Genomic DNA, 71,940 nt, shown 5'->3' on the forward strand with positions numbered 1-71,940 from the left:
ATGTTTTATTTTATAATTAAGAATTATGGTGAAACTTGAAAGAATACTGAATTCGTTTACTGACATTAATCCTGTGTATCAATGGGACGTTTCTGCCGCGCAGAAGAAATTTAGTGATGAGTTTCAGAGTGTTTAATTAGCAAATTGCAGGATAGATGAGATAAGATATGTGGTTTAATTTCTAGTATATCCATCTGTTTCTAGCTGCTATTTCTATCATGATCATCTATATGGAAAGTTGGCAATGCGTTTGAACTTTGATCTCACCCACAAAAAGTTTATTCCATCTTATATTCGGGTATTCAAACTCGAGCTAGCCAAAGCTTGGTCACAGACCCAACTTATATAGCATTTTTTTCCTGATCCCTATATATATATAATATAGCCTGGCGACCAGATTCCTATCTGTTGGTTATGTTCTTGTTCTCTTCTCTTTCTCCCTTTCCATAAAACCTCTAATCTCCTTCCCCCTAGCTAGCAAAATATTTATGATCCTTATGGTTAAAACTTAAGAGAACATATCCCTTGAGAATAATTGAAGATAATAATAAATGAACTTCAATTAAAATATGGAAAAAATTGATTAGTTTATTTGAATTAATGAACCTAAGTTCTTCTAAATTATTATTTATCTGAACCACGTGTATGTAAGCACTATTTACGAAAAAAAATACTCTATTTACGCCATAAATGAAACAATATTTGTTTCCTGTGCTAGGCCGCCCCCAACCTAAAGTACACGAGCAACTACGCAAATGCCAAATATCATCAGGAGCGTTCAGAATATTCGTCAGTCTCAACCGCTGGCCTACACGAAAGGCATGGATCGAACCACTCCCATCATGTTCGACTGATCGAAGTGAGAGACTTTTTCATATTTTAAAGTAAAATAGTAAAAATATAGAAAAAAATAAAGTGATTTATATATATAATGATAAATTTATAAATAAAATATAATAAATAACATCTAATTATTTAATATTATATAATAGAAATGGAGAAGAGAAGGCACATTTATTTTTATTAACTTAACGGGAGATTAATTTATAGTTAAAAGGTGAGGCTGAAGGGTCCAAAAGGAAGAGGCTGAAAATGCGCATGAAGGTCACGTCAAAAAAAGGAACAAAGGTTCGTGATGGCCACGTTCACTACTTTTTGATCGTGTAGGGCCGACAGCAAGGACGTAAACAGCCGTCTATTAACCAACCGCCCCCTTCTGAAAAAGCCTGTGATTCCTGTCTCTCCCTTAATTAATTTACTCAATTAGAGTAACACTATTCAGCTCTTGCAGTAAGATTACAAGCACCTACAGTCAATGTCTCTCTCTCTCTCTCTCTGTCTCTCTTCCCTGCATGGTCTGACGACTACCACAGACCTAACTTTTTTTATTTACAAGGCTAACCTTCAAGTGGATAATAATATTTAATTCAACCTGATCCTCACGCTCCATAACTTCTAACTCTGTTATTCTAAACTCGCGTCTATAAATACCGAGCCTTCCTAGCTTCCAACAATCGTCAGAACAAACATCTCAATCACTTGCTCATTCTCTTCGTTCCATCATTCGCATTGCTTGACGTTTGCTAGCTTGCAACTTCTCCAACATCCTAGCTTAGCTTTTTTTCCCTACCAATTACCAACCTTCTCATTCTCTTAGATAAGATTAAAATGCATTACCAGACCGAGTCGTGGGGTTCCTACATGCCAACAAGGAGTGCCAATATGGGTGATCCACTGGAGCGCATAGAGAGGTTGGCGTCAGAGAATGCGGTGGTCATCTTTAGCATGAGCACATGTTGCATGTGCCATGCCATAAAGAGGCTCTTCTGTGGAATGGGGGTGAACCCGACAGTGCACGAGCTGGACGAGGACCCCAGAGGCAAAGATATGGAGAGGGCTCTAATGAGACTCTTGGGAAACTCCTCGGCCGTCCCGGTGGTTTTCATCGGAGGGAAACTTGTTGGGGCAATGGACAGAGTCATGGCCTCCCATATCAACGGCTCTCTCGTGCCTCTTCTGAAAGAGGCGGGGGCTCTGTGGCTCTGATACGCACGTTCTATCTTTCTTTAATTTGAACATCTCAAAAAAAGAAGGAAAGGAAAAATATATATGGGTTTTGATTTACATAGCAGAAAGGAAGGCAGAGGAAGAGGAGTAGTAGTGTTTGTGATCAGTCTAGCTAGCTCCTCGTTTTTGGACACACACAAAGACCAATGTATTAGTTGATCCCACTTCGAGTTTGTATCTTTTTGTTTTCCTTTATTTTCTTTGATAGTTTGGGTTTGTTGGTTTGCTTTGTACTTTCACTAATTAATGCTCGTCGCAGAGAGAAATGTATGTCCTCCCTCCTCTGTACAGATTAAGGGAAAAGAAAAATGGTTCTATCTTTTCTAATTATCTTCTTCGTTATATAGTCTTCGATATTTTCTCTTGCTCGTGCGATTTCTTTTAGTTGCAATTTATTGAGAGGGATTGCGTTGTATTTGTACGTACCTTTAACATAATCTACTTTAACCTTCTTTTTTTCTTTTTTTTCATATTTAAAGTACTCTCTCTCTCTCTCTCTCTCTCTCTCTCTCTCTCGTTGCACACAAAAAAAGGTAAGCTAGAACGGTGTCGTGCCATCCCACAAGCTGTCGTAATTCCATCATGTCCAAGCTCAGGGATTGGCTGCGATTCTTCGACCATAAAGAATGAGGGTTGCTTATTAAAAAAAAAAAAAAAAGTTAACAACCCCCAGGGCAAAAAAGAAAAAGAAAAAAATGAAACATAAAACACAAAGCAAACTTTGTGGTGACAGGTACTTTCACGCTTTTTCCTTTTACCCGCAAATAATAGAACCTTTTTTTCTGTTAGCATATAGCTTTTACGAAATCTAACTGCTAGCTGCTACTGGTTTTGCGCCTGAAAACTCGCCACCGTAAAAAATGGGGTCTCCAATGAAGTGGAACCCACTCATTAGGACAGCTAGCCCCACATTTGTCATGGGACCCTCCAACTCCGATCCATGCAATATGATCATCTTTGCGGCCTGTCCGTGGCGATCTATGGCATTGGCGAGCTCTTGCCCTGCATGCAGGAATGGAATGGTCTTTGAAGTGAATTCTTCTTGCATGTTGCTTGCTAGCTGTGCGTGCACTACCTCCCACCACGTATCAAGGTAATATTTAAGACAGACTGAGGGGACCCACTTCTTAAATCCAAACTGCAACAATCATTTTATGTACATACTATTTCAATTTGACACGTTATAACTATTGGATAATTATTTATAGATAATTCTTTATAATCTAATTATATAAATAAATGTATCATATATTGTATATTGAGATGAAAGTGTCCATAAAATGAAAGTATAGTATATAGTATTATTTTTTTTATAAAGTGATGTAATATGATGTGATATGTTAAATTGTAAGACTATTTTTATTATAAAATAGATATAATGTATGATAAGAAATTATGTTAATTTATGAATTTATTTTTATAAAATCTTTTGTAAGTATAGCATTTTGGCAGACTATATATATATATATCCGGCCAATTTGGGATCGGTAGTATATTTCAAAAATCCCTCCCTTAAATATGAAAGTGTTAGAATAATTTGTTCCATTGTATTTTAACTAAACTAGGGTGCGACTTTCAGATTATGGACCTACTCGACCTTTTTTATTTTTTATTTTTATTTTAATACATCGGGAGATCGGGAAGATCGAATTCTAAGTTTTTCATTTTGGAAAAATGGGACTTGTGCCATCGGGCCAGCAGGCCTCGGCCACTCGAGCTTCTTAACATACACCCAACAACTTTTTTTCCCCGTTATTGGGCTGGCCATTAATTGTTGGTTATTACTAATCAGCTTTAAAGCTGAGAATATGAGAGGCAAATAGTTATAGATATTGTACCCTAAAGTCGAAAGAAAAATGTGACTACCACGAGGTTTGTAAGCTTTTCTCTGATTCCAACTCAATTTAATTAAAAGGAAGAGTACTCTTTGATACATATAAATCATGGGGACAATTCACCGGCTGCGGCAAATTTTTTTGCGCTGTTCATGTGAGCAGTAACAAACAGTGAAAAAAATTCCCTGCAGGTCGCGAATAGTCTGTTTTCTTGCCTGTTTCCTAACCACATTACTAAAAAGAATATTAGAAGGAGAATAGTACCTGTGATAAATGTGTCTGTGTGTACTTAATTATTTTGTGGATGCATCATGGATTCTTCAGACTCCATCTGATAGATATTAGGCTTACGGATCGAACCGTTTTAATTCCTTTGGTTGGGGGAAGAAATATTAGGGTAGCTTTTATTTGCAAGTAGCTAGCTGGGATGCAAGCGAAGCCGAAAATGCATGGTCAAAGTACGGGGCAGTGGCCCAAGTCATGCATCACGATTCACGCCCAACATATAGCCCAGCTTTATTTTAATTGTCAGGGTCCGCGTGCGTCCTCACCGACACGTTTGAATTTTCCACTTTTGGGTCAATTTGTCCGACAGGCCAGATATCTAACCTTAAAAACTACTCTCAACACGTTTAAATTCAAATCCGTGTGGATGATTGTTTAAAGACCGTAATTCACTGTTTCTGTTTTCTTGGAGTCAAACAAAATGTCAATGCTTGGTTGTAAACACGTTGCCGCCAATTTCCATTAATGACTCTGTTCACTTCAAAGCTTAACGTTACGGTTGGATATTAAGCTGAATTGACATGAATTAAATATCTTATAAATAGTTAATAATAAATTAAAATAATTGAATAAATTTTATGAAATTTATCTAATATAAATTTATATATATAAATATTAAGATGAGTTTAAATATATTTATAAAAAATTAAAAAATATTGCGAATATTACATATAAATAAATATTAAGTTAAAAAATAATATAAATTTTATGTGTAAAGAGGTTTTGAGTTAATTGATTTTAGTAATTTAGAAGTTATATATTTAAATGTTAGATTAGACTTAAATTTAAACTCAACTTAGATTAGTTGAAATCAGTCTATATTCCAAACGAGACCTTAAGGTTAGAAAAATAAATACACATAAAATAAACTTAGAATATATTTAAATAGTGAGTTGAGATGAGATGAATTGAAATGAAAGTTGAAAGTTGAATAAAATATTGTTAGAATATTATTTTTTAATAATAATATTATTTTGTAATTTGATAAATTAAATTATTTATTATATTTTATGAAAAATTTTATAAAAATTATAATAATAAAATGATATAAAATAAATTGAGCCTTAATTAATAATAACGATAATAGAATGTGTAAATTTAATTATGTCAACTCTAGAGCACAGCAATCTGCCGGTGAAGATAGCTTGCCACTAATCATGTCATTTTCTAATTCTAAATTCAAAACATCTCAAATTAGTTTCATGACAATACGATATTGTATTACTTTTATAATATCGATATTATTGATTCACTATTTTTTAAAAGAAAATTTAATATTAAATTTATTATACCTCAAATATTATTTATAATTCATCCCAATCTATTTTAAATTAATTAAAAAAAACAAAAAAACAAAAGGAAAAATGAGATAGAAAAGTAACATTCAAATTGAGTAATAGGAAATAAAGAAGAGGAGAGTTACCGTGTACTGACAGTGACAGTGACTACTGACTAGAAATTAGAGTTGTGTTCGGAATCCCACAATCTCCTCCCAGTCGACACTCGGCAAAACAAGGAGGCTTGAAAAAGGTAAAAATAAAAATCCCCCCGTCCGAAACAAGAATAAAAGCAAAGAACATTGGCCTAGTCGAATCCCACACAGTTTCAAAAGAAGCTCAAAGCGTCAAGATCGGGTCTAGGGTTTCCCTCTCTAGCTTCTGAATTAACTTTAACTCTTCCAATTTCGCAGATTTCTTTCATAAACCCAATCCAAAGCAAAGCTCGCGATTCTTTCGTCTCATTCCGGGTACTTTTTTCTCGTTTATTTCTATTTTTTATTTCGTATTTCTGCTTTTTTATCCAATAATCACTAGTTACTGTGTCGATGTCATATCCTCTCGGACTCTTATGGTTATCGGCTATTTAATCTGTTTGGCTGCCTAGAATATTTCACACGTGAAACGGAGGAAGTTTGGTACTGTTGTGTTCCGGATCCTTTTTTTAAAAAAATTTTTTAATATCGGTTTTAAATTTTACAGATGCATATTTGAAATTAGACTTCTCCTTTTCCTATTACTTTCCTGTATTTTCTGGGTAGCCAAACCAAGGAACTTACTCGTATGATATTTTTCGAGTGTAGGCGGGTAGTGACTCTTGTGTGGAAAGGGTGGTGGTGTGAATCGTTGTTGTTGAGGGATTGAATTGGTGGCAGAGCTCAAATGCCGGAGGAGGACCTGGTGGAGCTCAAGTTCCGAATCTATGATGGATCTGATATTGGTCCTTTCCGTTACTCACCAGCCTCGACCGTGGCAATGGTCAAGGAGAGAATTGTCACCGAGTGGCCAAAAGGTCAGAGAGTTAATACGTTATGTGCTGCATTTAGTTTCAACAGTTGCTTCCAGATATATCTTTTTAATCGTTGTTCATATATATTTCCAACATAGCAGTTTGGAGGATGAAAAGGTTCATTTGATAGGCATTTGTGTGTAGTACTTACATTTGGCTGATTGAAGTGGGTGGAAACACGGCTGTAGAAATATCCTGACATTTGTGTTTATGTGGGCAAGGTTTTGAGTTTTCTCCCTGGAAACCCTTATCTCTGGAGCTTGCCTTGTACCCCTGGCCGGTTCATTTTGACCAAAAACTAGCTGTCATTGTACTTATTACTCACAAGAATTTAAAGGTACATATATCTGATGTAATGTGTCTTCGATGTTATATGGAGAGAGTTTAAAAATAAACATTAGATTTTGTAGTGCTTTCATTGTGTCCAGCCAATTTTTGTGGTTATTAAGTTTCTTGATTGATCATCTGTCCTGAAAAGAATGAGAACACATTTTGAGCCACAAATAGGGGATAATGAATCCCATCCTGCCGTCATCCTATTGTTGTAAATGTGGTGTGATGCATGTTGTTTTATAGGTTGTTTCATGTATATGAATTCCGATATACCAATATCAAAAAACTTGAGTCCTAACATTTGGAATTAGCTTACGACCCTTTCTTTTTGTGATGGCAAAGTGGCTGGCAAGATATTGGGTTCCTTTCTAAGTTTTCCTTGTGGATTTTCCCTTATAGTGTTATGGAAGCTACATTCTTTCTTAGATCCATCCACATTCCCCCTATTCCTCTCTCCTCCATTCATTCCCACATGCCTTCAAGTAATCTTTATCACTTCACTGTGCTTTTTCTTGGTAGAAATTTGAAAATGTATACAACCTTGATAGATAGTTACCATAGAGCAGTATGATAACAGAGGTTTTCAGAACAGTACAAGAAAATTCAGAAGAAATAAAAGAGCATATGATTTTGATAACTGTTAGGAATGAATGTATGTGCATGCTGGATGGGAACTTCAAAATGAATATTGCTCTTCCATTCGGCTGAGTTGGTGGACCTACATAGCTTGTGAACCACATTAAGAGTTTGAGGGAACCACGATAAAGGTTGATGACTATGCTAGATTTAAAATAGTCATATATGTGGTTGTCAGGTTGGAAATTGAGGCAAAGTCATATTATACTCTGGCCTTGTGGATGCCTGGGTGAAAGTTAATGTGGTAAAACCCACAACTGGGTTGTATATTTTTTTTTATATATGTGCATTGGCTCAGGATCTTCGATTTCTGATTTGTATTAGATGCCAACATGAAATTTAGAAAAATTGCATATTTTAGTCAGATAGACAGCATCTGCAAGTATTGAGTCATCTTGCTGTTACCTCTAAACTCATCATTTGAATCCATTAACTGTGCAATCTTTGTCCTCTCTCTGTGTGTTGTTTACCATTTATAGGATATGCATGCATTATGCCTTACTGGATATGACATTCCTTTTGTGGTCCTTAAACCGTGCAGCTGATCTCCTATTTAATCGTGTTGAGGTTTTTTCGTTTTTGTCTTTGGGGGTGGTTGGAGCTCAAAGGCTCAAGTGGCAGATTATTATTATTAGTCTTTTTTGGCTTGAGTTGGGCTAGTGCGCAGGGATTCAGTAAACAAATTACAAGGAGAAAATCGAGAATTGGAAGATTATGTGGTAGATTTTCTCACAAGAGTCCTTTCCTTGAGGATTCATGTGGGCAAAATATTTAAGCAGTTGCTTAGTTGCTTCAAGTAGGATGAATTTTTCTTTTATGAGTGCTTTAAGTAGGATGACTTCATTTGTTGTTTCCTCACATAATTTGGATCAAGGCACTGTTTAATTGTATACCCTTGCCTCGTGGACCTGCTCCTCTTTTCTAGCATAGTCGATTAAAACTAATAGAAAAAATTTGGTGCCTCAGAAGTTAAAATTGCAAATGAAGTTAGGGCACTTACCGTATGGTAAACCTTCTAATTTGGCAATCCCTATTGGTTATTAATATCATGTTTTTATGATGAGTAGCTATTAATATTGTGTCATCCGTTTTAGTTGTCAAAGTTGATACGGATTTGCAGCTGGAATTGATATGTAGTATTCTACTCATTACATAAAGATGGGAATATATAGGATCGGTATGAGGTGTTTTATCTAATTGATTTTCCAAGGATTTGAAACTTCAGTTTCAAGTTTGATGGTGTAAGTTTTGGCTTAAGACACTTCAAGGGTTTAAGCGCTAAATGTGTCATGTCTTGTTGAGGAAAATTGTTAAGGTTTGGCTTAAGCCGTGTTACTATACTGTTGGAATTCTGAGGTACCTCCTATCCATTGCTTACTTCTTATGCATCTTGCTACTGTGGATGTGAATAAAGTTGTAGCCATAACTTCCTTTTGGATTGAAATAATGAATTTTAAGAATCTATATGGTTTCAAATGGGTGATATATCCTCACAACGAATAATTTGAGAAAACGAAGGGTGATTATCGTATATTGGTGTTGTATGTGTAGAAAGGGGGGTGAATTTGTGGATCATCTTCTACTTCACTGTGGGGTGCTTGAGGGTTATGGAACGAGGGTTTTTGTTGACTAGATTTGGGTTGGGTTATTATGCTGGAGACAGTAGTGGCGGTCCTAGCTAGCTGGTCAGATCTAAGAGGCAACAACCAGATTTAGGTTTTATGGAAGATGATTCCAATTTGCATTATGTGGTGTGTGTGGCAGGAGCGTAATGAACAGATGTTCGAGGACAAAGAGAGATCGATGGAGGAGCTGAAAGCTTTCTTTTTTAGAACTCTTTGTACTTGGGCCATTGCCGTTAATTTTAATGGCCAAGATTTCCATGATTTCCTTGTTTCTATTGCTCCTTTGTAGCTAGGACATTCTTTGTACTGAACGTGGATTTTGCCTATTCTTTTATTAATATACTTCTTACTTATAAAAAAAAAAGGGTGACATTTTAAGAAACAAAGACTAGCATAACAGTTGACAAGGTGACATGAGTCGATCACTTATAATTTTTTTACACTGACTTTTACAAATCACATATTCTAGTTGTTTCTGTATGGTTCAATTCTTTGCTGCTTCACTTGAATTCCTTCCCCATCTCCGAATTCTTTTCTAAACAAACTGTGCTGGTAATTTCTCCTGCCAGATTGACTTTATGGCTATTTGTACAATGCATGAATTTGCTTTGGTCTGCAGTTTATTAGAACATGATGTGGTCACTGGTTACCTTCTATGGACCTGTTTCTGCTTGTACTTTTTTAGCCATGCCTATCATATTGTCAAGAAAGGCAGGAATTAGGGCATTTTAGCAATACATGATAGTTTTGGTACAAACTTTATCTTTATTCTTCTTCTCCACTTTTTCCATTTTAACGTTGGACCTATATGTTCTGGTTTGTCTTAGATAAGAAAATTGTGCCCAAGGGAGCAAATGATGTAAAACTGATAAATGCGGGGAAAGTATTGGAAAACAGCAAGACTGTCGGCCAGTGTAGAGTACCTTTTGGAGAGCTTCCAAGAGGAGTTATCACCATGCATGCTGTTGTACAACCATGTCTAGCAAAAGCAAAAACAGGTAGTTTTCTTTATAGATGCATTTTCTATAAATTCATGTATTTCAAGCCGTTCTGCCGGGATTATTGTGTATGTTGAGTTTGGCCTGCAAATGATAAGTTTCACCTATAATGTATTTTTATTTGATTTCGTCATTGTGCTTTCCCGTCGGGGTATAAGTTGATTTTCCTTGTCCTTAATGCTGTGGAAGCAGTCAGTATCATGGATGCTCTTTTCCAATGGTTAAACTTTGGCGTTCGTAATCATACAATGCATTTTCATATTAACATGCTGGTGATATGCACAGGGTAAAAACTTTGAAGATCACGTGTGATTCATTTAATCACTATCTTTTTGCAATAAAATAAGTAATTTTTCCTTCCATTCAGAAGTGCACAAATTAAGAGTTGTGATAAGACATCAAAGTGCAGATTGTTTTTTCTATGTATCCCGCTTATGTTTGTCTGTCTGTCTGTCTGAACAGAAAAGAAGGTTGATGAGGCCCCGAGAAAAAGTATTTGTTCATGTTCCATATTGTAACTAGTACGAGAGTTCTTGTTCCAGCATTAAGCTTGCGAGGCTGCCTTGGGGTTCTTGGGACCTCCTAGGCCATGGAGCTGCTGGAAAGAGAGAATAATTTGTGAAACATGAGTCCCATCCCTCATTGTTACATGTTTATTGGTGGGCGTACCTGTGTAACAAAGCATGTCTGTGATTATGTATTTGCATTTTATAAAATGGGTGTTTGATGTATTTTGATAGCTGTGGTCTTACCTATTCTATAAATTATGAAAGCCTTGATTTGTTTCCAATCTTCTTATGTTGCCAAAGATGCTACTGTTTAACGAATTAAAGGCATACTCAGGTGGAATCTAAAAGCCCTTTTGGTCCTTGTCATGCATGCTCGACCCAAACTCTTATTGAGTCCGGAACGAAGAATGCAACCAGTGCTCTTTCAAGAAAAAAATAAAAAACTTGTAATTTAGATGAAAAATCCCCGTCGTAATTTACCGCCAATCCAATCCAATAGGGTAACGGTATCTTCTACGACGGGAATCACTTCGATGGAGCCTCCGTGCAATAAAATATTTTTAGCTCCATTATTCAACAGAAATATATCTATATATATATATATATATATATGTATAAATAAATTAATTAATATTGACCTAATCCCTAAGTCATTTTCTACGTACATATCCCTGGTACCCCGCCCCCCGGTTTTTTTCTTCGGCACATTTCTTATTTTCTTCCTTAATTTGGCTTGGCCGGTTACATGGATAAATATTAAAGAAACTGATCTTAAACACCAAATATTTTAACAATTAAAGCTTCAAAAGACATATGATGCATGCATGTACGTAGAAGCCGAAGATGATGATCAGCATCGCCATGCAGAAGCTGCATTAAGGGACCTATCTTGCCACCCCAAGAGCAAACAACCCATGTCCTCAGTCAGCCTATACCCATCACAAGAATACAAACCCAGCAATATCTTCGACTTTGTCACCGCGTTGGCACTCAGTGGCACTCCTTTGAACCCCTTCCCTTCCATTAGCTTCCTCCACTTCCGTACAGCTTTGATGTATATTGACAGAATCATATATTTCCAAAGTTGTAAATTGCACCAAATCAGGAATTACTTATTTCTAGGCATCTGATTGTTTCCTTATATGTAATTTCCATATTTCATTCCATTGTACATCTATATATCCTTGAACAGCACAATACAGAAATATATGGAGTAATACAATACGGAACCTTTCTTTCTTAACATGGTATCAGGCTAAAACACGGTCTACTATCGCCATGACCGAAGCATCCAACCCAACCCTCCCTTCCCCTTATCTCCTTCACCCCTCAGATTCCCCAAGCCTCACTCTTGTCAATGGCCTCTTAACCGGCGACAATTACCCCAAATGGCAAAAAGCCATGACCCGAGCCCTCAATGCCAAAAACAAACTTAGTTTTGTTGATGGCACTCTCAAACCCCCTGCTCCTAACACACCCGAATACACCCAATGGAACCAGACAAAGGATATGGTCCTTACCTGGATTCTCAATTCGATCAGTCCCTCTCTCGCCAATTCCCTCGAATACCATACGGACCCACGTGATGTTTGGGTTGATCTTTCCTCCCGTTTTTGCCATGGCAATAATGCCCGGATTTATCAACTCAAACGGACCCTTTCTTCTCTACACCAAACAACCAATTCCGTTCATGATTATTACAACCAAATCAAACAAGTTTGGGATGAACTCAGTCATCTTCAACAGAGCACTGACCTCAAAGCTCTCCAGCAGCAAGCCGATGATGAACGGGTGTTCCAGTTCCTTCTTGGTCTCAATGATTCTTTTGCCTCTCTTCGTACTCAAATATTAGCCATGGACCCTCTTCCACCCATCAGCAAAGTGTTTTCGATTCTGTTTCAGGAAGAGCAACAACGTTTGCTCAACATTCAGTCCCCATCATCGGAAACTCTGGCCTTGGCAGTCCGATCTGGTGGGCGTCCGAAACCTCCCTTCAAGTGCACGGCTTGTGGCAAAGAAGGCCATACCCGTGATCGGTGTTGGACTCTAGTGGGTTACCCTCCTGGTCGCAACCCGAGAAACAAGACCCAGCCCTCCATACTCGGTCAGCCCCCTTCCAGCATCAATCAGCTCGCCGTTGCTCCGTCGGCTTTGATTCCGGTACCTGGCTTGACCCCGGAGTTATACCAGAAGCTCCTCACCTTGCTCATGCCTTCCTCACCTCCGATCGAGTCCCCCTCAGTCAATTTTATTGGTAACATTTCTTCCCCTTCCCCTGTTTTTTCCTTCAATCGGCGCCTTCATTGGGTGGTAGACAGTGGCGCCAGCCACCATATCTGCCACCACAAGGAAGCTTTCACCGAGCTTCATCCTCTAGCCACTACTCACTCCATCCGACTTCCCACGGGTCAGGATGTTCCAGCCGAAGGTCTCGGCACTTGCATTCTTTCTCCATCCCTTACCTTAACTCATGTCTATTTTGTTCCTTTTTTAAATTTTAATTTATTATCTGTTTCCCAAGTTACCCTCCATAACTCTTGCATTATTACCTTTTCTTCTAATAAATGTTCATTTCAGGACCCACGGTCGAAGATGCCGATTGGAGCGGCTGAATTATGCCACGGGCTTTACGTGTATCGTCCCGACCTCCCCATGCTTTTTGCTGCTCAACCCACTGCTAATAAGACTCTATGGCATCAACGTCTAGGTCATCCCTCTAGTTTTATTATTCCTAATATTTTTTATTCCTCTTGTATTCTTTCTGATTGTGATGTTTGTGCTCGTTCTAAGCACACAAGACTACCCTTTCCAAATTTTGCTAATAAAAGTGTTTTTGCTTTTAATCGGATTTTTTGTGATATTTGGGGTGGATATCATACTTCTTCCTTATGTGGCGCCCATTATTTCCTTACTATAGTCGATGATTTTTCTCGTACTACTTGGCTATATTTGATGCGTTTTAAATCCGAAGCTTATACTCATTTAACGCATTTTTTTTCCCTAGTCAAAAATCAATTTAATACTACTGTTAAAATCATTCGAACTGATAATGGCCAATAATTTCTTTCTCATAAATTTCAATCATACCTTCATGATCATGGCATTATTCATGAACGTACCTGCGTTGAAACTCCGTAGCAAAATGGCGTTGCGGAGCGTAAACACCGGCACCTTCTTAATGTTGCCCGTAGTTTACGTTTTCAAGCACACTTACCTCTTCCTTTTTGGGGTGATTGTGTTCTTACCGCTGCCTATCTCATTAATCGGACCCCCAGTCGCACTCTTCACAATAAATCACCTTTTGAGATTCTTTTCAATAAACCACCTACCTATGATCATCTTCGTGTGTTTGGGTGTCTCTGTTATGCACAAACCCTTCGTGCTCACCGTGATAAATTCTCTCCTCGTGCTACAAAATGTATCTTTCTCGGCTACCCAAGCACCCATAAAGCCTACAAACTTTACAATATTGATACCCAGTCCATTTTCTATTCTCGTGACGTCACCTTCCATGAACAACAATTCCCTTTTAAGGATATTCTCGACACTTCCTCCTCTTCCATCATTCCTCTTCCCATCCTAGAACTCGTCCTCCCTTCTTCTCAAACACCTCTTAATCCTCCTCAACTTCTATCCTCTCCTCCTCTTCCTCCTCCACCCATCTCTCGTCCTCGTCGCCACACTACACGGCCTTCCTATCTCAATGATTATATTTGTCCCACGTTACATACAGAGCCCACGGCGTCTTCATCCGCTTCAACGGCTTCAGGTACTGCTCATCCTTTATCTGCTTTTCTTTCATACTCTCGTTTTTCTCCCTCACATGTTACCTACTTAAATGCTCTCACCACCTGTCTTGAACCATCATGTTATTCTGATGCTATTCGTCACTCACATTGGCGTGAGGCAATGTCAGCCGAGCTCCAGGCTCTACAAGCTAACTCCACTTGGACTCTTGAGCACCTTCCACTTGGTAAGAAACCTATTGGATGTAAATGGGTTTTCAAAACCAAACTCAAAGCTGATGGCTCCATTGAGCGGTACAAAGCCCGACTGGTTGCCAAGGGCTACACTCAAGTTGAAGGTCTTGACTATCATGAGACTTTTGCTCCGGTTGCCAAAATGACCACTGTCCGCTGCTTATTGGCAATTGCTGCTACAAAAAATTGGCTCATTCATCAGCTCGACGTTAACAATGTCTTTTTGCACGGTGATCTTGATGAAGAAGTTTATATGATCCCACCACCTGGTTCTTGTCCTCAGGGGGAGACCCGTGTTTGTCGACTCAGAAAGTCTCTATATGGTCTCAAACAAGCCTCCCGCAACTGGTTTTCCAAACTCACTACTGTGCTTATTGATGCAGGTTTTTGTCAATCTCAGGCTGATCATTCATTATTCACTCTTGTCACTTCTACTAGCATCACTATCGTTCTTGTATATGTTGATGACATCCTCGTTGCTGGTAATGCTCTTTCCCAAATTGAGTTTTTTAAGACTCTCCTCTCCACTCACTTCAAAACCAAGGATCTTGGCTCTCTCAAGTTTTTTCTTGGTCTCGAAGTTGCACGTTCTTCTGTCGGTATTTTTCTGAATCAGCGAAAATATGCCCTTGATATCCTTTCTGATAGTGGTCAACTTGGTGCTCGAACTGCCTCTTTCCCAATGGAACAACATTTGAAGCTTTCCAATGAAGATGGCTCTCTTCTTCCTGATCCTAGCATTTATCGTCGTCTGGTTGGTCGTCTCATTTACTTGACCATCACCCGACCCGATATTGTTTATGCTGTCAACATTCTCAGTCAGTTTATGCACGCTCCTCGTGTTCCTCATATGACTGCTGCTACACGTGTTCTTCGCTACCTCAAAGGAAGTCCCGGTCAAGGCATTTTTTTCTCTTCCTCTAGCACCACACAAGTTACAGCATATACTGATTCTGATTGGGCCAGCTGCCCCACCACACGTCGCTCCACCACCGGTTACTTCATACAGCTCGGTACTAGTCCGATCTCATGGCGTACAAAAAAACAGACCACCGTTGCTCGCTCTTCTGCTGAAGCCGAATATCGCGCCATGGCTGTCACCACCTGTGAGCTCACCTGGCTGAAGCAACTTCTCACTGATCTTGGCATCCCTCATTCCGAGCCTTTTCACCTTTACTGTGACAATCAGTCTGCTCTTCACATTACTCACAACCCAGTGTTCCATGAACGTACTAAACATATTGAGATTGATTGTCATATCATTCGCGATAAAATTCGCTCTGGTCTCCTCAAAGCTGTTCACACTCCGTCACATGAGCAACTTGCTGATGTCTTCACCAAAGCTTTAGGTCATGAACTTTTTCATCACTTCTTACGCAAGTTGGGCATTACGGATCTCCATGCGCCAACTTGAGGGGGAGTATTGACAGAATCATATATTTCCAAAGTTGTAAATTGCACCAAATCAGGAATTACTTATTTCTAGGCATCTGATTGTTTCCTTATATGTAATTTCCATATTTCATTCCATTGTACATCTATATATCCTTGAACAGCACAATACAGAAATATATGGAGTAATACAATACGGAACCTTCCTTTCTTAACAATGTACAGCACTTGCGTGCTACAAATTTCTTCTAAATAAATTTAAAGTCAACATCCATGCGTGCTACAAAATTCAAGAGGAAAAAACAAGTTTCTCTTCAGTAGATAAGACATATTGATCACCTGCTCAGTGTCAATCGGAAGAGGCACTATCAGGTTATTATGGTTAAGATTCTGTTGGTGTTGTTCCTGTGTTCGTGGTTGTGACTGCTTTTGCTGCAGTTGCTTCTCTTGCTGCGCTCATGTTGCAGCTGTTGTGATAATGGTGCACCCGCAATAGAGCCTATTTGATAAATATCCCTCTCTTGGGTCAGTTGAGAACCTCCAGGAGTCGATGTTTCATTCGCTGAACCGCAAAACCTGGAAGAATTGGCCATTGTCAAGCCGTCCACTGCGGGAACCACGGTTGGCATATCGAAACACCGAGACGAGCTTCCAATACCGGACAGTACCTTTGTCGTCGGGTACGATCCAAACTCCTCTCTTTGATAATCATCTAAAAAGTCCTCAATGGTTGACAGTGAAAGGGTGTCTGGTTTCGTATACTGATTCTTTGGCGAGTTAAAGACCCTCTGGAGTGGGCTTAGTCCCTTTCCTTTTTGGCTGCTGCTGAAAGGTCCCATCTGGGACGAGAAGCGAGGAGGAGAGTACCCTGAGAGACTCTGCACCTGCATTGCCTGAGCGTAGTAGTGGTTGTAATTGTAAGCTGAATTTTGTGGTGATGGCAAGTTCCTCACTGGGGATGAAATCGTAAAATCGCCATCCAACTGATCAGCGAAAAATGATTCCCAAAGAGAACTATCTGGCGATTGGACTTCAACATCTCCATCCAAGTCAAATTTGAGGGTTGGGAAGTTGAGGCTTGGTGGGGTTAGACTATTGTGTTCCAGATCCGAGTGTGGAGCTGTAGTAGTAGTAGTAGTTTTCTTAGATTCTGAAAATGATTCATGATCAGGAGAAGTTGGTTGGGGTGTGGTGCTTGAGTCTTCACTCTTGAGGCCGGAACCCATGCTTCCGCATAGGGAATTAATCATCTTTTCTCTCCCTCAAAGGGCAAACTCAATACTCAGAAGATCGACTATATATAAAATGAAAGTACTCTCGCTATAATATTCGCTCTTTTTGAAGCGGAGAAAGATGAAATTTATTTGAAGTATTGCTTTCTATTCAAGAGTTGGTATGGTACAGAGAATGAGCAGAACACTCTCCTTTTTTTTCTTCTTATTTGGTGGGGTTTGTCTTTTCTGTCCAGTTTTCTTCAGAAAAGGAGTAGATAAGAGACAAAACCCAAATGCAATCGCATGTGATTTGAGGTTTGTGATTAATCATCTCCTACATTCAGATTAGCTGTATGATAGAGTCATGGTTTTGTCGATTAGGGCTATAGTTTTGTTTTAACTCTACTTGGAATTTAGCTTTGGGAAATCACGTGCTTGTGGTACAAGACAAGTTGTGATCTGGGACCCTCTTTCCTTGGGCCGGCCCACTGAGAACAAGGCAGTCGGAATAAAGTTGGAATATTAATTGGAAGCTTTTCTTGTTGCTGAATAATAAATAAATATTATATATATATATATATATAACGATTAAAAAACTTTATGCAGCATGAGTCATTTACCTATGAAGTGCCTTACAATAGATCATTAATGGTACCTACCTTTCTTTTCTTGAGAAAACAATAACATATTATATATAGTTAAACGTAACTATCGATCGGTATTAATATATATATATATATATAGTTAATTGTGATCTCTTTTTCATCAAATTATAATGTCCCATTGATTTAACCCATACCATGCCTAATATATAATTATATTTATATATATATGATAAAATAATGTTATAGCTCCTTTTTATTGACATTTTATTGGTCAATATCGTACTCCTCGATATTCATTATATATATATATGTCTACTCATGACAAAAGTATGCAAATATGCATGCATGACCAGTTGCTTAGAAAACTAAAGGAATTAATATGCATATATATCATGACCAGTTAAGTATCCCGGCCGGGCAGCTAGCTGGGCATCTACATTATTATTATTATTCAAAAATATAATACAGTTCTACCGTATTACTTCATTAGATTAACCACTTGAATTACATGGAATCTTTTAGCTAATTAAAGAGTAGTAGCTAGTAGCAGTAGTGGTGGTGGTGGTGGGCCAATTGTTAATAATTAAATAGAATATAAGATGAAGTGATCATGATGAAGGAGGAAGGAGGTCAGAAGGCGATCGAGGGAAGAAGAAATGAAAGGGATCCAGAAATTAATAGGACAAAAAGGAGACATAGGCATAATCGTCAGATGTGGCGTCGGTGACGCCGCCTAGGCCTTGCCCCTTGGATTTGCCAAAGGCATGCAGTGCTTGTCCCCAACCCTTTTGCCTCTCTCAGGCGGCAGTTCTTTCCAAAACACACAGACTACAAGCAGCCTGCCCTCTCTCTTAATTTCTCTGTCTTATCTGATATCTTTCCTCTCTCTCATTTTCAAATTAAATAACGATGCAAAAACCCACCCATGCAGCTTGTATGTGTTTTATATATATATATTAATCACGAAGCTGCTCTTTCGTGCCACTACTGCGGGCATTCCCCAAGCATCAGACAACTCTTGTTTCATGACATGGCAACATTTCTATATATACTTGATCTATTTGCTCAAGAAGTTGACAATATATGATTCTTCTTCTAAAATATTTTGTTCCCTTCTTATATATATTTGTCAGCGCCTAGATCGATCAGTACCATTAACCACCTTGCTTTGGAATATCCATGTCCCACTCCCTTTCCGCCTTCTTCAACCGTGTAGAAAACCTCCGGCCTTAGCATGCATTTACCATGAAGGTTAGCTAGCTACATCTAATTACAATCATTCCATGGTTAATATATACAATTAATTGTTCATCAGTGGGCCAGTACTGACCCAATAATATTAATTTCACCTTCCATATATAAATTTTGCTATCCCGGCCGGAAACACCACATTTATTACTAATTGTTAGCAAAATTGGAGAACTTATAAAAAAAAAAAAAAATTGTTGTTTTATCTTTTTTTTTTTTGGTTTTTACCATATATTCTCTCGATCTGGTGCATGTAGTTCGGTACTAAATAGAGTTTTGCTATATACAAACATAGTCGCGTACTAATCTGTGTATCAATACTGATTTATTTATACTTAAAATTTAAATTAACACTGTTTTCAATAAAATTTAATTTTTAACCAATCATATCACATTAATACATAGATTAATACACAATTGAGCTTACAATTATATTTTTCCTACTAAATATTGGCTCATCGATATATCGATCAAATGCATGTATGCATGCTGCATAATGGTCTTTCCTCATCTCCCAAAAGGGCCTAATTTAAAGTAATGCTGCTCGCGGCCATTCATCAAACTATATATATAAATGACCCAAGATCTATACGTCACCCTAGCTAACTCATGATCAGCTTCCATTATAAATGAACCCCATCCAGATCTAGAATGGCCTGGCCTAGCTCCTCCTATAATTCTCTAGTGTTTGCATCCCCAAATACCTAAAAAAACGAAAAGGTTTCCAGTAGCAGGTGGTGCTTGATCTACTACTGTACGGCCGGCCCGCACCCAACACTGTATACTTTACGTCATTCTTTTCGTGGCTTCCAAGTGTTGAAACCCAAACCTTTTTGCCCTCATTAAGATATCTATATCCAACTCATGTACGTACCATAACTCCCTTCACAATTAACTACCATTTGTGATTTTCTTTCTGCTAATAAAATTCTACCTCCTTTTACTCTCTGCCTGCGGCCTCCCTTTACAATCAGACTACTCACTTTACTCTTGTTCCTCTACTTCCTTCTTCCAATTCTTTTTCGTTGGCAAATATTATTTAGATACCAACAAAGGCATATATCATTGAATCGTGAAGTGATTGAAAAAAAATTAATCTATTTTTAAATGAATAATAATGATATATATAAATTCTAGATGTACAAACTTTGCACAGATTTTTTAATAAAAAAAGTAAATTTATTATGAAAAAATATGAAAATTTTATTATTTTCTAAGGGGCCTTTTTTTTTAAAAGAAAAAAAAAATTACACGTGGGGTTGTTACCATCATCCTTAACATTGCTGATTTTAAATACCATCTTAAGAGCATTGACAATAGCCTCGCTATTGCCCAATGCAAATACAAAATTTAGCTATATTTGTCAAAAAAACTTCCACATTGGACTAGCTAAACTTATGCTAACTTAACTTTGTGCTACAGTAAATTAATATCCCTGGCCATTATTGGTGAACTACTATAGGAGGAGCAAAATATTGATTTATTATTTCCCGTCCAACAACCCCTATCTCTTTCCCTCATATTCCATTCTCTTTTCATGGATGTTATTTTTCTCTCTTTGCGATAGGGAGAGAAACTGATAGGAACTTATGACTGCTGGAAGCTAGCTATAGTGCCGAGGGGCAAAGGTGAGTAACTGTGTTCTGATATTTTTTGTGCAATTGGAGATGGCGTGGAGGGCTGGCAACGCTCGGTAATCCACAAGCAACATGATTATGAGCTTTGTTTTAATCAACAAAAACATAGGTTGGTTGAATATGGTTGCAGCGGGTTGAGTATGGTGGCAGTGGTGAGTTTTCTATTAAGAAATGAGTGAAGAGAATGATCGAATGAAAGAAAAAAGAAGAAGATAGGAGAATACCATTTCTCATTCATTTGTTTGAAAGTTTGGTGAGAAAGGTTTTCTGCGTTCTGAGTGTGGGATATGCTGCTGATCTATGCAAGGGAAGAAGAAAATGAGACTGAGAGAGAGGGAGTTAAGAGGCGCATGCGAGAGTTTTATGAGTGAAACATAGTGTTCCAACTCATGTGGCGAAAATAGGGTGTCCATAGAATTGTTCCAGTGAATAAACAAGGTAGAAAAAATAGTATATAAAGCGTATTTGTAAAATTAGTTAGAAAATAATAATTTTATTTTTAATAAAATAATTAATTAATATATGAAGTGTATTAATAAAATATTAATTTTTTTATATTATTAAAATACATAATTTTATATTATTATTTTACATTTAAAATAACTAATCTAATGTAAACTCATTTAATTAAAACTTGATACTATGGCTAAAAATTATTATTCTAACTAAACTTTGGACTTAATAATATGTTAAGCCATTGCGAATGCCGTAATTGTACAAAACCAAGGTGTCACCGTTTCTCCCCGGATTAAAAAGAAAAAAAGAAAAAAAAGAAGAAGAAGAAGAGTACATCACAGTTGTTACCGTTGTACTTGTCAAAATTCGGGGCCCATTTAACCATGTTTGGAGCAAGAATAAAAAAAAAACCCTTTTTAAGATTTAACCATGGTTTCTTGACGTCAGTAGCTCTATCAAAAGTCACTTTTGTTTATTTTTTTTATATATTTTACTGCTATAATTAATCAAAAAAATTATATTAATTTATAAAAAATAATATAATTAATTATATTAATAAAATATATAAAAAAATACATAAAAATGAATACAAATAAAATTGTTACAATCAAAATTCGCTACTTATGCTTCCTCGCTTTCTTCCGCATAAAGAAAGAAAAATTCTCACTTTTGTCGTGCGTGATTGTGATAATAAATTAATAATGATGGGAAAGAGGGCACGTGGGGTTGGCGGTACAAAAGATGCTTAGCCCCTCGCATTTCCATCCATACCCTTATAGCTTAGTCAAAATCTCAATCCCCAACTTACCAAGAAATTAAACCATGGCATTTGCATTTCCCATCCATCCATCAACATCCGTGTATTATTCTTAGATCAATGCTGTACACGATATTTTTATTTTATTGTATAAGATATAATATATTTATTGTACTTAAATAATTATTTATTTTTTAAAAAAATAAATATATAGATTAATAGACAATATTAACTCGTGAAATAAAAATTAAATAATAGTATAATTTATAAAAAAATTTTAGAAAAAATATATTTAGAGTGTACCGTATAATTATTTTTTTTAAAAAATAAATATAAAAAAATTAATTTTATAATAATAAACTCTACCATTTAATAACATAATTATATGGCACATGTCCCACAATTATACTTAACAATATTATTATTTTTTTTTCTTATTATTGTTCTATTCTTTCCTCTTCCGTACACTGCATTAAGGATCACTCTCTCACGGCGGCCCAACCTTATCCAAAGACTTGGAGTCTTGGAAGCGGCTCCACCAACCATGGGCAGTTTCGTAATCCCAAATGATTCACCCACGTTCCATAATTCCATCATCTCAATCCCAAAAGTACCCATACCTGAAGCGTGCACACCACGAACTGCAAAATTAATGGGTAGTACCGTAATTTCATTCCCACATAATATTAATAACAATAAAATCTAAAAAAAAAAAAAGGGAAAAGAATGTGAGTGATCTGCGTTGCAAAGCGCACACATTCGCTTAATCTCACACAAACGAAAAAAGAAAAAAAGAGAAATAGGGTGTTCCGCTTCGAGACGTTATCGGATTCCAAATCCCCATTTCGCCGGATTTTTGGGGCTCCGTTCACGTCCGCACTAGGGTTACTGTTATTAGAGCCTGCGCACACGGGGAAAATTCCTCAATCCCCCTCCCCCAACACACAGATAGACTGAGACTGGCATAGAGATAGTCAGTTACGGCCAGGGAGCGAACGACTTCATTTCCGAAAAGACGTCGTATTCACTACTTGAAGAAAGAAATCCGATCGTGCCCAAGTTACGGGGAATTTTCGAAGAAGTTACATAAGTTTAAGTGTTGGTTTCCGAAGACTTTAAGGGGTCTGTCTGATTCGGTGAGGGCTCGGTGTGCTTATGAAGTTGAACAATTCACGATCTGCGATTCCGTTCTTTACTGAGGGCCAGTTTTCTGAAGTTTCATCATGTTTACCACCCCGCAAAAGTTGTGGCCCGGCTGGCCTCTTACGCCCAGAACCGCTGGCCATAAGACTGCTACTGGCTCCACGCTGAATCAGGATTCCGGAGAAGCCACCGCTGGAAAGGGAAAGAACGCAGCTGCTCTTGTCGAAGCCTCTGCCGCGCCGAATTCGTGCTTGGTAGCAGAAAATGGTGGCTTCTTCGAGGAGTCCGGGGATCCGAATTCGCTGGTGGAGAAGGTTTCGAAGCTTGAAAACGAGGTTCCTGGTTTATAATTCACTTATAAACACTTGATTTTTTTCGTTGGTATTTTGTATGTTGATTTGTTTTACAATTTGGGGTTACTTGGTTTTTTTGGATCTCTCTTTCTTTCTTTCTCACTTTCTTTTAACATTGGTATTTATATGGGGTTTTATTGTTTCAAATTTCCATTAAATGGGACGAAGAAAAAGCATTACCATCCTTTCCGTCCGCTCTTTTCCTACATTTGACGATTTTTTTTGAACTCTTTTCAACTCGAAATTGGAGTTGGTTGGTAATTTTAGATAGTAAAGGTAACTTCTTCATTTAGTTGGCATGTTGTTACACTTCTTTGATCGGGTAAATCAAGAAATGTTGCACTTTAATACTAGGGTAATCTGCCTGCCCCGGCTATATTTTTCTCTGTTCATTTTGTTTGTTCCGAATCCCACATTGTGTACATTTTATGTTATTTTGGGTCCTTAAACATGCTTTCATCATGTCTTATGTGTTCTTTAAACCAGAAATAATGAGTTCACAATCTGTATGTCTGAAGATTTGGACGTGTAATTCACCATTCTCCCAAAGCATTAAGTTGCGTGGTGGTCAAGAGATGGTTTGCACCAAACAAGTAATTGCTCATTTTTGCCCTCATCCGGTCACCAACTTTAATGTTTTAGGGTACAACATCAAATATATTTACCATATTAATGACAAGTTTAAATACTTACTAAAATAAAAGAATTGATAGAGCCCACACTAATTTAATTGAGATTAAACTAGTAAAAAAATCTAATTGAGATTAAAGTTTAGTCCACTTGAGTGTTAGCAATTCACTTATAAAAAAAAAATTGTCTCAAGCAAGTAATTGCTCATTTTTGCCCTCATCCTGTCACCAACTTTAATGTTTTAGGGTACAACATCAAATATATTTACCATATTAATGACAAGTTTAAATCTGATTAAATTTACAAGAATTAATAGAGCCAACACTAATTTAATTGAGATTAAACTACTTGTACAAAAATCTAATTGAGATTAAAGTTTAGTCCACTTGAGTGTTAGCAATTCACATATAAAAAAAAAATTCTCTCAAAAATTCAGTTGTCAAAAAGACATTTGAGTGTCAGCAATTTATGTGCATTATCAATTATCTCTGCCGTCCTGATACCTCTTTCCAAGTTTATGGGCAGCCTCTGGCCTGCTCTCTGCCCTCTCTGGGTCTACCTTTGTTTTTTCTGCTTTGCTGGGTTCTCTTCTAGATGTTTGTTTTCTTTTCGGTTCCATTTGTTGATATCTTTTGTGGTATATACATTTGTGTCATTACTCAATTCTGGGGCCTATATTTAAGTCATGTTTTTGTTTCTGTAATTTTTTTATTGTTTGATGTTATCTGTACTGCTTTATGCCGTTCAATCTTTTACTTTATGAAAAAAAAAAATGTTAGCCATACTGCTTTCCATTCTACTTATAAAAAGAAAAGTTGTGCTGTTTTCCTTTCTTCACTTGTTTTAATAAATATAACGCTTTACCGCTTAACTTATTTGCTGATGTGTTGCCAGCTTTTCGACTACCAATACAATATGGGGCTTCTCTTGATTGAGAAAAAGGAGTGGACTTCTAAGTATGAAGAACTCAGGCAAGCATTAGTAGAAGCAAAAGATGCCCTCAAACAAGAACAAACGGCCCATTCAACTGCAATATCTGAAGTTGAGAAGCGTGAGGAGAATTTGAGAAAAGCCTTGGGTGTTGAGAAGGAGTGTGTGCTTGATGTATGCTCCTTGCCCCTGATACACCCATACATAGATGTTTATTATTGGGCAGAAATGTCGTAAACTGTTACTGATCAACACTAAATAATTAGAAGAAATACATATATTTCAAGGGACAACATATTTTGTTAATCTAATTTAGTTCATCTTAGTACCCGTTAGGTTGCAGCCTAGTTGGCAAAGTGGAGGTTTGGGATGAGTTGTAGACGCAAACATCCTTGATTTGATCCTGTACTAGGAGTTTCTGTAGATTACCTGATACACAGTCTTGGCAAGCAAGGTTGTGTATTTGGAGTGTACTTCCCAGTGGTGGTCTGAAAGGTGGTGCCTTGGTGGAATGGGACCCCACCTTGGTGGGGTTCCATCATCCATGCCATAAAAACGAGTTCATATGACCACCTACCCAAGCCCCTCTTTGAAAAAGAAAAAATCATCTCTTGAGTATGCCTCAGCTCTCTCTCTCTCTCTCTCTCACACACACACACACACAAAAAATCTGTCCGCAATACACAATATAAAAGAAACGAAGGGAGCTCTATTGGCTAAAAGCTCAGTAATGATTGTCGAGATGATTCTTATATTCTAAGTTGAATTGCTCTTATTATGAGAAGCAATATGCATTATCTGTCAGGTTATTTAGTCGCAGATTATACATGTGTAAAGATGAGTAAATTCTTTTTATTCAGTGAGCTCATCACTTGACATCAAGTTTTGTGCCAATGATTGCGCTCTATTCCATTTGATGTATTCAGTGACCTAGATAGGTTTTATCTCTTGTATACCATCTTGTGTACTTGGGCTTTGCCTATCCTTATTAATACTACTGTTTACTTATAAAAAAAAATGTATATTTTTTTGTTGACAAAATAACAATATTTTGTCATGAACCTAGCTTATCTTTTAGAATGCTAAGTTTGATCATTTATGTTATTTGTCATCGATGAAATTTGATACCACTATTGTAGAAACAAAAAGTGCAGGTGATACTTGCTCATATGTGGAGAATGTTGGTTTTGCAGCTTGAGAAGGCTTTGCGTGAAATGCGCTCGGAAAATGCAGCAATCAAGTTTACTGCTGATTCTAAGTTGGCTGAGGCAACTGCTTTAGTCACTAGCATTGAGGAGAAATCTTTGGAGGTAGAGGTGAAATTGCGTGCTGGTGATGCCAAGCTTGCTGAGGTGAGCAGAAAGACTGCAGAAATTGAGAGAAAATCACAGGACTTAGAGGCACGAGAAGCTGCACTTCAAAGGGACCGCTTATCCTTCATTTCTGAGTAATCTTAACTCTTCTGACCTTTGCTATATCCATACTCTTGCTCTTGAATCTTTCTGCTACTGAGTGTTTACAGTTAATTAGTGGGGGCAATTTTACACGGTTCAAATTTTTTTCTTATTTAATTAAGTTGTTTGTACTTCTTGCAGGCGCGAGTCCTATGATTCTACTTTATCCAAGCAAAGAGAGGACATGCGAGAATGGGAAAGAAAATTGCAGGAGGGAGAAGAGAGGCTAGCCAAGGGTCAAAGAATTATTAACCAAAGAGAGGAGAGGGCAAATGAGAACGATAGGATTTTCAAGCAGCAAGAAAAGGACCTTGAAGAGGAACAGAAGAGGATTGATGCAACCAACATTAGCTTGAAAAGGAAAGAAGATGACATAAACAGCAGGCTTTCAAATTTAACTTTGAGAGAGCAGGCAAGTATTTCTTTGTGCTGAGTTGTTGCTAAATCTGTTGAATTATGTATTAATATATCATTTTAGCAGGAATTTGATGCCATGAGGACAAACTTGGAGATGAAAGAGAAGGAGCTACTTGCATTAGAAGAAAAGCTCAATGCTAGAGAAAGAGTAAGTTCTTACACCATGTTCTTTTAAGTGGGATACTTTTTAAGAAGCATTCAGTACGATTATTTTGTTGGTCATCTGAACAATCGAAGTTAGTACACACAATGTACATCTGTTGTCTTGCTAGCATGTGCCTTATCATTTTATATTTCATCTAGTGTGTTGGCAGCAGTAGAATTATTAATTTTGGAGTGAATGAGCTCCCATATTGTCTGGGAAGGAGAATTGCTTGCTGTTTTAATAATCCCAAGGGGTTTTAATTGTAGTCTTCACTTGTCTTGGAATATAGGCACTAATGTGGCATGGGTTTTCCTTGAGTCATTACAAGTTATCTATTTTGGCACTTATTAAAAGGAAAACTCTTAAAAGAAGGTCTGCATGCCAGCATAAGGAAGTTGGTCTCGCTGTGTCAGATTGGAACATCATTAGCTATCATATAAAATTATGCTGCTGACATTTTCTTTTCATTGGCTTGTTTTGTTAAATGTCCACAGACTGAGATTCAGAAGCTTCTTGATGACCACAATGCCACTCTGGATGCGAAGAAGCTTGATTTCGAGTTGGAAATTGATCAAAAGAGGAAATCACTGGATGATGAGTTAAATAACAAGGTGGTTGAAGTGGAGAAGAGGGAAGCTGAAGTTAATCACATGGAGCAGAAAGTTGCAAAGAGAGAGCAGGCTTTGGAAAAGAGATGGGAGAAGCTTAGGGAGAAAGAGAAGGACCATGAGTCCAAGCTGAAAGATCTGAAGGCAAGGGAGAAGTCCATCAAATCTGAGGAGAAGAGTTTGGAGAATGAGAGGAAACAAGTGCTTGCTGATAAAGAGGTTGTGCTTAGTCTCAAGGCTGAAGTTGAGAAGACAAGGGCTGATAATGATGAAGAGCTATTGAAGATACGTGAAGAGCAGCATCGGCTTCAAGTGAGTGAAGAAGAGAGATCAGAATATGTTCGCTTGCAATCAGAACTAAAACAGGAGATAGATGATTACAGGCTTCAGAAAGAACTGCTTCTGAAGGATGCTGAAGATTTAAAGTTGCAAAAGGAGACTTTTGAGAGGGAATGGGATGAGCTGGATGTGAAACGAGCTGAGATTGAGAAAGAGATGAGAAAAGTGACTGAACAGAGGGAAGAAGTAGAAAAACTGAAACACTCTGAAGAAGAATGGTTAAAAAATGAGAAGTCAGCGACACAGGAGTACGTACAAAGGGAACTGGAAGATCTTAAAGTGGCCAAAGAGTCTTTTGCTGCTCAAATGGAGCATGAGAAGTTAGCAATTGCTGAAAAAGCTGAAAGTGATAGAAGCCAAATGCTTCATGATCTTGAGCTGCGGAAAAGAGAACTTGAGACTGATATGCACAATCAGCTAGAGGACAAAGAAAAAGAATTGTGGGAGAGGGAGAAGCTATTTCAAGAAGAAAAAGAGAGACAATTAGACAATGTTAATTACTTGAGAGAAGTAGCTAGGAGAGAAATGGAAGGAATTACACTTGAGAGAGTTAGAATAGATAAAGAAAGACAAGAAGCTGATGAAAACAGAAAGCATCTTGAAAGGCACCAAGTGGAAATGCGAAAGGACATTGATGAACTTGCTGATCTTAGCAGGAAGTTGAAAGATCAGCGTGAACAATTTGTTAAGGAGAGAAAACGCTTCATTTCATTTGTTGAAAAACTCAAGAGTTGTCAGAGCTGTGGTCAAATCATCTCTGAGTTTGAACTGTCTGACTTACAATTTTTAGAGGAAACTGAGAATGCAGAGGTTTTTTCTCTGCCAAGACTGGCTAATATTCATGTGAAGGAAGGTGGCCGTGGAAATGCGGCTGCTTCTGAGATGCAAAACAATGAGTTATCTCCAGTTGCAGGTGTCTCAAGATCTCCAGTTTCTGGTGGAACTGTATCTTGGCTACGCAAATGCACCTCCAAGATTTTTAATTTTTCCCCAAGCAAAAAGATTGAGCTTGCTGCTGTTCATAGTTTGATAGAGGCGGCGCCTTTGTCTTGCCAGCAAGTAGATATGGAAGAACCATCCAAGAGAGTATCTAACCCTGAAGATGATGCAGAGCTATCTCTTGGTGTTGCGACTGATTCTCTGGACATCCAGAGGATCCAATCTGACAACAGCATAAGAGAGGTAGAAGCTGGCCAAGATTTATCAGCTGATGATCAAAGCAACATCAATAATAAGGCACCAGAAGCTACCGAAGATTCCCAGCCATCTGACTTGAATGGAGGTCAGCGCAAACTTCGCAAAAGAGGGAGGCCTAAAGTTTATAGGACACGTTCTGTGAAGGCCGTTGTCAGTGATGCTAAGGCTATACTTGGAGAAGCGTTAGAACCAAATGAGAGTGATTATCCAAATGGGAATGCAGAGGATTCTGGATATGATAACGCTGAAAGTCATGGTGATTCTGCTCTTGCAAGTAAAAGACTACCAAGAAATGCCAGGAAGCGGAATCGTGCTCAGACATCTCAAGTCACGGGGGATGACCATGATGGTGAAGATAGTGGAGGACATTCTGGTAGCATTGTGGCAGGCCAGCACAGGAAAAGGAGACAGAAAATTCCTCCACCTGTGCAAGCTCCAGGTGAAAAACGATACAATCTCCGGAGACCCAAAACGTAAGTTCTATAATTATAACACTCTCAAGTAATGTGATACCAATCTAGCTTAAGAAAAAGTGGGTATACGGTTGCTATTCTAATGGGTAGACTTCATCTTCCGTGCATTTGGAGGCAGTGAGAAATTAAAGTAAATTGTATTTTTTAGTTTTTGATAGGTAAAAGAAATTTTATTAATAGAATTGAAAATAGGCGCAGCCCTAGTACAAGTAGATTGTTTTTAGACTTCTGTGTATTGATTATTGAACATACAGCCTCATCCATCCTTACCCTCAATTTCCCTCCCCCCAATCCAAATAAGAAGGAAAATAGAGAAAATAAGAGTACTCTGGGGATTTGAGGATGTAGACCATCTAGGTGGTGTGCTTAGTTAAAGTTAGAGAAAACAGAGCAGAGTAGAAATTGTATCACTCCAATTAATTGATTCAGGAAGATGCCTTGTTCATCTGTTGTGTTTAGAGAAATATAGGGGAGAGAGAGAAGAGAAGAGAGAAGATATCACTCCAATTAGTTGTTGTAGGAAGAGCCTTTATTCATCTGTGGTGGCTAGGTTAACAGGCCACCATTTCATTGTTTTATAGCAAGGTCTGTTAAGTTTTCTGAGGCGTTTCAAGCAAAATTGACTTCTAACTTTGCAATAATGGTTTTCAGTGGAGTTACTGTCACCTCTACCAGAGGCAGGCCTGACCTTAGCAAAGAAAACAAGGTAGAAGATACTGATGGCGTTAGAGCGATGGGGGAGGAAATTATTCTCTCTAATGCTGCTCCTGCACTTTCAATTGGAGTTGCTAGTGAGAATGGCGGAAGCACTCACTTTGTTCAGGTAAGGGATTTTGGTTTCTTCAAAATCTCATTAGACATTTTATTGCCCTATTTAAGTTAAGAGAGTCGTCCTTCTTGTAAGTTGATTATGGGACACCCACGTGAGTGGCGGTACCATTTCTACTGGCTTTCAAAACTGTCTGAATTGTTTTTGCTGACTTCACATCTCCTTCTTTGTGCGACAGTCTGGGAGAAAAGCAGACTCTAAGGTTGAAAATGCTGATACAACAAAAAACTTGGTTGAGAACACAGCTGTAAGTGAAGAGGTGAATGAGACACCGGTAGGGGCAGGGGAGTACAGTGATGGAGATGAGTACAGGAGTGAATCCCATGGTGAAGATGCTGCCGGGGTTGATAGTGTTGATGTGGGCGATGACTACGAGGATGAGCCTGAAAATCCTGGTGAAGCGTCAATAGGAAAGAAGCTCTGGACTTTCTTTACAACATAATGATGGCGGATCCTGTTTGCCATATGGTGGGCTTTGAATGGATCTTAGATTGCTGTTAGGAGTTTCCTGACGTGTAGTAATGTGTATTAACAATTTAAATGTAGCTAGAAGATCGCAAGTATTCAGGTTGGGAAATGAGTTTTGCTCTGCCCTCTCTATTTCTCTTTTTAGGATTTAGAAAATAGGGGGCATTCTATTTTTTAATGACAGTCCTAGATATTTTGATGTAGTAGGTAACCCAGTGCATATTTAACACTGGACACTCGGCTTCCACCCTTCCAATTGTTTGTATCAAATGTTTGTATCCCTACTGGAATGATTGTTTGAACACTGTGATCCGAATGTCCTCTCTCTCTCTTAAGTTATGGTCTAGAGTTAAAAAAAAAATTGGTTGTGGTACGCACGTAACGTATTGAATGTTGAGGTTTGAGGGAGGATAATATAAATGTAATCTAGATATTTATGCTGCTATGCATTAGGGGAAGCTCAGAAGGTAAAAGAGGCTTACAACATTATTATCTTAAATAGTAAAAAATTGGTTGGGTGCTAACTGCTAAATAATAAGAAGTGCATGTGCTTGAGTGAGCTAATGTTGCATGGTTACTCCACCGCGTTACATTCAGGAGCATTTTTTTGGGAGCCTCCAGACATCTTGCAACGCAGAAAATTGGGCGAGAACCACTTGTTACTCGTCATGGACCCAAAAACTCGATCCACAAAACTAGCCTCGGTAAGAACATGAGTAGATGCATGCATACATTACAGTCCTACACGTCGTACTTGTGAACTCTTGAGCGATAAAGAGCAACCAAAGAAGCAAAGAGAAGGATGTGAGGGCGAAGTAAGCAATGCTGTATAGAGTAGCAAAATCCCAAGGAAGAGACTAGGATTTATGGATATCCCAAACAAATTCCAGTTCCATAGATATCCCAAACCCATAAAATAAGCATTTTTAACATCTTGACCACAAGGAACGCTAAGTTCAAACTGAAAACAAATGGACAGATCTAAAATTTGGAGAATCACATACAACTACACCATTACAAAGATCCATCTAAATTTTGTACACTCACTTCCCTGCTGCTATATGTCAGGAAAAGTTCACAAATTGCCTCTACAATTCAATCAATTTAGTTTTACCTTCTACTGCGATGGTAATGCCTGTTTTGTGTATCCTTACCATGAGGTGAAAAATCCCGGCTGTAGTCATTCCTGCTTTCATCAGTCCAATTTTCATATCTGCCTGAGCCATATTCGTGTCGTAAAGAATCATAATTTATGGGACCATCAAATAAAGGGCTGCGTCTATCTCTGTTTGAAAGGGACCTTCCAAAGCTAGGGCTTCTGGGTCTCGGAATGTTACTTCTTGGACTGTGAGAATCATAACTAGAATCATAACCAACATACCTCGGATGAAAACTAGACAGAGAGGGGCTAAGTCCAGGTTCACAGCCGGGTGGCCCATCATCTGCAAAATCCCTGGACCACCTTTGCTCCTGATGATGACCTCTGCTGACCGGTTCTGAATAATGGTTTAATCTGCGGTGCAATCTGTTCCTGGAAAAATCTAAACTTGATGGCCCAGCTGCCCAAAGTCTTCCATCAGCATTTTCTGGAATTGGGGCATTTAGTCCAGGAAACTTGACTGTCATTTTCCTCTGTGGTTCAGGGCAGTCTCTTTCAACAATTTCCCCATCCTCCTGTTCTTCCTTAATTTCCTCATCAGCATATATTGTAATCCCAGATGACTGATCCTCATTATCTGCATCTAAAAATTCCAGGATTCATGTTACGAGTTGAAAAATGAAAAAGGGAAAATATAATTGCTACAACTTTGAAACCGATAGTAAAACTTTTTTTTTGATAGGTAAAACCGATAGTAAAACTGAACACAAAAACTACACAAAATATAATCAAATACCAAGGTATCCTGGTGGGTATCCTATTTCCCGCATTCTGTGAAGCCAAGGGGGTGGATCGAGTTCCTACATTTAAAAAAAAAAAAAAAAAAATTCATAATAAAAGGACTTTAAAATCCACCCCACCGCCCCAAACTCTACCAAAAGAAGTGACAACTTCAACATCCCGTTTTTAAAAGAACAATACAGAACGTTTTAATGTCCGGTTTTTAGCAAGCATAATTGACAACTTCAACATCTCTATTATAAGAACAATACAGAAGAAGTGATCATGATGTGACAGTAAAGACCTAGAAGCAAATTCAACCAAAAAGGAGAAGTGCCAGCATAGAATCTAATTACATACAGAACATTCAACATGACAGACTAACAGGACAAATCCAGCAGTTATAGGTGATGGCAAGCTCTAGATGATGCAATTCTGAAAAAACCGATTCAGGTCCAGTGTACTTGGGTTGTGCTTCCTTATTAATAATTTTACTTATATATATAAAAAAATGATAGAGAACACATGAAGAGTTTACTTGAGCATGTAATCCTAAAAGCCCATTCAAGTGGTATGAGAAATACACACTTTGACCAGAAACAAATTCAATGGATGTTAATTTTTTTGGTAAGTAATTTAATGGATGTTAAACAAACATGAAGCTTAGGGGCATCAAGAAACTGAGTCAAGGTCCATCCAAATACATGATGTTCATAAAACACAAAGGAGAGGCTGCTTAAACTTCGAATGAAAAGGAGAAAGCATTCGCACCTTAGTTTCTTAACACTTCGGTTTAATTCCTTTTCACCTTTCAACTCTCTCAAGCACCATTTTCTTCAGCTAAACTGGAGTTCTTGGTTGTATATGGAAGTCAAGAGGAATAGCTACATGACTTCTGTACTGTGGTTAGCGGTAGCAGGATGGTGATTAAGGATTTCTTTTAATTTGATTTTTTGAATCTAAGATATTTCACATTATCAAATTTGACTTATTTGGACTGCCGAGCTTGATACAAGTAAATGCAAGAGTTCATTAGTTGCATATAAAATATAAACACCTGCCAACTCACCATACCTCTGACATATTACTTGTATGCTAATAGAAGTACCCTAAGATGTTTTTTGAAGTGGAAAGCTCTGTTGATGGGTGCCCTCAGTAAAATGACTAATTCAGCCAATCACTTGGGTCTGCCTAGATGAATGTTTTCTTTACCTGTTGGTTTTACTTATGCTGGGACATGAAAATGTACCTTATATATATGCCATCTTCCAAGGTCATCAAACCAACCAATCGTGACCCAGTATAACAAATTTAGCAGTGAATTGAATTATAATACTTTTTTTGATCTTTTTGTTTAAATTTACTTTGATCGGGAATTGAATTATAATACTTAATCCCAACAAGAAACATCTCTGCAAAGTATAAATAGACTTTCATAATGAAAAACATACCCCAAGGCCCAAAAGTTGCTGTGTTTCAACATCAAGAGTACCCGGCTTTAAACCATCATACTTTCCACCAGGAGTATTCTGATAATATCGAGTTGGATTGCGTGAACCGGCATTTTGATTGCGTTTAGACTTATGCTGTTTGCGAGCATTATTGACAGCAACATTGTCACGGGGCTTTGGGCATTCTTTCAAAGAATGATTATAAGATCCACAATTGAAACAACGACTTGCATTATCGATTATCCCCAAGCCTCTACAATTTCAAAAAAAGGAAAAGGAAAAAAATCACAAACTATTCTAACAAAACTAATATCACATACATGTTGAAGTGATGCTTCTTTTCTTCTATCTTTACCCATGTTGAGAAGCAATTCTTCACTAAACATGAAAAAATCAGTCCCCCAATATCAAGCAGGACCATTATTTATTAAAATGATAAAAATCCCATTTTTTTCATAGGTAAAAGTATAAGAATAATGTTCTTAAGAAAAAAGTAAATTTTTGTTGGCTTATAGATAAACTAATTTGCACATTCTTGCATAGATCCAAGCCCTAGGTCATCCAATGGTTTTAGGTATCTTCACCCTTCGTCTTTATTGTTGTTATTGTTGGTGTTATTATTTTCTTTTTCACTTTCCTGCTTTTCTTCCAAAGAGATCAAAGGCATTAAACATGACAACCAAAAAAAAAAGGCTCTTACAAAAAACATAAAGTTAGGCTATCACTCCAGATTTTTCCTGCTGACTCCAAACACAATACAAATTGAACTAATTGTTTCATATAAATGCAGATATACCTCCACCACAAGGGAAACTGTAATACTACCATGTTAACTTGATAGTGAAGAAAAGGAACACAAACATTTCAATATCAGAAAAAGTAAATAAATAAACAAACGAGTTTGCAATTTTTGTGGTGTTGTAGATATTGCAGAGCCACAGTGGATGGTAATGGTTAATATCAGCAAAACCATGATTCTCACCGACCTTCTTTCTAATCTTCCAAGGACCTCAAAATACGTAATTAATTTGCATGTTTCAACCAGTCATAGCAGATTGTCACATGTTCAATTGTGAACTTAGCAGGCCAAGCCAAGGTAAGCTTTCGTCAACAATAATTTTTATTTAATTGGTAAACAAAATTTTATTGATAATAAGCGTAGGCAAGAGCCCAAGTACATCAGACAGCTTCATCAACAAATAATAAAGGAATTAAAAAGGGCTTACTCCTCCACGTTATTTGAACCTTCAGCTGAAGTCAAACCTAATGCATATCCACGATCGTAAAGAGGCACGGAGTTACTCTCCAAAGGAATGAACTCCTTGTTCTGTTGCTTCCTTGTTTGGTTGTCCATCCAGAAGGACTGCAAGTCAAAGGTCGTATACGTTAAACAAACAAACAAACATTTTACCCATTTACTAGCTAACAAAATGTCATCCCCATCACGGTACAATAGTGAGAGCATTGGAAATCTCCTAAATTGGGTAAAAACATGGAAATGTTCCTAGAGTGAATTATTCTTCAATTACAACAGGATGGCCATGAAGCTATTTATCCAGGAAAGTCATGAAGTTCTAATAAATCCTTAAAGTTTTAATTATCATGTACTGGGATGGATAGGATATTTTAATCGTAAGTTGTGAACCTGAACTACACCAAACATGAAAGCGGGAAGCAAATTGAACCTGATATTCTTTTATGTGCACCTATTACCCCAAAATCTGTGTGGTCTATAATATATATATATATCAAAGAGCCGTGTCAATATCTCTGATATTACCAATAAATTACCCCTGAAGTTGGACTGCCAACTTCAAGTCCTGTTATAATTGTAAAATTATCTTCACTAACGATAACGGGCTTGTTCCTGAAGAAAATGCACACACCAACCATTATAATTCTCTGATGCCTAGACAATTAAATCTCACTTGTCTGAAAAAGGAAAAAAAAGGAGTTTCTAAGGATCAGCATGTTTAATCATTGAGGGAAGAGAAGCACTTTGCATTATTTGCAAGTATATCAATTAGTACATAAAAAGTGATGTTAGTAAATACATACTACCCAAGATAATATCTCAAGGTGGATTAGGAGTCCGAAACCTGCTCGTGTTTTTTTTTTTTATTTTTATTTTTTTTATTTTTTTTTATTTTTTAAAGTAAGAAGAAACCTGCGTGTTTAATCATGTACTCTTAGAGAGAGGCATTGCCGCTACCAAAATGACAGAGAGGCCTTGTGGAGGGATGTAGTGGATGCTAAAAACCAAGCCAGTGGGGGTGAATGGTGTTCTTATGAAATCCAATATCCACAGGCTCTATTTAGTGGGATTATGAAAAGACATATGGTTGAGGGAAGTTTCCTAACCGTAATAGATTTGAGTTGGGAGATGGCATTGAGATTAGATTTTGGCTAATTTGTGGTGTGAAGATAGGAGTCTCAAGAAAGCCTTTTCTGAATAAGCAAAATAATTTTTTTTTGATAGGTAAAATAAGATTTAGTGATCAACTTAACAGGCAAAGCCCAAGTACACAAAAAGTATATATGGATCAGGTAAATAGGCATCAAATGCATACAAAGGCTAAGGAGGCTTCCCTTAGGGAAATGTAACCTCTACCAAGGCAGCTTATGACTAGGAAATAGATGCCTTTACTGTAAGTTCTTTAATCTGTAATATTCCACCAAGTTGAGGGCAGAGAGAACACTTTTAAATGTGTAAGTCATCCTAGTATTACATAGAGGTGCACAGAGATACTTGAGGCTCGTAAACAATATTTTAAGACGTGCTGCTAGTAGTTCATGCTTATGATCTGTCTTAAAAAAAATTCATGTAGTTGCTATGAAGCTATGTACTTAATTAGCAAACTTGAGGAGGGAAAAATTAACCGGAAGTTCATTTTAGTTAAACCACAGTTTATATATTGTGAAACAGGTTAACAAAACAGGCATTGGCATCAGAGCAATAAGCACTAACAGGTCCAAGACCAACTTCAACACCATCTCCAAAAAGCAGAAAGTTTCCTCACATGAAACATCAAAACTAAAACTTTTGAGACAATCTGGATCTATGCAGGATTCAGAAACATAACCAAGAAACTCACCACAGCAGAGTTCTTCTCCACGCCAACATGTAGAGCAGGAAAGAACATTTCTTCACCAGATTCTAACACTCCATCAGGATCCTAAGAGATATGCAATTTCAGACTAGCTTTAATCAAAGTTTAGAACTTATTACAGCCAATGGAAAAAAAAAGGAAACATATTGATTGCAGAATAGACAACAGATCCAAATGAGGTTTATTCAATAGATAAATAGGACACTCTTACAAGATAAAAGTATTTTTTTTTATCGATAAACAAAATTTTATTGAGCATAAAATAGACAAAGGCCCGAGACCTAGAGGGACGTGGCTCCTTGAAATCTTTTGCACCTAAGGGTTCAAACGTTAGATCTAGAGGGATCATACCACCAAAACCAAGGCCATTACCACTTGAGCTAGCTCCTACGTCATTCCAGTTCATTTAGGGAATGAAAGAAGTGAATACATGCATCCTTAAGGGTAATATCGCAATTTGACTAGTAGAAAAGAACATACTACATAAATGAGAAGATAAATCAGAAACCAAAACTTCTAGTCTTTAGAGAAGAGTGGTCATTACTTGGGATGAAGAACCATGTTGAGCGTGCCATTGTGACCACTGCTGTAATAGTTCCTCGAGCTTCTGTCTACTACCCCTGAGAAAGTAAAAGTATCTATTACCTATAGACTAACCGTAATTTCCTTAGGAGGAAATGTTTATGTTAAAACGTGATTTTCATCATTGGTCATTCTAAAAATTTATTTTTCTTTTTTTTTTTCGGTGTGCTCCTGTATAGTTTTAAATATATCAAAAGGCAAGTTAAAACTGCGTATTCTGTCCTGTGCAGAAGATTACTTCTAACCAACCTCGTTAAGGAATTATACATGACACGCACTGAGGGTTGCTCTTCATCAAATGTCATCCGGGCTCTCTTAACACCTGATATAGCTGGCATCTCAAATTATGGAGAACGTCCATGGATAGAAACTGATTTTCCATAGGTGTAAAAGCTAATAGTGGTATTACTGTTATTTGAACTATTGCACTACAATAATCCAACGCCTTAGTTTTTAATTTGCTTGGTTACTACAGATTAAAAGGGAAAAATCTTGGGAACTTAAAATGGGAAACAAGGATACAACTGCCATCCATCTTGCGGCTTCCAACAGGACTTCCATCTCGAACGGCAAGGCCACCATTCTCAGCATGCACTTTAGAGCTGAAGCTATTCAACTCCACAGTATCACCCAATTCACCACTCACTTGCATGATAGATGGATGGTCAATCAAATTAGTATCAAGGTTTCCTTCCAGCATACCATGGTGATTTTCATGGTGAATGTCAACATCATTGACACCCAGGTTCTCACTGTTAATCTTCATTTCTCTATCTGCAGAGTTACTGGGTTGAGCGTCAGATAAACTAGGCCCATAACTAGAAGTACAAACTCCATTGCTCTCAATGCCACAGCCAGAATCATGAGAAGGGGGGAAGCTAATGAAATCTTCTTTTTCCATATCTGAATGACAGTCAACAATATCCTTTTCAATGTCTGCTTCTGACACAAAATGAGTTTCTTCATATCGAGAATCATCCTTATGTAAATGATTCTCGCTATATAGTTTGACTTCTTTATTCTCAGAATTTGTAGGTTGAAGATCAATTGGCTCATAGTTAGAATTGTGAAGTTCATTGTTCTCGCTTCCACAGTCATAGTCACCAGATGTAGGTAGGCCACTCAAATCCTCGATTTCCATATTCAGTGAAGAAACTTCTGTTGGAGTGGGTTTAGCAAGAAAATCAAAGAAGCTATTCTGCAACAGATAAATAATTATCAGTGAACAACAAAACAAAGTTCAACATTCAAAGAAGAGATGCAAATGAAGAAAACTACATCAACAACAAATTTCACACACTCATACTTGTAGAACCGTATGCATGTATGTATACATATTCACTTCCTTTCAGAATAATTCATCGTTCTATTTTTACGTAAATAACTAGAATAAAAAGGAATCACGTACAAAACACGAGCTGCAAGTTTACATCCACACTAAACCATTAAAACTCATGCGAATTGTAATGACTGTGGTAGCCATCGGCCATGGATACAAGTACAAAGGAAGAGCCAATCGAAGGAGAGAGGAAGAGTTGCTAGCATTAGACAAAAGGAGGAAAGCGAAGGAGGACCGGCGGAAAATGAGGAGGCTGTAGAAATGGGGAAAGAAAATGACTAGGGTTAAAAGGAAGTTAGGCCTGAAATTAATGGGACAAGGCAGGGAAAAAAACGAAACACACAAAATTGGACAAGTCTAACCTATTTCTTGGGACAAGAATCTCTCGGCTGTATTTTAAACAAAGAAAAACAAACATAATGAACCCACCCAACTCAGAATACCACTTCTTGGCAACTATTCCCGAGTTTCTCAGCAGCCAAAAGGAGAGAATAAGAAATTTTTGCGGCAAAAAAATAAAAATAAAATTAGGGTTTTAGAGTTAGTGTTATTACCTCGAGCGAAGGAATCTTTATTCAATTGGGAAGAGAATAGAGGTTACACCACAAGCAGAGTCAACGCTATGCCATCGATCTATGTATCTCAATCTGAGAGATTTCAGTAAAGAAGACGGAAGAATGAGATTTCAGTAAAGAAGACAGAAGAAAATAAAGCTGAGCGTCTCAGAAAGAGATATGATTGGCTGCGTCAATGAAGAGAGGGTAGAGCTCTGTCGCGCCGTCGGGGGCTTGAAGAGGGCTGTGTGGATCTTTTAAAATATCTTTGGAATTGCTTTGCGTGATTACGAGGGAATTGGCTTTCCAATTATGAGGACTTCGATCGGCAAATTCTCATAATTCATTCCATCTTTTATAAAAAATTTAATTTTTTTTCAAATCATAATTAAACTGTTTCAAATCATAAAATAATAATATTAATATTAAAAAAATAATATTATAATAATATTTTATTTAACTAAAACCATCTCATTTCTACGTCAATCGCGTCGCTTGCTGAATCCTGTTTATATGCTGTGTCACCGTGAGAATTTTGTTTGAAGTAATCATCGGGAATTTTTTGGATAGTAATACTAATTTTATTAGTAAAATGATATAAGACTTTTATAAATAATAATAAAATTATTTGTAAATAACAGTAAGGTGATTTAAATTAAAAAGAAATGCTAAGAAACAAATTTAGAGGCTAGCTTCATCTAGATATTTCTGATCTAAACTGGCTGTGAGTCATTTTTTCTTATATCTATAGTCTCTTAATGCGACCACATTAAGGTTGTGCAGCAAAGAAGAGGGTGATATATGAGAAGTTGCTGTCATTATTCACATTTTTTTGCTGCCAAACAAAATTCTAAATCAGATCTCCACATGTCTATATGCCGCACAACCAAACTCAAAACTCCTCAAATTGGTGTCGAGATAAGGTCTATAGATGCTGTTGTGTTGAACTTATTGGATTAGCGAAACTGAGGAATTAAACCACAAACAAGCATGTTAAGGATTAGCCAAATTGACTCCATCTATATACTGTCTAAACCTAACACAACATCAGACACCATCTGTACAGATCCCATCTGTACATACTTATTACAAAATGATGGCTTATTACAAACTGAAATCTATAATTCATAACTGCCTACATGTAGTGGACTGGCTTTTAAGCAACAGAAAAGTGATCCTGGAATGATAAGATCAGAATGCCTGCTGAACAAAGAAAACAAGCACAATACAAATCTTTGACTCTCTAAATTTGACAATAAGGATACTCTTGAATCTAGGGACCCATGAATTGCTCAAACTCCAATGGATCCTCGACAAATCGATATTACTATACATTGATACGGACATCTAAGAGAGGAAAGATAGCAAAAATATAAAGTGTGAGATAGAAGGCTGTATTGGGTATAATATTTATTTATTTACAATCAATCCTTAACATACTCTTCTTACAGTGCAAAGTGGGTACTCTGCACCAGTATATTTCCCATTTCGTGACACCACTTCTGTGTTTCCATCTCTTGTGAGCCTAAGATGAGATTCTATGCCTATATGGTGCCACATTTGTCTAGTAGCAACCAATTAAAAATCTGGGAATTAAAAAAAATGTTACATTTGATAAATTTATTCAACAATTGTTTAGAGACTAGATAACCATCTTAAACTTGTAACCATATAAAGCAAGTCTCTATGCCATTGTTTTCATGAATTACATTAAGCGGATCATTATGCATCTAACATCATAAAATGGTCAAATGCTAAAAATCTAGAGGCTAATACTCTTAATAACCAACCTAGTTTTAAAGCTGTACTTTAATCTCCAAGTAATTATCTCAATCACAAGAGATAGGTTGATTCCTAATTACCTACATGTAGTGGACTGACTTTTAAGCAACAGAAAGCGATCCTAGAAATGATTTGCATCGAAAGACTTAAACCCAAATCTATTTCTCAGTCACAACACCAAAAACTATTACCAGTTAAGTTGGCTGAAACCCTCTCACAAGCATAGTACTAACCAAAAAAAGTTTGTTTTGGACTTTGGTCCTAGAATTCTCAAAAGCAATCTAGAAATTCTCAAACAAAATTTCTTCTAGACTTTCATCCCTAGAATTCCTTAGAGGCCAGAGACTTTGAAAAACCATCCAGAAAAGCTAATCTGACATGGTTATTAAAAAGTACATGAACATATTTGAGCAAATATATTTTAAAAGTTGCGTTACTCTTATTTATACTCCACTTGCCAAGACAATGGCCGCACTTAACACCCAGCACAAGCATCTCGGAAATACTTTGCCCAGCATCTCAAAGTTTGGAAATTCATTCACATGTTTGCCTTAAGTAAAAAAATAAAGTCATCTACCATCCCTTACACAAACAGCAGCTGAAACAGATGTAATTAATTACAAAATCTTTAAAAATGTGGCATGTATTGGGAGGAAGCAGGAAAACTTCATTTAGAAACAGATATTTTTGACATTTCAACACTATAATCTTACAACTACAGATTTCTTTCAAAATTTCTCTAAGATTCATGCACATGCTTGAGAGAAATCTTTGCACCATCTGGTTTATGTTCCAAGGGAAAATGACACCGATTTATTAAAAAAAAGAAACCAACCCGAACCTGTTTGTAATTTTCCTCAAGAAATGACCACCACAAAACCAACAACACAACCACCATAAATGGAAAAAATGGAAAAAAAAAAGTGTCAAACCCGAACTATTATTCATTCCTGTTCATCTCAGATAGCCACTTTTAAGGGATACATATACACAGACGGTTGCAGAAGTACTGCATGGTTGGAAATGTGAAATATGATCAATTATCCGCTCTCTAATTCATTGAAGACAAGGCTTTCCTTCTCGTTAACTTCCGGTTCGGGTGTATTCAATTTCCTCCTCATCATGCATGATCTTCACCTCCCTCGCTTCTTGCTCCACTGTTTTGGAAATGGACCGGTAAGCCTCTGGAACTTGATGTGGTGATCTCTTGGACTTCTCCCGCAATAATCTCTTTCAAAGCTCCCCTCATCGCTTGAACTTTCTGCTTCCATGGGTGCCTTGCCTTTGCCTTGGCTTTTGATTCCTCATCGTAAATATCAGAGCCGGTCTCTTTCTCACCCCCGCTTCCCCAGAAGTGCTGTCACTGAGTGTCTAGAATATTGTCGTGCTCTCTTTCATTACACCTTGAAAAGAGTAGCTCCTTGTTTTCCGATCGATAGATTGGAAGCAGAGATTTTGAGAGCGATCCGGCCTTATCCCTGCCCAGACTGTATGTTGTTGAGAGCTTCTTCTCTTTGCCTTCTCTTTCTCGTACCATATTCCCCACTTTCAGCAACTTCATTGGCCACTGCCTCCCTCCTTTGCTGCTTACTGCTTAAGCCCCATAATTGTCCTATCAAAGACTTTCTTTTTGAGCTGGGGGCCGGAATACTGAAAGACCCAAAGCTATTGTCATGATATTGAAGGCAATAGTACATAGATTCGTAAGCTTTATTTTCTTCAAATTAATTAGCTTTTTTCCTTTTCTGAATCTTCAAATTAATAATTCAGTTTGTATGAGAGCAAGAGAAGCCTGCTAATTGAGACTAGCTCCAACGACAATATCTTTTACGAAACTAAAGGAATGTTCATACAGCAAGCATCATCTCATCGATCGACATCAATTGTAATGATCAAGACGTGAGAAATTACTCTAGAATTCAGAAATTACAGTTCACTTAAGACTCTGTCGCTAGAAATGCACAAAAGATATTGTTTAATGTCTGTGCCTAGGCGCAATACTGGTATTATCGAAGTGCAAAATACGAAATATAACAAATAATTATAATTTGCTTATCACTTGAAATTAACCACGTAAATAGATTATGTATGTAATTAGAACTTGCATGTGGAAGAATCTCACTTGAGGCAGCAAAGAAAGAAAGCAAGAAGGATGCCCACGTCCAGTACAATTTTAAAAATGACTCCAAAATACGTGTAAATATTTGAAAACTGATGTCTTTAATTTTGTGTTGGGCTCACGACTTAAACAAAGTACGTACGTGTATTTGTTGAATGGTGATATAGGGATAGGAATTAATGATTTCTCATGATCATCACCTCGCCTGTACGTACGTACGTAGTAAAACTTGCGAGTACTACTACTGAACGATGGATCGAGTAACGTTGAATATTGAGACTCTGTACGTACAGTAGAATTCTTGAATAATTAATGGTGGTGGGACTCAATTTGTGTTGGCCCATATGTATCAGTATCATCATACATACACACACACACATCTCATAATCGTGTGAAAGGATGAAGGCCACTGCATGCCAACCCATCCCATGCACGCACCAACTCAACCGGAAAGTAGTCTTCTAACTCTGTTCGAGTCTTCAAATCTCTGTCTTCTATCTTAATTCTCCTCTTTCTTTTTTCTTTGTGTCCCATTTAATTTGTGAGCTTACTAGTTAATTTGAAAATCTTGCCTTTCTATTCTTCAATATAGGTGTGATGGAGTAACAGAGATCATTAACTAAAGAAATCGAAATTAATTCTCAACAATCAAATTTTATAAAAGCCAGAGTGTGGATTTTTTTATTTTGTTTTCTGATTCCTCATGAGCACTGAATTTTTCTGTCACTGAGATTTTGGGTACCTTTTAAGAAACAAATTATTGCTTATTATATGGTCTTATATGTTGAAAATAATATCATCTTGATTTGATTTTCATAATTATCAAATCATTTTGATTTGATATTATCTTGATTTGATATTCATTATAATTAAAATATTGACCTTATCTTATCTCCATGTAGTTTTCCTATAAATAGGATTGTATGGCTTGCATTAAGTAACAATTGATAATAACAAAGATGTAGCCTTAAAATCTCTCTCTTTCCTTCCCCGTTCATAATTTCCTTTTCTATTGTATTTTATTTTCTATCATAATATTAGAGTCTTTGACTAACTCTAGGCTCAACTATGTGGAATATTTATTCTTCCTTTAGCTTTACCTCTGACAAAATTTTTATCATCGTTCAATTATATATCTATTGTCTCAAATCTATGCATTTGGAATATCTTTATTAGTTATAAGATATTTTTTTGTTGGATTTTGATCTATTGTGAATATTATTTGAAGCCCCATATTTAATTTTGGCCTTTTGATTTTGGTCTTATAGTTGACCAAGATCATATGTAATCCATTGTTGGCTACAACTTCAAATTTGGTGTTTCAATTGTCAGCCATTTCATCATTAACACCAATATCTAATCAACGATCAATTAATGGATATGGTTACACCACCCAAATTTCAAGCGCAGAATTCTTCGTCTTGAGTTTGAGGGGATAGTGAAAATAATATCTTGATTTGATATTATCTTGACTTGATTTTCATAATTATCAAATCATTTTTTTGTGATATTAGCTTGATTTGATTTTCTTAATAATTAAGATATTGATCTTATTCTATCTCAATATAATTTTCTTATAAAAAGGGATCCATGTTTGTATTAAATAATAATTGAGAATAACAAAGATGTAACTTTCAAAATCTATCTTCATTGTTCTCCATTCTCCCTTTTCTTTTCTATTGTATCTTATTTTCTATCTTAGTATATATAGCGTAAAATATGGCACAATCTTAATGGTTAGATCTTAATAAACAAATGTATGAACTGCCAAAATATAATAATTTAGAATGTCATGAATTGCCAACTCCAATAATTTGGGTGTATAATACATAAATTACTTAAGTTTTTTATATCAATTATACGATCTCACAAAACACATGCAGTTTAATTTAGTCTCTCAAAATTTTAAAGTTAAAAAGAGTATATCTATGGTTGATAATATCTATGATTTACCAATGATTAATATTGAAACGGATTATTTGAGATACATGTGAATCTAAAGTTTGGGAGGAGAATACCAAGATTATCTTATATTACCCATTCAAGTTGCCGACATATATAATACATTACATCAAACTGTACGTACGTACAGGACTCCAGCTTGGAGTTCATTTATTATTAATACAAGTACGAGAGAGTTGCGTCCACTAGTTTCCGATCATGGCAGTGCTAGGGTCACCGTTGGGCTACCGCTGGGAGTTTCCGTTAGGTCAAAAATTTTTATTTTATTTTATTTTTTTATTTTTACATCATTTTTTTAATGTTTTTAAATGTTTAAAAAAATATAAAAAATTCATAATAATATTAAATAATTTTTACTTAATCATTAAAAAAAAAAAAAAAAATTAGGAGCGAGATCCCAGCGAGAGATCTAGCATTTTCCTTTCCGATCAACGCATATTACAACTGTACTACTGCGAAGTAAAGCTATCACAGACCCCAAGAAAACCATACATATAATATAATATATATATATATATATATATATGAATAATAATAACCTTATGATTACTTTATAACTTTTTTATTACTTTTTTTTTAATTTTTAAAATAATTTTCTTTTACATAATAATTAAACAAGTGATTATCACTAAAATTATATATTTTTAAAATTTTTTTAAAAATTAAAAATATTAAAAAAATATTTAAAAAAATAATAAAAAAATAAATATATTATAAATAATAAAATAATAATAAAAAAATAGTAAATATATCGTTATCCTGTATATATATTTAAGATCTTGTGCTTTTTATGCCGAACCAGTAGTACCACTTCATGGCGCTTCTGATGTCAAGGAGGCGGGCCGGGGCAATTACGCTTATAGGAGCCACAAGTTGATCTACCACGTGGCGGGCGGTTTTTTGGTAAACATGACTTATACCTCTTACCACGACCACACGATGTTGCTGGCGGCAGCTTTCCACACTGGACGGGACTGCCTATAATTCTACGGTACGGAACATCAGCTTGCTCGGCTGCAATATGCACCGTAATACCATTACCAGAGATACGATTTCATATGTATCTGTATATATATATATAACTGAATATGTATCCTCCCAAATTAAACTAAAAAAGAGGACAATTAAATTGGCTATTACTGGTATTTTAAAGCAGAAAACTCATTTCGATTCAAAAAACACTTATAATAAGAAAATTCACAATATCATTCAGCATATACGTGAAAGAGTAACAGTTTTTTTTTTTTTTTTCCTTTTTGGTTTATTGTTGTTTGCCTTCTTTGAGCAACGACCATATGCATGTAGATTAATGAATAAATTTGTGTGTAATTAATTATATATTATTTTTAGCTATATATAAATAACAACGTCATCAAAGTATTTCAGTTGATCAATATAAGTATGCTGCATGCAATGTAAATTAGATCAAACACGAATACTATCTACTGGTACGTACGCTCACCTTTCAATTCTCGAGCTAAAACTGAAGAAGGAACAAAAAGTACTGAGAAAGCTAAGAGAAGACAGATGATGAGTAAAATGGCCCTCATTTTCGAGAGTTGATACTGCATGCAAACCTTCTCTAGCGGCTTGCTTCTATTTATTGACCTGCATCCGAGTCATGTACTTGAGTCAGCCTGTGTACTGCGTAATATTGATTCACTAGGCCGACGCCTACAATTTGCCAGAGCGAACAAACTAGTTGGGACCATAGAATTGAAAAGTAATGTACGCCAAATGTCGTACTGGCTGTATATCTTCTATATATAAAAAGTATGTATGAAACGAAAATTCTTGTTTTAACGGAAATTGTCAAACGAAAGTTGTTGTTTTTAACGAAGATTGTTAACGCAGTTAAATTTAATTCACATTGAACTTTTCATTCAATTATAGACGTTCGGCCGTATTTTGTAAAAGAAAAAGCTATCGATTAATTATGCACGTTGGTTTATTTATGAAATAGTAAACATTTATGGTGAAGATAAAGCTAGATGCATGCACAGGCAGCAAGTTGTTGGGGAGTTTGAGGCGGAGTCGTGTTTAACGAAAGAAATCGTTCTCTGTTTTTGTTGTATAGAAACAAAGCTTGCTGTGTAGGTTGGAAGAATGGAGGAAAAGTGGATTAGGTGGTGCAACTAGTGGCTCATGGTGCATCTGAGTAGGAGGAAGGAAGTGGTGAAGAAACTGAGAGAGTGAGGAAGCTTGAAAGAGGCTCAACAAAAATTGAGTTAGGCTATGAAATTATAACAAGGGACCTGTGCGCGACTAGAGAAGGCAAGTTCAAACCATTCCTTCACGACTGGGGTTTTAATGTTTATCTATGCCAGTCATTGGAAGTGAACTATTGTAGGAACATGATTAGTTGTCACAAACACTTGCCTTTTCTTTTCAGTAATAGCTAGACTGCCTTGCTTAGCTATGTTAGTGTGTTGGGTGGTGCTTTAATGGAGGCATCAAACTATTGAGTTTTCATGAATCTTGGACCAAATAGCATATATCTTCCACATAAGGGTTGGAGATGAGGTTGTAGATTCAATCCCATGAGTTTTATTTATCTAAAAGAGATACATGCTAAATCTATGAGGCATTACTATAGATTAATTAGCTAAGTTTTGTTCTCATTTTTTGTCACTCCTTTGTCATTTCACCTTTTCCGATTTTGAACCCACAACAAGAAAAATGTAGCCTTTTCTAACAACCAGACAATAGAGATTCGTCAAATGAACCAACCAGGGACCTCCTAACAGGAAGTCCACTTAGACTTCTAACGAGTCTCATGCATTGGGAGGTTGGAGCTGACTCTTGGGGAAAAGGCCAACTTATGTCAGTATTACTTTCCAAGGAAGATGGACGTAACTCTTGTTGCAAAATGTAAATCTCTTCAAATGATTTACTGCCAAACCTATAATCCTCTTCTTCACGGGCAAGGATAATACCTTTGTCAGATCTCCCAAACGATTGTTCTATATTTTTTAATGTTAAATGACTATTCTCCCTCTTGTTCTCTGTAGTCCTGCATCCTCCTGCAATTTTCATTCTTTCAGAAAACTTAGGACCAAGAGGTGACAAAGAAAGTGAAGGGGAGATGACCATTTTGGGAGATATCGATATTGCCCCACTTTGAGACCTTATCTTACTTGATTCTTTGAAGTGATCAAGACTAGGTGAAGGAAAAAAAAACTACTACAATCAGGTGGTTCTTTGTTTTCCAGCAAGGGGTCATCAGTGAATAATGTGGACTCCTTTCTGCCGTTATCATTCAGCGTGTTCTTCTGTTCCAAGAAACTTATAAAGGTGAGATAGTTTTGGCTACTCACATTTGCTTTCTTATCATCTTTTGCAAAAGAAATGCTAAAACTATCATTCAAGGCAAGTGAGTTTGCCTGAATGTTTATGCACCCAATGTCTAAATAATCGCCAGATCTGGGGAAAGCATGCTACTCAATGGAGACAACAATCGCTTCCTAACTAGTGATCCACTACACTCGGTTTCATTAATTGTGACATTATTCTTCACGGAAGAATGAACATGGCTGTTGAATTTAAGGTTTCAAGTTTTGTGTAATTATATATCTACACATGGATTTTGATGATAACAAATGAATTTAAAGAACAAAGGAGTCTCAAATTCAAGTTGTCTACACAATGGAGTCAAACACATCAAGGAAACAAGCATGAGCAAGAAGAGAACAAGTTCACATTAAAGTGATAGAGTAATGTTGTAAACCTCTTAAAAATTCAAAATTAGGATTAAGGCTCAAAATTAATATTTTATTATAAAGCATTAAAATACATTTTCCACATATGCATGAATATTTTGAAAATTAAAATTGCAAATTTTGAAAGATGATTGATTGTCATCCTTCACATGTGCATACCTTAATTAAAGGGTTGAATTTTGAAAATATTAAAGATGATTGATTGTCATCTTTCACATGTGCATGTTTTATTTGAATATTTTCAAAAGTGATTGATATTTTTTTTGAATTATGCAAAAGGTAGATGATTTTGTTTGAAAATTTTGAAAAGTAAAGTGTGTTCTTTTTATCATATGTAAAAAGTAAAAGATTAGGTTTGAATTTTTTTGAAAAGTAAAGTGTGCTTCTTTTGTCATATGCCAAAAGTAAAAGATTAGGTTTGAAGTTTTTGAAAAATGAATGATGTTGTCTTTAACAATTGAAAAGGAAGAACCTTTTATTTAAATTTTTTGAAAAAGTGAATGATGTTGTCTTTGACATGTGAATCTTTTTAAATTTGAATATGAAGTCTCATATGCCTATAAATAGATCATTTGAGAGCTTCACATTTACAACATCCAGAGCATACAACATTCATTCAAAACTTTCATTCTTTCTTGTGATGACCCGCTTTTGAGTGTATTTTCGCTGGAATAATTGTTTTTATTTTAATTAATATATAGTTTAATTATTTTAATTTATTTACGTTTTAAAATTGGTTTTTAATTTATTTGATGTTGTGTTTTATTTCTTTTAGTTGTTTTTGTGGTTTTTAATCTCTTTTGACGGTTTAGTTTTGTTTTCCGGAATGAGGATTAGATCTCCTCTTTTCCCTACATCTCTTTTTCTTTTTTCTTTTTCTTTTTCCTTTTTCTTTTTTTCTTTTTTTTCTTCTTCTTTTCTTTTTCCTTTCTTTTTCTTTTTTTTCTTCTTTTTCTTTTTTTCTTTCTCTCTCCCGCGTCGTCCTCCCCCCCCCGAGCTCTCTCTCTCTCTCTTCCCTCTCCCTCACGCCGAACGTCTCTTCAGCCCAACCCAGTGCCGTCCGGCCACCGTGTGGCCCACCACCGGTCCCAAACTCTTCCCCTCCCTCCGGCGCACCACCCCTCCAAAGCCCACCCCCAACCGGCCGGCCGTTTGGCCGGAAAAGCTCTCCAAAGGCTGCACGAATTTTGCTCCGATCCGCCGCCGTCGCTCCACCTCCGGCCACCATTTCTTCACCACTTCATCACCGGTCCCTTGCCGTCCTAACCCACCCATTTCCGGCCTCCAACGACCACCGGAACAGCTCCTACGAGCTTAGTTTCCGATTTGCGTTTTCTGGCCATTTCCGGCGATTCCGCCGCCACCCACGGCCGTTCATCACTTCCAATAGCTTCACAACCATCCCTAGACCATTCCCTATCAATTTCGTGTCCTAGTTTGTCCCCGTTCAAAAGTGGGTTTTTCAAACCCACGGCTGCAGTGAATTTTCACTGTGACGTTGCTTTTCCGCCGCCGTTTGCAACGCCGCTTGTTTTCTAAAATTACCGTATAGCGCAGTAAGTATTTTCCAAACCCTATTTTCAGATTTAAATATATATTGCTCTTTCAATTAATTAATCTGCTGGTTGGTTGATTCCGGACTGAGTCCGAGGAGTTCGGGGGTCAGATGGATGGAGGATGGAGATACTTGTTTTATTGATTTATGTTGGTTGGTTATCTTATTATGCATTGACATGGCATTACATGGTGCATGCACGTGTGTTTTTGTTTAAGTGTGAAAAGCTTGTGTATTGGCGTAAGTGGTCTTACGGGTGCATGTGTATCACGACCCCAAGCCGGGATGGGGTATTATCCCGGTGGAGCTCCTCTGGTCACTCGGGAGCGGAATAAACTGAGTGATGTCTCCTGAGTTGTCGCTAGACGACAGGAGCGGGGGCTAGGGGTTGCTCGGCTACGAACGCGCCGGGCGCGGAACCGAGCATCGCTCTACGCACCGACTCCGTGGCCCTTCGCTGGTGAGGGCTAGAGGATGCTTGGCTACGAACGTGCGGGGCACGGAACTGGGCATCGCTCGTTAGGTGTCACATGCGTGGTGGTACTCTGCGGTGTGGCACTGGAGCCAGGGTGTGCGGATGACCCCTAGGGGAGGTCATGGTGCATACGGATAAAAAATGTGATTTTAGCGTGTGTGGAAAACTGTGTCTTTGGGTTTTGTGCATTGGGCATGGTTCATGCATATTGTTTGAGTTCTATATGTGTTATTATCTGGTAGTGTTTGGGTTTTACTTACCTGCGGTACCATTTTTAGTTCCGTAGCTTTTGGTGCAGAGTTCGAGGAGGAGGAGGAGGAGGCTGAGCCCAAGGATGCGGCTCCGCCGGGTTGCTGATGTCATGCTTTGTATTTGATATTTTATTATATGCGTGTTTTGTAATATTTTATTTATGTATGTTTTAAACAACTTGTATTACGTTAAGAAAATTCTGGTACTTAGTTATGACTTTCGTTATCCGCTGCGTGTTCTTTCGTGCACATTTGTTGCCTTTGCACACACTTGGCACCCGTTGATAGGATGGTGACCCGGGTTGTCACCATCCGGACGTCTCGATTTTCCCGTGTTCGGGCGTGGGGATTTGGGGGCGTCACAGGTGGTATCAAAGCGGTTTGGCTTTGGGTAAAACCACATGTCCCGTAGGTAGTACCAGAATGCTTTTTAAAGTTGTGTTTTAAAAATTATGCTAAGTATAGTTGTTTTATTTGTTTTATTTGTTTGAGCTTGTTTGTTTGTTTGTATTTATTTGGTTATGTTTTTGCAAGCTGGTTTCTTTTGTTTCTTGCTGTGTGGTGTCGGTTTTGTTTTGTTGGTTTTATGATGGTTTTATTTGTTTTCTTAAAGGAGGGTCAAGAGTGGTGTTGTGACAGGAAAATGGGGAGACCAAGGAAAAATACTCAGGAGCCACGGGACAATACCTCCAGGGATGACTCCATAGCCGAAGCAATTTGGCAGATGACGGTGTTTATGCAACAGAGTGCGAGGTCTCAACAGGCAGGGCCTTGGCCACCACAAGGACCTTGGCCACCACAAGGGGGTCCTTGGCCACCATCAGGAGGACCTTATCCACCGTCAGGAGAGCCTTGTCCGCAACAAGGAGGGTTTTGGCCACAACCAGGAGGTCCCTGGCCATATCAGGGAGGGCCTTGGATGTATCCAGGAGGGTCCAGTAGCATGGTGCAAGCCGGATGCACCTATGAGCGCTTCCTGGCGCATAGGACTCCACACTTCACTGGAAATGAGGATCCACTTCAGGCTGGAAAATGGATCAAAGATCTGGAGAAAACTTTTGAGGTGTGTGGATACACTGAGGCACATCAAGTACTCTACGCCAGCTATCTCTTGCATGGTACCGCTTCTGATTGGTGGGATACCAAGAGGGTGCTGTTGGAATCTGAACTGGGATCTTTCGCTGCGGTGACCTGGCAGCGTTTCAAGAAGGAGTTCAATGACCGCTTCTTTCCTGCATCGGTAAGGAAGCAAAAGGCAAGAGAGTTCTCCAATCTGGTCCAAGGGGGCGCAACAGTGGAGCTGTATGCCCGGAGGTTCATAGAACTTGAGCGGTTTGCTCCTCACCTTGTCACCACTGAGGAGATGCGAGCAGATCGTTTCCAGGAGGGGTTGCGTCATGACATACGCCGTATGGTGGTCAGCCATCGGATATCCACTTTTCAGGAATTAGTGGATGTGGCTACCCTTGTGGAGCGGGAAAATAATCTGAGTGTGGGTTCCCCTCCAGGGCATAAGAGGCGGAGTTTTTCTGGTGAAGGAAGCAGCTCGGGTTCGCCCCAGAAGTTTGTTCAGCGGATCGGAACTCAACCTCCTACGTCCTCAGGTGTTCGTATGGGAGGACGGGTGCCTATTTGTGGAGCTTGTAATAGAGCTCATGAGGGCGAGTGTTGGATGAGTAGTGGACCCCAGTGTTACCGGTGCGGCCAAGTGGGACATATCGCTCGGGATTGCTCCGTCAGAGTTCAAGAAAGCCGTGGAGGTAGACACGGTGGAAGAACCAACCCGAGACAAGCAGTACAAGCCCGGGTTTATGCTGTCACACACGGAGAGGTGGATGATGAGGCACCAGCGACCCATGATGCTGGAGTAATTACAGGTATGGTTTAATTTAATCTTAAGTTGGATTTAATTTTTGGTGTTTGTGGTTTATTCTTTGCTTTTTGGATTTCATGGGTTGATGTGTTTGGTTCAGGAAGAGTTCGTTTGTATGAGTTTTATGCTTGTACTTTGTTTGATTCCGGTGCTTCACGGTCATTTGTATCTTCCACGTTTGCTCGGGTGTGTAATTTGGTCACGGAGCCGTTGTCGAAGTCTATGGTAGTGGCTCTACCCGATGGTGAGATGGTGTGGTGTTCCAAGATTGCTTTGGGATGCCCGTTAAACTTTGAGGGAAGGTTCTTGGATGCGGATTTGGTGGTGTTCAAGCTGTTGGGCTTCGATATTATCCTCGGGATGGATTGGCTATACCGATATTCTGCGAGTATTAATTGCAGAAGTCGGATAATTAGCTTCCAGCTTCCAGATGGTGATTGTCTGGAATTTGTGGGGAGTAGATTAAAAGAAAAACCGATAATTATATCGGCGATTCAGGCAAGACGAGAGATTGCATGGGGATCGGATGCATTCTTGGTGCAGATGGTGTCCACGCCGTCCGAGAAGAAATCTTTGGCAGACATTCCAGTTGTGAAAGAGTTTCCTGATGTGTTTGTGGATGACTTGCCCGGACTACCCCCTGTTCGGGAGATGGAGTTTGTTGTAGACTTGGAACCTGGAGCGGCTCCTGTGCATAAAGCTCCTTATCGCATGGCACCGGCTGAATTGAAAGAGTTGAAGACTCAGTTGCAAGAACTGGTAGAGAAGGGATTTATTTAGCCTAGTACGTCGCCGTGGGGTGCACCAGTTTTATTTGTTAAGAAGAAAGATGGAACCCTCCGTATGTGCATTGACTATCGGGAATTGAACAAGGTGACCATCAAAAATAAATACCCTCTCCCGTGGATTGATGATTTGTTTGACCAGCTTCAAGGAGCAGCCGTGTTCTCTAAGATTGATCTGAGGTCGGGATACTACCAGCTGAGAATCAGAGACCAGGATGTGCCTAAAACTGCTTTCAGGTCGAGGTATGGGCATTATGAATTTAAGGTGATGCCGTTTGGGTTAGCTAATGCCCCTGCAGCGTTCATGGATTTGATGAATCGAGTGTTTCGACCTTATCTGGATTCCTTTGTGGTAGTATTTATTGATGATATACTGATTTATTCCCAAGATGTTGAAGAGCATGTGTATCATCTTAGTCTGGTACTAGAGAGATTGAGAGAACACCAACTATACGCCAAGCTCAGCAAGTGTGAATTCTGGTTGGAAGAAGTTAAATTTCTTGGGCATGTAATTTTCCGGGGCGGAGTGGCAGTTGATCCTAGTAAGGTAGAAGCCATTTTGTCATGGCAGCGCCCGACTACAGTACGTGAGATCAGGAGTTTCTTGGGGCTCGCCGGTTACTACCGAAGATTTGTAGAGGGTTTTGCTCGCCTATCCGGACCTCTCACAGCTTTGACTCAGAAGAATACAGAATTTGTTTGGTCAGAGAAATGTGAGAGAAGCTTCCAGGAATTGAAGAACAGGTTGACAACGGCACCAGTGTTAGCACTTCCAGAACCGCATAAGCCATTCGTAGTCTTCAGTGATGCGTCTAAGTTTGGTTTGGGTTGTGTCCTTATGCAGGAAGGACGGGTTGTAGCCTATGCATCTCGTCAGCTAAAGGACCACGAGAAGAATTATCCGACGCACGATCTAGAATTGGCTGCGATTGTTTTTGCCCTTAAGATCTGGCGGCACTTCTTGTATGGGGAAGCTTGCGAGGTATTTACTGATCACAAGAGTTTGAAGCATTTGTTTTCCTAGAAAAATCTGAATATGAGGCAGAGGCGATGGCTGGAGCTAATCAGTGACTATCAGTGTGAGATCAAGTACCATCCGGGGAAGGCTAATATAGTTGCTGATGCTTTGAGCCGGAAGTCGCACTTGGAAGATGAAGCCGAGCCGTCAGTATTGGAATCGTTGCTTTGTGGGATGAGAAGGTTCCTTGTAGAGAGTTCGCAGCAAGTAGAGATTTTGTCTTCAGTTCTTGATATTCGGGTAACTGATTTTGAAGAATTGAAAACTCTCCAAAGAAAGGATCCGAAGCTGCTGAACATCAGGAAAAGAGTCCGAAAATCTTGAGGGCCGTTGCATTATAGCATGGATAATGATGGGATACTTCGGTTCCGAGATCGTAGAGTGGTCCCAAAGGATTCAGATTTCAAAGAACGGATCATGGCGGAAGCTCATGCGGCCCCGTATTCAGTTCATCCCGGCAGTACAAAGATGTATCGAGACTTGAAGAAAAATTACTAGTGGGATGGAATGAAGAAGGACGTTGCCTTATATGTGGAGAAATGTCACACATGCCGTCAGGTGAAGGCTGAGCATCAGAGACCTGCAGGTATGCTCCAACCCCTCCCTATTCCTGAGTGGAAATGGGATGACATCACGATGGACTTTGTTGTGGGTTTGCCGAGAACGCCTAGTGGGAAGAATTCTGTTTGGGTGATTGTAGATTGGTTAACGAAGAGCGCTCATTTTCTGCCTGTTAATAACACCGACTCTTTGGGTAAGTTGACCCGTTTGTATGTCAAAGAAATAGTGCGACTACACGGCGTACCAAAGAGTATAGTGTCGGATCGAGACCCGAGGTTCACATCGCAGTTCTGGAAGAGTTTGCAGGCAGCTTTGGGTACTAAGTTGAAGTTCAGTACTGCTTATCACCCGCAAACAGACGGCCAGTCAGAGCGCACCATTCAGACCCTAGAAGACATGTTGCGAGCATGTGTCGTGGAATTCCAAGGGAGTTGGGAAAATCATTTGCCACTCATCGAGTTTGCCTACAATAACAGCTTCCATGCGACCATTCAGATGACTCCCTATGAAGCTCTTTATGGGAGAAAGTGTAGGTCGCCCTTGTGTTGGGATGAAGTTGGGGAGAGTAGGGTAATTGGACCCGAAATAATTCAAGAAATGCAAAGCCAAGTCCGGATCATCAGAGACAAAATGGCGGCAGCTCAGAGTCGCCAGAAAAGCTACGCTGATACCAGGAGGAGAGAATTGTCATTTGAAGTTGGTGATTGGGTTTATCTTAAAGTCTCTCCCATGAGAGGTGTTAAGCGTTTTGGTAAGAAGAGGAAGCTAGATCCGAGGTATGTCGGCCCTTTTCAGATTCTGGAGAAGGTAGGGTCCGTCGCCTATAGAGTTGCTTTGCCAGATTATTTTGGGGATGTTCATGATGTCTTCCACGAATCATCCCTGAAGAAGAGCTTTGGACAGCAAGAGCCACGTTTCGTCGACCCAGCGGGTATTCAGTTGCAACCGGATCTCACTTATGAGGTTGTTCCGTCACAGATTTTGGATTGGAAGGAGTAACAGTTGAGGTCCAAGACGATACCTTTGGTTAAAGTGGCTTGGGGAGATCCGTTAGCAAAAGACTTCTCTTGGGAGCGAGCAGCGGACATGAGGGAGCAGTACCCGTATTTGTTCGAATAAGGAAGGTATGTGTCTTAATCTTGATCACAGATGGTTTATGTGTTTTCTTGTGGCTTGCTTTAAGTTGGTGGTTGATTTGCAATTTCGAGGACGAAATTGTTTTTAAGGAAGGGAGGATGTGATGACCCGCTTTTGAGTGTATTTTCGCTGGAATAATTGTTTTTATTTTAATTAATATATAGTTTAATTATTTTAATTTATTTGCGTTTTAAAATTGGTTTTTAATTTATTTGATGTTGTGTTTTATTTCTTTTAGTTGTTTTTGTGGTTTTTAATCTCTTTTGGCGGTTTAGTTTTGTTTCCCGGAATGAGGATTAGATCTCCTCTTTTCCCTACATCTCTTTTTCTTTTTTCTTTTTCTTTTTCCTTTTTCTTTTTTTCTTTTTTTTCTTCTTCTTTTCTTTTTCCTTTCTTTTTCTTTTTTTTTTTCTTTTTTTTCTTTTTTTCTTTCTCTCTCCCGCGTCGTCCTCCCCCCCCGAGCTCTCTCTCTCTCTCTTCCCTCTCCCTCACGCCGAACGTCTCTTCAGCCCAACCCAGTGCCGTCCGGCCACCGTGTAGCCCACCACCGGTCCCAAACTCTTCCCCTCCCTCCGGCTCACCACCCCTCCAAAGCCCACCCCTAACCGGCCGGCCGTTTGGCCGGAAAAGCTCTCCAAAGGCTGCACGGATTTTGCTCCGATCCGCCGCCGTCGCTCCACCTCCGGCCACCATTTCTTCACCACTTCATCACCGGTCCCTTGCCGTCCTAACCCACCCATTTCCGGCCTCCAACGACCACCGGAACAGCTCCTATGAGCTTAGTTTCCGATTTGCGTTTTCCGGCCATTTCCGGCGATTCCGCCGCCACCCACGGCCGTTCATCACTTCCAATAGCTTCACAACCATCCCTAGACCATTCCCTATCAATTTCGTGTCCTAGTTTGTCCCCGTTCAAAAGTGGGTTTTTCAAACCCACGGCTGCAGTGAATTTTCACTGTGACGTTGCTTTTCCGCCGCCGTTTGCAACGCCGCTTGTTTTCTAAAATTACCGTATAGCGCAGTAAGTATTTTCCAAACCCTATTTTCAGATTTAAATATATATTGCTCTTTCAATTAATTAATCTGCTGGTTGGTTGATTCCGGACTGAGTCCGAGGAGTTCGGAGGTCGGATGAATGGAGGACGGAGATACTTGTTTTATTGATTTATGTTGGTTGGTTATCTTATTATGCATTGATATGGCATTACATGGTGCATGCACGTGTGTTTTTGTTTAAGTGTGAAAAGCCTGTGTCTTGGCGTAAGTGGTCTTACGGGTGCGTGTGTATCACGACCCCAAGCCGGGATGGGGTATTATCCCGGTGGAGCTCCTCTGGTCACTCGGGAGCGGAATAAACTGAGTGATGTCCCCTGAGTTGTCGCTAGACGACGGGAGCGGGGGCTAGGGGTTGCTCGGCTACGAACGCGCCGGGCGCGGAACTGGGCATCGCTCGTTAGGTGTCACATGCGTGGTGGTACTCTGCGGTGTGACACTGGAGCCAGGGTGTGCGGATGACCCCTAGGGGAGGTCATGGTGCATACGGATAAAAAATGTGATTTTGGCGTGTGTGGAAAACTGTGTCTTTGGGTTTTGTGCATTGGGCATGGTTCATGCATATTGTTTGAGTTCTATATGTGTTATTATCTGGTAGTGTTTGGGTTTTACTTACCTGCAGTACCATTTTTAGTTCCGTAGCTTTTGGTGCAGAGTTCGAGGAGGAGGAGGAGGAGGCTGAGCCCGAGGATGCAGCTCCGTCGGGTTGCTGATGTCATGCTTTGTATTTGATATTTTATTATATGCGTGTTTTGTAATATTCTATTTATGTATGTTTTAAACAGCTTGTATTACGTTAAGAAAATTCTGGTACTTAGTTATGACTTTCGTTATCCGCTGCGTGTTCTTTCGTGCACATTTGTTGCCTTTGCACACACTCGGCACCCGTCGATAGGATGGTGACCCGGGTTGTCACCATCCGGACGTCTCGATTTCCTCGTGTTCGGGCGTGGGGATTTGGGGGCGTCACATTTCTTCTCTAAGTGTTGAGCCTTAATCCTTGTTCATTTTGAGAGAGATATAGTTTACGATGTATTGTTCTTATTTCACTCATTGAGGAGTGTTTTCTGATAACCTACCCACTATCAGCTCTTGTATCAGTAAAAGAGTGTGTATAACCCTTGTGCGTGTAGAAAGCGTTCTACACAGAAAATAGTTAAATCACCACGTGTAAGGTGATTGCAAGTGTAGAGGGTGTTCTACACGGATCCTTTATAGCAGTGTTGTTTAAAGGTGTAATAGGTTTTTATCTCCACCTGAAAGAGGTTGAATAGTGAATTTGGGAATCCTCAAGGGGTAGCTTGAAGCGAGGATGTAGACAGTGGGGCCGAACTTCGTTAACATACTGAGTTTACTTCTCTCTTACCCTTACTCTTTATATGTATTGTTATTTCGTATTTTGTTTATATATTTTATATTGTATATTTGATTTATAATTGTTATTTTTTTAATACAACTCAATTCACCCCTCCTCTTGTGTTAGTCATCAGGGCAACAATTGGTATCAGAGCTAAGAGTTCTATTATAAGATTAATTATCTTTTGAGTTAAGATCTTATGGCTAACATTGCAGCTTCATTTGGTGAAGGTCAATCTAGCAGTCGGCCTCCACTCTTTTGTGGAGACAATTACTCATTCTGAAAAGTTAGAATGAAAATATTTCTTCAGGCTTAAGGTCGAGAAATCTGGAAATGCATTGTAAATGAACCTTATATTCAAACAAAAGTGGTTGATGGAGTAAAGGTCAAAAATGAAGAAGAAGAGTTTGATCGTGAAGACGATAAATTTTATAATTTGAATTTAACTGTTATGAATTTATTATTTAATGCTCTCAATGGAAATGAGTTTAATAGAATAATGACTTGCGCTACGGCAAAAGAAATTTGGGATAACTTGGAAGTTACTTATGAAGGAATTTCGCAAGTCAAGGAATCAAAAATTTATATTCTTACTCATGAATATGAAATGTTTAAGATGAATGATAATGGATCTATTTCTAGTATGCACACTTGTTTTACTAATATCATAAACAGTTTGACAGCTCTTGGCAAAATTTATTCCAAGGTGGAGATACTAAGAAAAATTCTCAACTCTCTACCAAAATGCTGTGAATCAAAAGTGACAGCGATTCTTGAAGCTAGAGACCTCAAGAAGCTCGAAGTGAATGAACTCATTGGGTTACTTATCACCCATGAGTACACATTAAAAAGAGGAGAAGAAGAAGGAAAATCAAAGAAGAGCTTGGCACTTAAAGCTGTTCTTCATGAAAGTGAAAGTGATGAAGATGAGGAAAATGACGACAAAGATGAAGAAGTTGCGATGATAACAAGAAGAATTCAAAGGTTCTTAAAGAAAAATAAGACTCCTCCGAGAAAATCTTTCAAAAAGTTTTCCAAGAAAGATTCAGGTAAAAATGACACTTTAATTTGTTATAAATGCAATAAGCCTGGTCATATCAAGTCAGATTATCCTCTGTTAAAGAAAGATCGAAACAAGGGCAAGAAAGTAATGAAAACTACATGTGATGATGATTCAAGTAGCTCAGATAGTGAAGCAAGCAATGGAGAATCAGTAAATCTTTATCTTATGGCTAAAGATGACATTAAGGTAACAAATCTTGATATTATTGAAAATCCTTCATATGAAGAATTGTAAAATATTTTAGAAGAGGTATATAAGGAACTTGAAAAATTGGGTATCAAGTATACTGCTTTGAAAAAGAATTTTTTTTTTTAACAAACGAAATTGATATTTTAAGAAAAGAAAACATCGTTTTGAAAGATGAAAATCTTGAGTTGAAGAAGAATAAAACTGATTTAGAAAATGTTGTTGAAAATTTTACGAATGGAAAAAGAAATTTTGAAAAACTTCTTGGTAGTTAAAGATGTGTTTTTGACAAGGCAGGCTTAAGATATATGCCAAAAAAAAAAAAATACAAATCTTATAAGAACTTCTTTGATAATCCTTCCACATCAAAGTCCGACATTCAAAATTCTTTCCATAAAAATAATTTTGTCAGAAAAGGATATTATTATAATCACTCAAGTTCATCATATATGTCACATGCTATTTGCAATTTTTGTAATAGAAATGATCATAATTATCATACTTGTCCTATTAAAAGAAAGCATACAATGACTATTAGGGTCATATGGGTACCTAAAACTATTGTTTCTTCTAATACTAATAAATAAAGGACCCAAAGAACTTGGGTACCAAGAAAAATCATTTTAATTGTTTTTATAGATATGCATGAAGTCCTCCACAAACAAAAACAAATGTTTTTTAGATAGTGGATGTTCAAGACACATGACGGGAGATAAGACTAAGTTCTTTAATCTTAGATCTAAAGAAGAAGGACACGTGACATTTGGAGACAACTCAAAAGGGAAGATCGTGGGTATAGGTAAAATTGGTAATTAATCTTCTCTCATAATTGAATATGTTCTACTTGTTGAAGGTCTAAAACATAATTTTTTGAGCATAAGTCAATTATGTGATAAAAGATTTACAGTTACTTTCAAAATGGATAAATGCATTATTTTGAATGATCATGATTGTAATATTTGTTTTATTGTTTTTAGAAGCAACAACGTTTATACAATCGATTTTGAAGAAATTACCTCACAAGATGCAATTTGTTTTTCAGCTCAAAATGAAACTAATTGGTTATGGCATAGAAGACTAGGTCATGCCAACATGGAACTTATTTCCAAACTTTCAAAAAATGATATGGTGAGAAGTTTACCACAAATAAATTTTCTTAAAGATAAAATTTGTGATGCATGCCAATTTGGTAAACAAACAAAAACTTCTTTTAAAACCAAGAAACATATTTCCACTACTAGACCATTGCAACTGATACATATGGATCTTTTTAGACCAAATAGAGTTGCAAGTCTAGGAGGAAAATATTATGCATTTGTTATTGTTGATGATTTCTCTAGATATAATTGGGTCATCTTTCTTGCTCATAAAGATGAGACACATAATGCCTTTACCAAGTTATGCAAGAGAATTCAAAATGAAAAGGGTTATACTATTTTAAGTATCCGAAGTGATAGGTGAAAAGAGTTTGTTAATAAAAATATCGAAACATTTTGTGATAAAAATGGTTTTGTGCATAATTTTTCTACTCCTTGAACTCCTCAACAAAATGGGGTAGTAGAGAGGAAAAATAGATCTCTTCAAGAGATGGCAAGAACAATACTCAATGAGAACAACTTGCCTAGTTATTTTTGGGCCGAAGCGGTAAGTACTGCATGTTATGTTATAAATAGAGTTATGCTAAAGTTTAAGTTAGATAAAACCCCCTATGAGATTTGGAATGAGAAAAAGCCCAACATTTGTTACTTTCATGTATTTAGATGTAAATATTTTATTTTGAATGACAGAGATAATTTAGGCAAGTTTGATGCAAAATCTGATGAATGTATCTTTCTCGGGTATTCTACTAATAGTAAAGCTTATAAAGTATTCAATAAAAAGATTTTGACTGTACAAGAATCTATGCATGTAGTATTTGATGAATCTAATTCTCCACTCTCCAAGAAATCTATTGATGAAGAAACATGATGTATAAATAACACATAAAGTCTCAATTTCAACAAAGAGAACACAATAGAGGAACTTTAACATGGAGCCATCAGGAAAGATCATCAAAATTTAATACAAGATGCAACCAAACAGTGAAAATTTGTGAAAGATCATCCAGTGGAACAAATTTTGGGAGAACCTTCACGAGGTGTAAGTACTCGATCATCTCTTAAAAATATTTGCAATCATACTGCTTTTTCATCTCAGATTGAACCCAAAAATATTGATGAAACACTTCTTGATGAATTTTAGATTCTAGCTATGCAAGAAGAATTGAATCAATTTGAAAGAAATGATGTTTGGACACTTATTCCTGGACCGAAAAATCATACTATTATTGGAACAAAATGGCATTTTAGAAACAAGAAAGACGAGTCTGGAATCATTACTAGAAATAAGGCTCGACTTGTAGCACAAGGTTTTAATCAAGAAGAAGGAATCGATTATGATGAGATATATGCACCAGTCGCAAGATTAGAAGCTATTCGAATGCTACTTGCATATGCTTGTTATAAAGATTTCAAACTTTTTCAAATGTATGTTGAAAGTGCTTTCTTAAATGGTTTTATAAATGAAGAGATATATGTTGAGCAACCTCCAGGTTTTGAAAATCATATTTCCCCAATTCATGTTTTCAAACTCACAAAAGCACTATATGGACTCAAACAAGCTCCTAGAGCTTGGTACAAGAGGCTCAGTGGTTTCTGTTGCACTATCTACTGCTGAGGCAGAATATGTTGCTGCGGGTAGTTGTTGTGCTCAAGTTCTCTACATGAAGCAACAACTTGGAGATTTTAAACTCATGTATAATCACATTCTAATCAAATGTGATAATACAAGTGCTATAAATCTTTCAAAGAACCAAATACAACATTCTAGAACTAAGCATATTGAAATAAGATATCATTTTCTTTGAGATCATGTGCAGAAAGGCGATATAGTATTAGAGTTTACAAACACACACGATCAGTTAGCAGATATTTTCACAAAACCTTTACTAGAAGATAGATTATGTATGATCAGAAGAGAAATAGGTATGATGCATGCTATGAATATCTCTTAAACGATAAACCAGAGTCAATAAAAATAAAGAGAGATTTTTTAAATACTTTTACATAAACTTGAGATTCTTAGTCTCATGTTTGAGACGCTCATTCTCTTCATATAATATCATATCATTCTTATCCATGGGAACTGGCAAGCGGAATGAAGAATCTAGTAAATATTTTAATTGTTTATTCTTCTTCCAAATGATTCTTTCCCTTGTGTGAGACTCTTGAACAATTTATTGAAGTACAACAATTTGTTCTTTAAGCTTTTCAACTTCATGATTTCTGACTTGTAGCCGCTGAGAAAAAGCACAAATAGAGGAAGAGTAGCGAGTCCCAAGACTCACAAAGTCGTAAATAGCATCGGAATCTGATTTATTAGTCAAATTATTATTTTCTTGCTGCAACATGGCACCAATGGCAGCTGTAAAAAGGACATGAGGTTGAGGTGCAGAATGCCTCATGGATGAATCTAGAGAAATGTTAGAAGAATGAGCCATTGAGAAAAGAATTGAAAGCTTAAAACGAGAATGTTGAAGGAATGCAGATGAGTTATAGAGATGAAAAGAAAACTTGATGCGGATTGGATGAATTTTAAGACTGATTTTATAGAGATAGCATAAAGAACAAGACGAGCTATCATCCAAGTCAAAGAGTAATGTGATTTTTTTACCGATCGGTGAAAATGACATTTTTTTAGAAACTTGGAGCCTTCAATCTCGTTTGTTAACAACATCAGGTGATTTTTTCAAATCTCCAGCCACAGTTGTCGGATCACGGACGGATCCATTTTTTCAACTATCTACAGTTTCTACCAACGCACCGTTTTCTTCAGTCCATTTACTTGTTGCAGATCATTTTTAATGATGCCAAAAGGGGGAGAAGTGTTAGACTAGAATATTAACATTGTTTGAATTGCTAAACTTGTTATATATGCTTGGAATTATATTCATACTTTTGCTTGAAAAACTAAAGCACATTCTCAGGTGGAGCTTAAGTATTAATACATATTTCAGGTTCTATCAAGTATTTGTCATCATCAAAAAGGGGGAGATTGTTAAACCTAAGGTTTCAAGTTTTGTGTAATTATATATCTACACATGGATTTTGATGATAACAAATGAATTCAAAGAACAAAGGAGTTTCAAGCTCAAGTTGTCTACACAATGGAGTCAAACACATCAAGGAAACAAGCATGAACAAGAAGGGAACAAGTTCACATTAAAGTGATAGAGTAATGTTGTAAATCTCTTAAAAATTTGAAATTAGGATTAAAGCTCAAAATTAATATTTTATCATAAAGCATTAAAATACATTTTCCACATGTGCATGAATATTTTGACAATTAAAATTAAAAATTTTGAAAGATGATTGATTGTCATCTTTCACATGTGTATACCTTGATTAAAGGGTTGAACTTTGAAAATATTAAAGATGATTGATTGTTATCTTTCACATGTGCATGTTTTATTTGAATATTTTCAAAAGTGATTGATGCTTTTTTTGACTTATGCAAAAGGTAGATGATTTTGTTTGAAAAATTTGAAAAATAAAGTGTGTTCCTTTTGTCATATGCAAAAAATAAAAGATTAGGTTTGATTTTTTTTGAAAAGTAAAGTGTGATCCTTTTGTCATATGCCAAAAGTAAAAGATTAGGTTTGAAGTTTTTGAAAAATAAATGATGTTGTTTTTGACAATTGAAAAGGAAGAACCTTTTATTTGAATTTTTTGAAAAAGTGAATGATGTTGTCTTTGACATGTGAATCTTTTTAAATTTAAATATGAAGTCTCATATGCCTATAAATAGATCATTTGAGAGCTTCACATTTACAACATTCAGAGCATACAACATTTATTCAAAACTTTCATTCTCTCTTTTCTAAGCATTGAGCCTTAATCCTTGTTCATTTTGAGACATATATAGTTTGCGCTGTATTGTTCTTATTTCACTCATTGAGGAGTATTTTCTGATAACCTACCCATTATCAGCTCTTGTATAAGTAAAATGGTGTGTATAACCCTTGTGCGTGTAGAAAGTGTTCTACGCAGAGAATAGTTGAATCACCACGTGTAAAGTGATTGCAAGTGCAGAGGGTGTTCTACACGAATCCTTTGTAGCGGTGTTGTTCAAAGGTGTAATAGGTTTCTATCTCCACTTGAAGGAGGTTGAATAGTGAATTTGAGAATTCTCAAGGGGTAGCTTGAGGCGAGAACGTAGGCAGTGGGGCCGAACCTCGTTAACATACTGAGTTTGTTTCTCTCTTACCCCTACTCTTTATATTTATAATTATTTCATATTTTATTTATATTTTATATTGTATATTTGATTTATAATTGTTATTTTTTTAATACAATTCAATTCACCCCCCCTCTTGTGTTAGTCATCTGGACAACAATGACCATTAGTCAGAGAACTTGTTCCACTTGATCTAAAACCTACGACCCTAGAAATAGGGTTCTGAATCTTCTGTCCACTTTTAGGAGTGAACCAACCACCTTTATCCACTAAACCAATCCTCATACCATGAATATTGGAAGTAACTTCCATTGCTCCTCTAAACTTAGACGAGCCTTCATTAACTTTTGCAAGCTCCAAGTAGGTATTACGGCAGAAATCTATCTTAGAAGAGAATGGTGGATTCCCAGTAGATGGGCTCATGCTTTCATTGTGCATTCCATCCATATTAGAGGTGCTCACATCGGTAAATCGAGGTGGATTCTTCAAAAATGTACCTGACGAGGCTGCTTCAACTTCCTCACCAGTTTCACTTGAGGGAAGTTAAGGCAAGCCCATGAGTAGTATTTGCAAAAACTAATGCGCATCATTTCTAAAAGAAGAGCTTAATAACTTGCTTTTCTTTTTTTTTTCCCTTCTAAGGTGCAGTTTGAGTTTTCATTCACCCCCCACCACTTGTATGAATTCACCATTCTCCAGTGAGTTTTCTAATCAACAAAAACGCGTTAATATAATCTAACAAACACATGCATGACACAGTTACTTGATAAAAAGATAAGGTCCACCAATTCTGCTACATTCACGCCAACAACATTGATCCTCAATACTGACTGCTGCAGTCCATATAAGACATTTATTGCTCGGTTTCTAAGGCTGCGAAGCACGCTAATTAGATCCAACATCCTCCAATCTGAACCTATTAATGATATTCAACATTCAACCCCTCCTTTCTCAAACAATTTCGTATCACCAATGCCACTCTTCAAATCATTAAGCAACTGGGGTTTGGGAAAGGTCGTATTATTGGCAAATATTTAAATCAAAATAATACTACTGTTAATATGACGGCTATGTTTGGGTGTCAAATCTATCTCAAAGCGAGACTAACTAAATTTTTAAGTTTTTATAAAAACCATAAACTGCCAAGCTGAAAAGAAAAAGCCATAGCTCTCCATAGCTCGGGGAGATGCTGAGATATTTATGAAGTTTGCAAGATCTGGGTATAAAGAGAAGATATGGCATCATGTTGCTGGTGTTGTCATTGTAGAAGAGGCCGGTGACAATTCCTATTTAAAAGTTTTCTTTTAATACTTTTCTTTAAGCCTAAAGATTTTTTGTATTTTTTTACTTTGCACTAATTACTATTTTTATTTTATAAATGATGTATATAATCTCAGTAGTAATGTTATTATTTGTTTAATTCACAAAAAATGTTACTCATCATTTCATATAATATATTTTAATATTTTTTTATTAAACTATTAAGTTGTTCTACTTATAATCTATATACTACATATTTATTATAAAAAATAAATAAAATAAGTATGATGTGTATAAATGAGAAGTAAAATTATCATTGATTAATATGCTATTCAAAATTTATTTTATAGGAGTATCGACCATATCATGTTAAAAGCGTTGTGGAGAAATTATCAAAAAAATTTGGAAGATTCAAGTTTATATAGATCCACAGAAATTGAAAGAGAAAAAATATAGGCATTTTAATATCCTTTCTATCGAAGTGATGCAAGATGAGAAAAATACTGGATCGTTATCCTAGAATTAAAATTATCTTAAATAGCTTTCATAAAACTATGGACGATGTTTATTTATAAGATCATACTATAGATTATATTAATGCCTTTTTTTTTTTATAATATATCACAATGTGTAATTATTTATTAATTATATAAACATTACATCGTTAGTTATTTAATTAACCAAAAATATTACGTTTTTATTAATAAAAAATTAGTTCTTAAAAAAATTAAATATAAACTAAGCAAACGTGCATTGCACGTTACTTTCACCTAGTATATATATATATATATTTATCTTAAATACCAAAAATTGATTTAGGACTTAAAATATATTTCTTAATTAATTGAGTTCGGGAGATATACATGAAATTAATTGTTCCCAGCTAAGCAGGTGCTTTTATATAAGCGAGCTTTTGTTTACAGCTAGATGATGAAGATGATTAAAGGCTTTGTGAATATTCTTTTAAATTGGTCGTCGTAACATTTTTTTCAGTGATATTGATGAGCATCCATCTAGTATATATATTTGTACAGTCTAAACATACTTTTCAATAAGTTATACTCGCATTTGGTTTTTCCTTTTCATGAGGATATAATAATATATGTGTGTATATATATATTATAGGATAGTCAAGAAACAATATTACTCTATATATATATATATATATATATTTATTTATATATGTCTTTGTCATCCATACATGTATAGTAGCATTCAAGTGAATGCATGTCATGAATTAAACAGAGAGATCATGCGTTGTGAAGGGCCAGCCCCTATATGAATTAGTGGTTGAGCCAAAGATAGGATGCATGCATGTGATCGATAGAAGAAGATCACAGATACAAAGATAAATGACTTGGCGAGTCTTCTACCTCTTGCCAGCTTCCATGAGATTAGTCTTGCGTTTAATTTCTACCATTCAAATTAGGCGTGCTGCTGGACCAGCTTCCAGGATCATGCATACATGTTTAGTTTTGTTGTCTGGCTTCTTTACAAAAGAAGTTAAAGCAGCTTGTATCTCTAGTTTTTAATATAAATATAAAACTATTAAAATAAATAAATAAATATAATATATTAAAAGAGTGTGGCACGTAAGCCGGCCACTTTCAAGTCTCCCACAAGGAGACGTGTTCTTACAACCACACATGTAGGAAAAAAGAAGACGTATATATGATATTCAAATAAAACAAAAATAAAAAAGAAACGATGAGAAAAAGCTGAGGCTCAAGCTATATATATATATATATATATATATGGATTTTGCTATATATAAGTGTAGTTGCGCACTAATCTGTGTATCAATACTGATTTATTTATATTTAAAATTTAAATTAACACTATTTTCAATAAAATCTACTTTTTGACCAATCACATCATATTAGTGCACAGATTAGTACATAATTATGCTTGTAACTATATTTTTCCTATATATATATATATAACATGCATGCAAGCGTAGAATTTTTATCAAAAGCAGTTTATATCCTTATTTATGTGGTCCGTAAAGTCTTCATTGATCATTGGCTTCTGGAAAAGTACTAATTTTACTGATCAACCGTCGCTTAATTCATCGCTGCTTGTTGTTTTCATTGGCTATTACAGTTCTCCATTTTGTTAAGGCATATTTGTCTTTAATTAATTATCAATTACCTCATCAAAATTAAACCAAGGAGCCCGTGGTATTTATCAGTATCATTTCTTCTTCAGCATCTGTGTACGTGAAATCAAGATAAAACTTGGGTTGTAATTATCAATTACCTCATCAATACATAATATAAAATTAAATTAAAAGTTAAATAAAGTATTTTTAGAATATAATTTTCAATATAACTTTTGTTTTAGAATTTAAGAAAATTAAATTATTTTTTGTATTTTATTTGAAAATGTAAAAACAATGTAATGATTGGATAAAATGAGATGTAATGAGTTGAGATGGAAACCATCCTAACCCTTAAACGTTTCAAAAACGTATCATAGGTTGATTTAGTAGATGTTGGGAGAATGAGATAATATGAGAATTTTGTGAATAGTAATAAGATAATTTCTGAATAGTAGTGAAATAGTTTGAATTGTTTTATGGAGTACTTTTGGGAAAGGAGGAAGAAAAAATTGAATGAAAAATATTATAAAGTTAAAATATTATTATAATATAATTTTTTAACATTATTTTTATTTTGAGATTTGAAAAAATTGAATTGTTTTTTATTTTTTATTTAAAAGTTTGGAAAAGTTGTAATGCTTCATTTAAAAAAGTTTTAATGATTAAATTAAAAGTGTTTGTATTTAAGTATTATTTAAGAAGAAAATAAAATAAAATAAGATAAGATGAGATGAAATATAACGAGATCAAAACAATTTCCAAACATTCATAATATTACTTTCAGTTTTTACGACAGTTGCGTGTTTCGTGCAATTTCCAAACATTCCTAATAAGGACCGTAAGCCTCTAGAACTTGATTTGGTGATCTCTAATGGACTTCTCCCGCAATAATCTCTTTCAAAGTTCCATTCATCACTTGAACTTTCTGCTTCCATGCGGCCCTTTCTCACCGTCGCTAGCTTTCTCCAGCAGTGGTGTCACTGAGTGTGTGGAATATTGTCATGCTCTCTTTCATTACACCTTGAAAAGAGTAGCTCCTTGTTTTCCATCAGTATAGTGGAAGTAGAGATTTTGAGAGCGATCCAGCCTTATCCCTGCCCAGACTGTATATTATTGAGAGCTTCTTCCCTTTCTCGTACCATATCCCCCACTTTCAGCAATTTCATTGGCCACTGCCTCCCTCCTCTGCTGCTTTTTGGTTATGACCCATAATTGTCCTATCAAAGACTTTCTTTTTGAGCTGGGGGGAAGTACGCTGAAAGACCCCAAACCTTTCTCAAGATATTGAAGGTACTAGTATATGGATTCGTATAAAGCTTTATTTTCTTCAAATTAATTAGCTTTTTTCCTTTTCTGAATCTTCAAATTAACAATTTAGTTTGTATGAGAGCAAGAGAAGCCTGCTAATTCAGACTAGCTCCAACGACAATATCTTTTACGAAACTAAAGGAATGTTCATACAGCAAGCATCAATTCATCTAGAGCTGTAAATGAATTAATCTATTCGATAGCTTACTTGGTACTCGTTCGGTTAAACTCAAATCTAACTCGACTCGTGAAAAAAAGAAGCTCGTTCGTGAAAATACCAACTCGATTTGTAAATGACACTTATTAGATAAAAGTCGACTCGACTCAACTAAGGCTCATTAAAGCCCACTCGTTTATGCTTGCGTCGATTAAAACTCATTCATATATTGATAAATATATATATATACACCTATGTATATATACATATATATGTATATGTATCAGCTAATAATATAAGCATACAACTTTTATAATTAAATATGTAATATGTAATCTAATTACTTGTGTCTACATAATAAATATACTCTATAGGTATATTTTATAATTTTATATAATAATTAGTCGATAAAATTTAATAATTTCATATACAGTATATGAAAACCATATATGAAATAGATATATGCTATCATATTAAGTGTATGTATTAATAATATAGGTAGACATATAATATATTATTATTTTGGATAAATATCAACTAGTTAGATATTAATTATTTATAATTTTTTTAAAATTTTATAATTCAATAAAGGTTCTATTTGTTAGTTATATAAATTCAACGTTAGATCTTTTATTTATTTTTTATTTAATTTATTAATTATTAAATCTTATTCAAAAATAAATAAATAAATAAATAAATAAATAAATAATTCGAGCACAGCTCGACTCGAACTCGTTTGTGGAACGAGCTCGAGCTCGAGAGTTTAGCTTACCGAGTCGAGTTCGAACAAAGAATAGAAAATAATTTCGAGTTCAGGCTCGAGCTCGAGTTTAAGTATTTTGAGTCGAGTCGAGTTCAGCAAGTCAAAGATCGGCTCGGCTCAATTATAGTCCTAATCGATTCGATAGGCATCAATTGTAACGATCAAGACGTGAGAAATTACTCTAGGATTCAAAATTTACGGTTCACTTTAGACTCTGTTGCTAGAAATGTATAAAATATATTGTTTAGTCTCTTTGCCTAGGCACAATAGTACGTACTGGTATTATCGAAGTGCAAAATACGAAATATAACAAATAATTATAATTTGCTTATCACTTGAAATTAACCACGTAAATAGATTATGAATGTAATAATTAGAACGTAAATGTGGAAGAATCTCACTTGAGGCAGCAAAGAA

The 71,940-nt window shown here is 37.0% G+C and overlaps 5 protein-coding genes across 7 annotated transcripts; 3 read left to right on the top strand and 2 right to left on the bottom strand.

Moving 5' to 3' along the window:
* Window positions 1-1,470: 1,470 nt before the first annotated feature.
* Window positions 1,471-2,394, top strand: LOC122305562 (glutaredoxin-C1). Its single transcript, XM_043118157.1, has one exon. The coding sequence runs from the start codon at window positions 1,669-1,671 to the stop codon at window positions 2,044-2,046; it is 378 nt and encodes a 125-aa protein (XP_042974091.1). The 5' UTR covers window positions 1,471-1,668; the 3' UTR covers window positions 2,047-2,394.
* Window positions 2,395-5,629: 3,235 nt separating this feature from the next.
* LOC122302257 (membrane-anchored ubiquitin-fold protein 4) lies at window positions 5,630-10,855 on the top strand. 2 transcript variants are annotated; one of them, XM_043113436.1, is made up of 5 exons: window positions 5,630-5,717; window positions 5,878-5,934; window positions 6,268-6,476; window positions 9,895-10,065; window positions 10,528-10,855. In XM_043113436.1, the coding sequence occupies exons 3-5, from the start codon at window positions 6,347-6,349 to the stop codon at window positions 10,581-10,583; spliced, it is 357 nt and encodes a 118-aa protein (XP_042969370.1). In that variant the 5' UTR covers window positions 5,630-5,717; window positions 5,878-5,934; window positions 6,268-6,346; the 3' UTR covers window positions 10,584-10,855. The 2 variants fall into 2 exon arrangements, with proteins under 2 accessions (XP_042969370.1, XP_042969369.1); XM_043113435.1 differs by lacking the exon at window positions 5,630-5,717 and having other exon boundaries at window positions 5,735-5,934.
* A 371-nt stretch (window positions 10,856-11,226) lies between these two features.
* Window positions 11,227-17,449, bottom strand: LOC122305757 (GRAS family protein RAM1-like). Its single transcript, XM_043118310.1, is given in 7 exon segments — window positions 11,227-11,625; window positions 11,958-12,239; window positions 14,538-14,710; window positions 14,975-15,474; window positions 15,601-15,730; window positions 16,216-16,401; window positions 16,404-17,449. Coding segments are annotated over 7 exon segments (2,265 nt in total). The 5' UTR covers window positions 17,197-17,449; the 3' UTR covers window positions 11,227-11,424.
* Window positions 17,450-22,621: 5,172 nt separating this feature from the next.
* LOC122302258 (protein CROWDED NUCLEI 1-like) lies at window positions 22,622-31,165 on the top strand. Its single transcript, XM_043113437.1, has 8 exons — window positions 22,622-23,341; window positions 24,884-25,093; window positions 26,113-26,366; window positions 26,515-26,785; window positions 26,855-26,938; window positions 27,430-29,552; window positions 30,204-30,375; window positions 30,560-31,165. The coding sequence occupies exons 1-8, from the start codon at window positions 23,087-23,089 to the stop codon at window positions 30,821-30,823; spliced, it is 3,633 nt and encodes a 1,210-aa protein (XP_042969371.1). The 5' UTR covers window positions 22,622-23,086; the 3' UTR covers window positions 30,824-31,165.
* Window positions 31,166-31,712: 547 nt separating this feature from the next.
* LOC122302259 lies at window positions 31,713-40,095 on the bottom strand. Of its 2 annotated transcripts, none has more exons than XM_043113439.1 (9): window positions 39,765-40,095; window positions 38,394-39,069; window positions 38,121-38,202; window positions 37,834-37,909; window positions 37,275-37,355; window positions 35,406-35,542; window positions 34,180-34,432; window positions 32,745-32,808; window positions 31,713-32,585 (listed from the first exon to the last, which is right to left on the bottom strand). In XM_043113439.1, exons 2-9 carry the CDS (start codon window positions 39,010-39,012, stop codon window positions 31,960-31,962), a joined length of 1,938 nt encoding a protein of 645 aa, XP_042969373.1. In that variant the 5' UTR covers window positions 39,013-39,069; window positions 39,765-40,095; the 3' UTR covers window positions 31,713-31,959. The 2 variants fall into 2 exon arrangements, with proteins under 2 accessions (XP_042969373.1, XP_042969372.1); XM_043113438.1 differs by having other exon boundaries at window positions 31,713-32,591; window positions 39,765-40,094.
* Window positions 40,096-71,940: the final 31,845 nt, after the last annotated feature.

Source organism: Carya illinoinensis, chromosome 3, assembly GCF_018687715.1.
Source record: "Carya illinoinensis cultivar Pawnee chromosome 3, C.illinoinensisPawnee_v1, whole genome shotgun sequence".
In the NCBI taxonomy this organism is placed as follows: Eukaryota; Viridiplantae; Streptophyta; class Magnoliopsida; order Fagales; family Juglandaceae; genus Carya; species Carya illinoinensis.

Bases quoted from the DNA above. Each gene is read 5' to 3' on its own strand.
- LOC122305562 (XM_043118157.1), top strand. From the start codon at position 1,669: ATGCATTACCAGACCGAGTCGTGGGGTTCCTACATGCCAACAAGGAGT.
- LOC122302258 (XM_043113437.1), top strand. From the start codon at position 23,087: ATGTTTACCACCCCGCAAAAGTTGTGGCCCGGCTGGCCTCTTACGCCC. The intron at 25,094-26,112 runs GTATGCTCCTTG...TTGGTTTTGCAG, and splicing joins AGAAGGAGTGTGTGCTTGAT to CTTGAGAAGGCTTTGCGTGA. The intron at 30,376-30,559 runs GTAAGGGATTTT...TTTGTGCGACAG, and splicing joins GAAGCACTCACTTTGTTCAG to TCTGGGAGAAAAGCAGACTC.
- LOC122302259 (XM_043113438.1), bottom strand. From the start codon at position 39,012: ATGGAAATCGAGGATTTGAGTGGCCTACCTACATCTGGTGACTATGAC. The intron at 38,203-38,393 runs GTATCCTTGTTT...TTGAGATGCCAG, and splicing joins CCGCAAGATGGATGGCAGTT to CTATATCAGGTGTTAAGAGA. The intron at 32,592-32,744 runs GTATTTGATTAT...TGGAATTTTTAG, and splicing joins ATACCCACCAGGATACCTTG to ATGCAGATAATGAGGATCAG.
- LOC122302257 (XM_043113436.1), top strand. From the start codon at position 6,347: ATGCCGGAGGAGGACCTGGTGGAGCTCAAGTTCCGAATCTATGATGGA. The intron at 6,477-9,894 runs GTCAGAGAGTTA...GGTTTGTCTTAG, and splicing joins TGTCACCGAGTGGCCAAAAG to ATAAGAAAATTGTGCCCAAG. The intron at 10,066-10,527 runs GTAGTTTTCTTT...CTGTCTGAACAG, and splicing joins TCTAGCAAAAGCAAAAACAG to AAAAGAAGGTTGATGAGGCC.